We start from the raw sequence: 66,360 nt of genomic DNA on the forward strand, positions 1-66,360 counted from the left end.
ATTTACAAGAATGGCTCACCATTACCTGTAGTCAGGGCCACAAGCATATGCTTATAACATGATAACAGCTAGAAGCAAGCCTAACTCACTCCTGACCCCGCTAAGCTGCTTCTTCCCTACATGCCTGCTCCCGCCCAGGTTCCCACACTTGTCCACCTTAACTTTAGGCTCTTCATGTCTGTATGTTCTGCTCTTGTTTTTGACTTAACATCAGTGGATTTCTTTGAACCAGTAATGTTGTTATGTTGACTGTTAAACTTTAATTCTTGCAGTGAATTATGATACATTTTCCCCATTTCTCTACTGAGTTTTCTCAGGATTCAAAACAAAGATCATTTAACTATCCCAAGAAACTCTGGGAAGGAATTTCCAATGGGAAACACAATGTAGAACTATAGATATCTGTTTTAAATTATATCCAGCCTAATATTTCATGGTCATAGACACTGAAATTTGCCTCTAACTGAATCTAACTTAGTACCTAAGTCTCCATTTCGGCTGATAGTAAGAAAATCCAACATTGCTGGTTCAAGGTACTTCAATTATTTCTGGTCATAAATGCGGGCGAACTCAATCAATTCAAGATTTCCTCTGACTCCTTTCTCTCTCCTCTCCGTGGTTTTTTCAGCAGGCTTTATAGTTTTCTGGCTACAGACTGAGGTCCTGGTGGATACGTTGATAACAGAATTAACATCAGAATGTCCCACTGGTGACTGCATATAACCAATTCAAGAAGCAGGTGGATCTTATACCATGTGTCATATTCTTTCACTGACAATTTTCTCTTATATCTCTCTGTATTCTTTTCTTGGTAGCAATGTGGATGCAAATACACAAAGCTGGGGATATCTTCAATTTAGTAGATGCACCAAATCTTAGAAGACAAAGACAAGGGACCAAAGGGAGATAGAACATTAAACAAAACTAGCTAATTATATCTGCTTCTAATTTTGGCTCCTATACAAGGTTCAGAATTCTCATTGCACATCAGAATTGCCTGTGATACTTTTTTTAATGTATATTTCCTAAGCTCCAGGGCTGAAGATTAAGTAACTCTAGGATGAAGTCCAGAAATCTTCATATTTACAAGTTCCCCAAATGACTCTGATGCAGGTAGGCTGGATCCAAACATTGCTCTTGAAGCTCTACAAGGGATTCTTCTCAATTTACCTGGCAAGAGCATCAGATAGGGATTAGGGACCAAATTTATAGCCAGTAACAAAGGGTGCACTTGCTTACTACCTGTGCTATATATCTCTCATGATCCTACTGGGGGTACCTGTAGCCACATTAGAAGGATTCAAGGATTTGGGGTCGGGTTGGCCCTCTTGTTAGAGATATCACTAACAAACGAGTCCTGAAAGCAACACAGGGCAGAGAACTAAGAGAATGATGCCACATTCTACCCTTTCACCCACCTCCACTAAGAAACATCCTGAGAGAATTAAACAATATTCCGTGGAGAGGGCAAAACAAACCACCATCAAAATGCAAACCAACATTCTTCAGATGTAAGGAAGACTTTTTCTTCAAGTCTATCCTCCAAGAATAGAAAGAAACAAAGACAAGAAATAACAAGGGTTGACGAGGAAATGGAGTAAAAAGAATCCTCCTACACTGTTGGTGGGAATGTAAATTGGTGCAACCACTGTGGCAAACATTATGGAGGTTCCTCAAAAAACTAAAAATAGAACTACCATATGATCCAGAAATTCCACTCTTAGGTATATATCCAAAGAAAATGAAAAAATTCAAAAACATACATGCACCCCAATGTCCCTAGCAACATTATTTACAATAACCAAGATATGAAAGAAACCTAAGTGTCCATCAGCAGATGAATCCCATTGAATTGGACGCTTTAAATGGGTGATCTGTAGGAAAGCTATTTAAAAAAGAAAAAAAAAAAGATTAGTTCAAGATGGCAGAGTAGAAGAACGTGCTCTCACTCCCTCTTGCGAGAACACCAGAATCACAACTAACTGCTGAACAATCATCAACAGGAAGATACTGGAACTCACCAAAAAAGATGCCCCACATCCAAAGACAAAAGAGAAGCCACAATGAGACGGTAGGTGGGGCACAATCACAATAAAATCAAATCCCATAACTGCTGGATGGGTGACTCACAAACTAGAGAACACTTATACCACAGAAGTCCACCCACTGGAGTGCAGATTCTGAGCCCCACGTCAGGCTTCCCAATCTAGGGGTACAGCAACGGGAAGAGGAATTCCTAGAGAATCAGAGTTTGAAGACTAGTGGGATTTGATTGCAGGACTTCGACAAGACTGAGGGAAACAGAGACTGCACTCTTGGAGGGCACACGCAAAATAGTGTGTGCATCGGGACCCAGGGGAAGGAGCAGTGACCCCATAGGAGACTGAACCAGACCTACCTGCTAGTCTTGGAGGGTCTCCTGCAGAGGCGGGGGGTGGCTGTGTCTCACCGTGAGGACAAGGACACTGGCAGCAGAAGTTCTGGGAAGTACTCCTTGGCGTGAGCCCTCTCAGAGTCTGCCATTAGCCCAACCAAAGGGCCCGGTATGCTACAGTGTTGAGTCGCCTCAGGCCAAACAACCAAAAGGGAAGGAACCCAGCCCCACCCATCAGCAGACAAGCGGATTATTAAAGTTTTACTGAGCTCTGCCCACCAGAGCAACAGCCAGCTCTACCCACCACCAGTCCCTCCCATCAGGAAACTTGCACAAGACTCTTAGATAGCCTCATCCACCAGAGGGAAGACAGCAGAAGCAACAAGAACTACAATATTGCAGCCTGTGGAACAAAAACCACATTCACAGAAAGATAGACAAGATGAAAAGGCAGGGGGCTATGTACCAGATGAAGGAACAAGATAAAACCCCAGGAAAACAACTAAATAAAGTGGAGATAGGCAACTTTCCAAAAAAGAATTCAGAATAATGATAGCGAGGATGATCCAGGACCTTGGAAAAAGAATGGAGGCAAAGATCAAGAAGATGCAAGAAATGTTTAACAAAGATCTAGAAGAATTAAAGAACAAACAAACAGAGATGGACAACACAGTAACTGAAATTAAAAATACACTAGAAGGAATCAATAGCAGAATAACTGAGGCAGAAGAACGGATAAGTGACCTGGAAGACAGAATGGTGGAATTCACTGCTGTGGAACAGAATAAAGAAATAAGAATGAAAAGAAATGAAGACAGCCTAAGAGACCTCTGGGACAACATTAAATGCAACAACATTCGCATTATAGGGGTCCCAGAAGTAGAAGAGAGAGAGAAAGGACCTGAGAAAATATTTGAGGAGATTATAGTTGAAAACTTCCCTAACATGGGAAAGGAAATAGCCACCCAAGTCCAAGAAGTGTGGAGAGTCCCATACAGGATAAACCCAAGGAGAAACACACCAATACACATAGTAATCAAACTGGTAAAAATTAAACACAGAAAAATTATTGAAAGCAGCAAGGGAAAAAAGACAAATAACATACAAGGGAACTCCCACAAGGTTAACAGCTGATTTCTCAGCAGAAACTCTACAGGCCAGAAGGGAGTGGTGTGATATACTTAAAGTGATAAAAGGGAAGAACCTACAACCAAGATTACTCTACCCGGCAAGGATCTCATTCAGATTCGATGAAGAAATCAAAAGCTTTACAGACAAGCAAAAGCTGAGAGAATTCAGCACCACCAAACCAGCTCTACAACAAATGCTAAAGGAACTTCTCTAAGTGGGAAACACAAGAGAAGAAAAGGACCTACAAGAACAAACGCCGAACAATTAAGAAATGGTAATAGGAACATACATATCCATAATTACCTTAAACGTGAATGGATTCAATGTTCCAAACAAAAGACACAGGCTCGCTGAATGGATACAAAAACAAGACCCATATATATGCTGTGTAGAAGAGACCCACTTCAGACCTAGGGACACATTCAGACTGAAAGTGAGGGGATGGAAAAAGATATTCCATACAAATGGAAATCAAAAGAAAGCTAGAGCAACAATACTCATATCAGATAAAATAGACTTTAAAATAAAGAATGTTACAAGAGACAAGGAAGAACACTACATAATGATCAAGGGATCAATCCAAAAGAAGATATAACAATTATAAATATATATGCACCCAACATAGGAGCACCTCAATACATAAGGCAACTGCTAACAGCTATAAAGGAGGAAATCGACAGTAACACAATAATAGTGGGGGACTTTAACACCTCACTTACACCAATGGACAGATCATCCAAACAGAAAATTAATAAGGAAATGCAAGCTTTAAATGACACAATAGACCAGATAGATTTAATTGATATTTATAGGAGACTCCATCCAAAAACAGCAGATTGCACTTTCTTCTCAAGTGTGCACAGAACATTCTCCAGGATAGATCACATCTTGGGCCACATATCAAGCTTCAGTAAATTTAAGAAAATTGAAATCATACCAAGCATCTTTTCTGACCACAACACTATGAGATTAGAAATCAGTTACAGGGAAAAAAACGTAAAAAACACAAACACATGGAGACTAAACAATACGTTACTAAATAACAAAGAGATCACTGAAGAAATCAAAGAGGAAATCAAAAAATACCTAGGGACAAATGATAATGAAAACACGATGATCCAAAACCTATGGGATTCAGCAATAGCAGTTCTAAGCGGGAAGTTTATAGCAATAAAATCCTAACACAAGAAACAAGAAAAATCTCAAATAAATAATCTAACGTTACACCTAAAGGAACCAGAGAAAGAAGAACAAATAAAACCCAAAGTTAGCAGAAGGAAAGGAATCATAAAGATCAGAGCAGAAATAAATGAAATAGAAACAAAGAAAACAATAGCAAAGATCAATAAAACTAAAAGTGGTTCTTCGAGAAGATAAACAAAATTGATAAACCATTAGCCAGACTCATCAAGAAAAAGAGGGAGAGGACTCAAATCAATAAAATTAGAAATGAAAAAGGAGAAGTTACAACAGACACCGCAGAAATACAAAGCCTCCTAAGAGACTACTACAAACAACTCTATGCCAATAAAATGGACAACCTGGAAGAAATGGACAAATTCTTAGAAGATATAACCTTCCAAGACTGAACCAGGAAGAAATAGAAAATATGAACAGACCAATCACAAGTAATGAAATTGAAACTGTGATTAAAAATCTTCCAACAAACAAAAGTCCAGGACCAGATGGCTTCACAGGTGAATTCTATCAAACATTTAGAGAAGAGCTAACAGCCATCCTTGTCAAACTCTTCCCAAAAATTGCAGAGGAAGGAACACTCCCAAACTCATTCTATGAGGCCACCATCACCCTGATACCAAAACCAGACAAAGGTACTACAAAAAAAGAAAATTACAGACCAATATCACTGATGAATATAGATGCAAAATTCCTCAACAAAATACTAGCAAACAGAATCCAAATCACATTAAAAGGATTGTACACCATGATCAAGTGGGATGTATCCCAGGGATGCAAGGATTCTTCAATATATGCAAATCAATCAATGTGATACACCATATTAACAAACTGAAGGAGTAAAACCATATGGTCACCTCAATAGATGCAGAAAAAGCTTTTGACAAAATTCAACACCCATTTATGATGAAAATTCTCTAGAAAGTGGGCATAGAGGGAACCTACCTCAACATAATAAAGGCCATATATGACAAACCCACAGCAAACATCATTCTCAATGGTGAAAAACTGAAAGCATTTCCTCTAAGATCAGGAACAAGACAAGGATGTCCACTCTCACCACTATTATTCAACATAGTTTTGAAAGTCCTAGCCACGGCAATCAGAGAAGAAAAAGAAATAAAAGGAATACAAATTGGAAAAGAAGAACTGAAAATGTCACTGTTTGCAGATGACATGATACTATACATAGAGAATCTTAAAGATGCCACCAGAAAACTACTAGAGCTAACCAATGAATTTGGTAAAGTTGCAGGACACAAAATTAATGCACAGAAATCTCTTGCATTCCTATATACTAATGATGAAAAATCTGAAAAAAAATTAAGGAAACACTCCCATTTACCATTGCAACAAGAAGAATAAAATACCTAGGAATAAACCTACCTAGGGAGACAAAAGACCTGTATGCAGAAAACTATAAGACACTGATGAAAGAAATTAAAGATGATACCAACAGATGGAAAGATATACCATGTTCTTGGATTGGAAGAATCAATATTGTGAAAATGACTATACTACCCAAAGCAATCTACAGATTCAACGCAATCCCTATCAAATTACCAATGGCATTTTTTACAGAACTAGAACAAAAAATCTTAAAATTTGTATAGAGACACAAAGACCCCGAATAGCCAAAGCAGTCTTGAGGGGAAAAAATGGAGCTGGAGGAATCAGACTCCCTGACTTCAGACTATACTACAAAGCTACAGTAATCAAGACAATATAATGCTGACACAAAAACAGAAATATAGATCAGTGGAACAGGATAGAAAGCCCAGAGATAAACCCAGGCACCTATGGTCTACTAATCTATGACAAAGGAGGCAAGGATATACAATGGAGAAAAGACAGTCTCTTCAATAGGTGGTGCTGGGAAAACTGGACAGCTACATGTAAAAGAATGAAATTAGAACACTCCGTAACACCATACACAAAAATAAACTCCAAATGTATTAGAGACCTGAATGTAAGACTGGACACTATAAAATTCTTAAGGGAAAACATAGGAAGAACACTCTCTGACATAAATCACAGCAAGATATTTTTTGATCCACCTCCTAGAGTAATGGAAATAAAAACAAAAATAAACAAATGGGATTTAATGAAACTTGAAAGCTTTTGCAAAGCAAAGGAAACTACAAACAAGACGAAAAGACAACCCTCAGAATGGGAGAAAATATTTGCCAACGAATCAACGGACAAAGGATTCATCTCCAAAATATATAAACAGCTCATGCAGCTCAGTATTAAAAAAACAAACAACCCAATCAAAAAATGGGCAGAAGACCTAAATAGACATTTCTCCAAAGAGGATATACAGATGGCCAAGAAGCACATGAAAAGCTGCTCAACATCACTAATTATTAGAGAAATGCAAATCAAAACTACAGTGAGGTGTCACCTCACACCAGTTAGAATGGGCATTGGCAGAAAATCTACAAACAACAAATGCTGGAGAGGGTGTGGAGAAAAGGGAACTCTCTTGCACTGTTGGTGGGAATGTAAATTGATACAGCCATTATGGAAAACAGTATGGAGGTTCCTTAAAAAACTAAAAATAGAACTACCAATGACCCAGCAATCCCACTACTGGGCATATACCCTGAGAAAACCATAATTCAAAAAAAGTCGGGCTTCCCTCGTGGTGCAGTGGTTGAGAATCTGCCTGCCAATGCAGGGGACATGGGTTCGAGCCCTGGTCTGGGAAGATCCCACATGCCACGGAGCAACTGGGCCTGTGAGCCACAACTGCTGAGCCTGCGCATCTGGAGCCTGTGCTCCGCAACAAGAGAGGCTGCGATAGTGAAAGGCCTGCGCACCGCGATGAGGAGTGGCCCCCGCTCGCCGCAACTAGAGGAAGCCCTCGCACAGAAACGAAGACCCAACACAGCCAAAAATAAATTAATTAATTAATTAAAAAAAAAAAAAGAGTCATGTAACACAATGTTCATTGCAGCTCTATTTACAGTAGCCAGGACATGGAAGCAACCTAAGTGTCCATCAACAGATGAATGGATAAGGAAGCTGTGGTACATATATACAATGGAATATTACTCAGCCCTTAAAAGGAGTGAAATTGGGTCATTTGTAGAGACGTGAATGAATCTAGAGACTGTCATACAGAGTGAAGTAAGTGAGAGAAAAACAAATATCGTATATTAATGCATATACGTGGAACCTAGAAAAATGGTATGGATGAACTGGTTTGCAGGGCAGAAATACAGACACAGATGTAGAGGACAAACGTATGGTCACCAAGGGGGGAAAGTGGCGGGGGGCTGGGGTGGTGGTGGGATGAATTGGGAGATTGGGATTGACATGTATACACTGATGTGTATAAAATAGATGACTAATAAGAACCTGCTGTATAAAAAAATAAATAAAATAAAATTCAAAAATTCAAAAAACAACAACAGATGAATGGATAAAGAAGATGTGATATATATATGTGTATATATATATAGTGTGTGTGTATATATATACATATGTAGTGTCTATATGGAATATTATACTGCCATATGGAATATTACTCACCCATTAAAAAGAATGAAATTTTGCCACTTGCAACCAAATGGATGGACCTGGAGGGTATTACGCTTAGTGAAATAGGCCAGATAAAGACAAATACTGTATGTTTTCACTTATATTTGAAATCTAGAAAATAAAACAAACAAACGTATATAATAAAATAGAAACAGACTCACAGATACAGAGAACAAAATAATGGTTACCAGTGGGGAGAGGGAAGGGGTGCGGGAAGGGGTGAGGGGCAAGATAGGGGTATGGGATTAAGAGATACAAACTCCTAGGTATTAGATAAATAAGATACAAGGATGTAATGTAGAGCACAGGGAATATAGCCATTATTTTATAATTACTTTATATGGAGCATAATCTGTAAAAATATCAAATCGCTCTGTTGTACACCTGAAACAGATGTAATATTGTAAGTTAACTATACTTCAATTTAAAAAAAGAGAAAGAAGCAGATATATCTCCCTGTCTTCCCCTCTTCTCTTATTTTGAAGCATTACAGGGCTGGAGTGTTAGTGATTTGAGTTGCTCAGAACTGTAGAAGGATTCAGAATATGAGGGATACTTAGTAGGTTGTGTCTGAATGGAGGTGTAATTTGTACTGTAGGTATTTTAGTTTGGGAAAGTCCATTTGATTCTGGAAAGCGGAGAAAGTTGATAAGGCTCAAGTCCAAAGGAGAAATAGAAGCTTTTAGGCTTGCAATCAGGTCTGATTTTAAGAAGAGAGGTAAAGAGATAATTACTTTTCTTATTGCCTAGACCAATTTGCCAACAGAATAAAGGAACAGGGAATGAGGACAGGAGTTGTTCCTAGGGATAAAGCCTGCATTGGTCGAGCTGTCACCAGTGCAGTTGTTCTAGAATGATATTACTAAGAGCCACAATTTCTCTCTGATTAATCAAACATATACACTTTTCTTTGGTATTTTGTATTGATCAAAGCCTAAAAATGTCATGACACAAGAGGAATTGATACAGAATTTTTTTCAATTATGACAACTGCAATTAAGCATTACATCAGCGGACAGAATTATATTATGATGACTCCAAGAAAAAGCAGCTAAGATACCTGGTGGGCCTGATCAACAGTCATTATTCTAAGTAAACCTTCCCTTATGAGTTAACTGCACACAGTTACCAACTGGTACTTTATGAAAGCCCTACTATAGCTTTGAAACATGAATTATCTCACAGTGAGTTAACTGCTTGACTTTGCTAGTAGCAATTTGAACAATTATTAGTCAAAAGTCACAGGTCACTATGGGAATCAATGGTAGAGCTAAAGGATGAAAATCAAAGTATTGAATTATCATGCAAAGTTCTCTACCGTTTATAAGCTTCACCAAGCAGAAAATAATTAGGAGACAGACAACACATACTATCTCCCGTCTGAGATATAGTTGTAGAATTTATTAAGCGACCTTAAAGTTGTACCTAGTATAGAAGCTATTTATTTATTTATTTATTTTTTTTTTGGATTTTTTTTTTAATTCAGTCACAAAAATTATACTCATCAGTTCACTCAGTCCCATGTAATTAATTTTTTTTTTTCATCTTGATCTTTTGTTAGCACTTTTATGAGTTCATCAGTTTTTCATTAGAGTTCTGAAAATTCAGTTCTGCTTATTCATTCAGTTCAGCAGTACAGTCAGTTACCGGAAACCTGTACTTGTCAGAGTCTTTTCCATGAATTTCTTAAAGATGAAACCCTTTTATAGGAACATATTTGCAATAGCATCAGAGTACACACAGAACTGTCTGTAAATGACAAAAGACTTAAAAATGACCACAGTTAAAAATTTGATGAAAGTTCATAATAATGCAGTTGACAAGAAAATTAGTTATTTCTGAGATATACATTTTAAGGTAATAACTAGGATTATGACTTATAACATTATACCAGAACATATAAGATTTATTAGAAATTTCATGTAATGTCTGAAACATTTATATTAACATATATATATATAAAAACAAACAAACAAACAAACAAAAAACAAACCAAACAACTAATACTAAACTTTCATTGGGTTATTTGTATGGAAATATGTTAATATGTTAGAAGCTCTTTAAATGAGGCTGCTGCCCTTAAGTATAATTTTCCATGGTTTCTTGTAATAAGAAGTGAAGGGAGCTGTTCATTTAAGGCAGAGCTGATGTTTCAGACCAGATTTTCTTGGTATCACAGACTATTACGTTCATGCCAGCCCTGTTAGTAGTGCATGTGTGTTTATAGGGCCCACTCCAAAGTCAAGTCTCAAGCATAGAAAGTAAACAGTGTTAGTGAGTCACTGTTTATTTATCATTACTAACCTAGAATTCATTAAATGGCACTGACTGTCCTGAACTTTAATTTGAGCCACAAGTATTCTCAGCGTAGCGCCATGTTGCTGAAAAGACATGTGCTCCACACATTTTTACCTCGTCTGCCTTCCAGCATCTAAGAATTGCAGCTCAGCGGTGATTAAAATCAGGATTTAAACCAAGACGAGTTCAGGTGGGTGTCTTGGATGATCCAAGGGCATGTGGATCTGGCTGAGCAGTCAACTTTTGTTTACGCCAAGGGCTTTATATTCCTACTTTAAAATGGTTTAAAAACCTATGCAAGCAACTGACACTTATGGATTCCAATATATTTTTGGCTCCTTGGAAAATGTCCCGTGTGGAAACTTTCACAATCTGGAATGTCTCCTCAGACATCTATTCTTTGCCAGAACACACCATCTTGTACCCCAACAACTCCCTTTAATGTTCTCAATGTCATATTCATGACTGGCCTCCAGTGCTGAAATATTAAAATTCTACTCCTTTTGACAGGTTTTGCCCTTAAGAAGCTCACTCATGCTTTAGTCCCTTAACCTCTCCCCTGCTCAATGTCAGGATTTACTAAAATGCTTCAACTCTGCTATATCATGACTGGTGTAGCAATTTTGAAAATAAGGTGACTATTTACTTAAAAGGAATATTATTTGTAAATTTTTTTAAAAATGAAGTCCACATGCCACAATAGCAAATGGTAAATGCAAATATAAAGACATGAAGAGGATACTAGCAAAGCATAAAAAGGGCCCCTAGGCCAGCATGGGAAACAGTAAACTTTTTTTTAATAAAAATTCCATATTTTTATTCATTTTTAATTTTATTAGAGTATAGTTGATTTACAATGTTGTGTTAATTTCAGGTGTACAGCAAAGTGATTCAGTTATACATATACATATATTCATTCTTTTTCAGACTCTTTTCTCATATAGGTTATGGCAGAATATTGAGTAGAGTTCCCTGTGACCTACAGTAAATAGTAAACTTTAATTTGGTTCAGTTCAACAAATCCTTCCTCTGCATCCTCAGTGTCTTGAGAATATCCTCAAAGGATGAGGGAAGAGGATGAAGAGGAGACATAAGTCTGATATAGGTTCAAAAGTCATTGAGGAAAGAAAAAGTTCTCCCTGGAGGTTAGACTACATCTCAGTATGTTCACTCGTAAAAATGAGAATGACAATAATACATTATACCTTGGAGAGTTTTTTATGATTGAATATGTTAATTCACATAAACTACCTGGCACATAGTAATCATCTAGAAAATGATGGTTACTGCTACTGTTCTAGAGTGATGCTACCAATAAGAGAAAATGTTTTTTTAGTTAATGCACAATGTAAATAATTCTCCATTAACAATCAAATGAGAGTAGGTACATATCACTAAATGTATTTCCTAGTGCAATGTAAGCGCTCAAGAAATGGCCATTATCATTTGCAGCAACATGGATGGACCTGGAGAATATCATACAAGTGAAGTAAACCAAACAGAGAGAGACAAATACCATATGACATCACTTATTTGTGGAATCTAAAAAGAGATACAAATGAATCTTATACAAAACAGAAACAGACTCAGAGACATAGAAAACAAACTTGGAGAAAGAGAAGAAGGGGATAAATTAAGAGTATGGGATTAACAAATACAAGCTACTATACATAAAATAGATAAGCAACAAGGATTTACAGCATAGCACAAGGAACTATATTCAATATCTTGTAATAACCTATAATGTAAAATAATCTGAATATATACATATATATAAAACTGAATCACTTTGCAGTATACCTGAAACTAACACAATATTGTAAATCAACTCTATTTCAATTTAAAAACAGAAATGAGCATTATCATACTTTTATTAATCACAAATTAATGTCTCACAATCTCCTTATCATCATAGAGACTTTGTACATTCTGAGTAATTTGTACTGTATAAACTCAAAACACTCACACTTTTTTTTTTTTTTAAGTTGGAAAACAGTTTAATGATCACTCACCAAAATTCATAGAAGACTCTTAAATGTTTACAGGGACAGACTATTCCACTACTCCTGTTGTCACCGTGTCCTTCACCGTAGAGTATTACAAGTCAAAAGTTTCTGGTTGTTTTGTTTACTTAAAACCAAATGTAAGAAACAACCTAAGTCATTGCAACTTCAGGCTTCAATGTGAAACCGTCAAACCGCCTTGGAAAGGTTTTCTATCTGAAAGCAGCATTCTTGTCCAGAAGATGCTTAAGGCTCATCAACATTTCTTCTTCCAACTAACCAGTAATAGTTAAATGCCTCAAAATGCCCTCAGAGGTCCCAATATTTAGTCAAGGCAAGTATGAAACAGGTTGCATGCCTTCAGGGTGTAACGAATATCAGAGTTTTGAGAAAGACATTAAAGCATCATGGAATCCTTTGAAGACTGAGACACTAAAACACTAAATAGGATTATTATTTTCTTTTTTAAAATGGTTCATATTTAAAGATTGGTCATTGTAAAATTTTAATAAAGAGACTAAAAACCAAAGTTTTCCAGATATCATGGGCCTTAAAACCTTATACACAGCACCAAATTAGTTAAGGAGTTGAGTTTTTAAATCTCAATTGAACTAAATTGAAAAGCAGCTCCATCGAGATTCATCGAGGTTAAACATAGGCAGCACCGGTTGGATGATTTTAGTTCATCCTGACTGTTCTATCAAGTGGTCTCTAAAAGTTACTGAAGGCTACACAACAGAGAGCTGCAAAGAAACTTGCCCAAATGTCTTACCGAAATACTGCTGACCATAATCTGTATACTTTTACTGGAAGTTCTGGTGAAATTCAGTGGATATGCTTCATTGGCAAAAGCTAAAATGTAAAATCATGTAAAACTTATAAATATTTGGCAGCCTTATATAGAAGGAAAATTCCATAATCTGGGTTCATTTGTAATTCTAGCCCTCTCGCACGTAGAATGGTAGACCAAGAGAGCCACCCAAATAAAACATGTAAACATACCCTGTGCTTTTCTCTGACTGCATGGGGAAAAATTAAGAATTAAACTTTTAAATCTATTTGTAGCGCCTTCTTCTTGTATGTCTTCCATTTATATTTTATTCAAATGAAACAATAAAATGTAGTCAATACTATCACAAAAAATTGGCAGGATGAAGAATCCAATACTAATAAAACTTAAGCCGTTAAGCTGAATCATCAATGTCATTAAAAAATAACTGAGTGTAATCAAACTTAAAATATTCAAATGTTTTGTTTTAATTTTTATTGGAGTATAGTTGATTTACAATGTTGTCAAATGTTTTTGATAAACAAAACATAACCAGTAAATGACTGTTTCTCCCATGATTTCAAGGTATAAAATTCACTTCTATTTCAATACTTTCTTTGGCCATTATGGTCATATATGTATTTGTAAGAAAATTTCTATTACTATATTATAGATATTTTTCTATTCATGTTCATGTCTACATATCTATTAACTCTTTTTTCCATTAACTTTTGAAGAACGTATGCATTGAGACCAAAATTCTCTTTACTTAAACCAAGCTCAACAACAAAAGAATAAGGAAAGAATAGTATATCTGTTCAGATAGATAATTTTATGGAATATTAATTTCTATTAAATTTAAGTTTTAAAGATTAACTTCAAGAATTTTCACATGTGCAGAACTCATTTGTTTGCATTTTTGAGGAAAAATTATTTTTGCTTTTAGTGCAAAAATTTTTAATCTTTTTTTAATTTCTATGAGATATGTTACATTGGAATTGTGAAAACTAATAATTGCATGGACTTTTTTTGAATTTGTCTGACATTTAAAACTACCTTTCTTAGGAATTTCACAACTAAAAATCTGCGTGGGGAGAGGGTCTCTAGTGCCCCAAAGATTATCATGTAAATTCCAGTGTTTCTATAGCAGAACTCCTTAAGCAGTAGCTCTTAAATTCTTTTGATTATGATACACAGTAAGGAATCTCTTTTACATCATCACCCAGTACACACATGCATACATATGGAAAAAAATGTTCCAGAAAACAATACTCCTTATTACATGGGAGGTACTCTATTTATTCTTCTGTTTTATTCTATACTGTTTCCTTTCTTTCTTTTTTAATGCCAATCATAATCAACTGAATTCATTTCACTATGCATTACTAAGTTGTTACCACTAGCTTGAAAATGCTGCTTGACACCTAAACTATGTCTTTCACTTCTTTTAACCTGTTTCTCTATCACTGTAAAATCTAAAACAGTGTGGTACTTACATAGATGCTAAATAAATGTGGGGGGGGGGGGGGTGTGCGCACACGCCCGTGTGCATGTGCAGTTTTTTAAACAAACTTTCATGAAGCCTAAGACCAAATGACTAGAGTTACAGGTACAGACATGGTAAAAATTTGCTTTATTTAGGTTTGACTGAAGATGCAATTAAACCCACTGCCATTGTTAAAACATTGTAGTCCTATGCCCACATGCAATAGGGCATCAGGAAATTACCGAAGGCAAGGTGCCAGTATCATTCATTTGAAAGCAGGATTATGTGACCCTAAGTTTCATCCACACTCTCAACAACATGGTCTTGAGACTGCTATACAGTGAAACTGTCTTGTGCACAAAAAAGATTAATTCTTTCTCCTCATCCATGTCACTCATTGTTCTGCAAAAGAAGAGAGGACATGAAATTAAGATTCCTGTCTTCTGTGCATTTAACCTACCTCTGACTTTGGATTCTTCACCAAGACATACTGGGGCCTTTACATATAAATTAGATACAGTACTTATAAGGCATAACCAGGTTCCTGGGCTTAAAAATAAGATTGGTAGACACTGAGTTGCTCAATGTTCTAACTAAAGTATTATTGAAGCAGTGTCCATACTCACCAACATGCTTAAAAGCTTTGACTTACCTCGAAGTTGATCATCTGTAAATTAAGCACTGTGAACAGAAGATGCAACAGAAGTTCACAGGCTAAAACAGAAGACAGATATGGTCAAAGGACACCCCACAGGGATGAAAAAAGAAGCAAATCCCAGCTAAAGCAATATCTGGGCCCCACGCATGTGTTCTTTGCAGTTGATGCAACTTCAGGGATTCTTCCACTTTGGGTTTCATGATTTTACTTCCTGACCTGACCCTCTTACCATGACAGCTCCCTCCAGTTTTGAGCATCCTTTGAATTCCCATTTCCAGATGGAATTGGGCTCTTCTTCTGTCTTTTGGCTCTTCACCTGCAATACCACTCCTGGTCCCCAGCTCAGTTTAACTCCACCGACGTCTCAGTACCCTCTCTGAGTCATCACCTCATTACCCTTTTGTACTCAACCCTCCGGTCAATATCAATGCATATGTGTAAGTGTGTGGATAACAGAGTTAAGAATCAAATGCTTTAGAAAGAGAGGGAGGAATAATTAACTCTGCCTGGGGAAGTCAAAGAGTGCACTTAACCTGAACATTGAGGCTGAGAAGAAGAGGACCTATAAGAAGACATACTGGAGGGACAACTACTAGAAGATTCTATCCAAAGTGGTTGATTACCTCACATCACTCAAGGCAAACATTCACATGAGGATTATACCAGAATTTGCTATGGAAAGAACAGAGTCATAGAAGAATGAGGGAGAAGAGGGAATGTACAAGAAGGAGAAAAAAATAGGCTTCAAAAAATATCCTATAGTGTGACCACCATTTGATGGTTCTACTTTCTTCAGGTACATCTCTCAGTAGATAAAGAGTTATTTCACACTTAAAAGTATTCACAAATATATATGTCTTGTTGAATGACATTTGCCCCCATTTAACTGCACTTAAGTGTTAATTGAGAGGTTTATAATAATTTTTAAATTATCGGTTATGGTAATATTTAGTGATCTGCTTTTTGTTGATAGGAGTTTACTTTTTAATCAAACATATAATGTATTTTTTTATTTCCTAGATCAACATGAGACACTTGAACAGTCAAATACATGGAAATTTGTTTTTAATTTCTGCCCCATATTTTTTCTTTCCTTGGTACCAATAAAAAAGACCTAAAATAGTCTTATCATCTTTCTTGGCTGTTCAGGACATTTTAATCCAGGATACTTTGCGTAGTTTATACACATTAAACAAAAATTGGGGGCCAAGCTTTTTCATCTAAAATTCCCTGAGTCCTTTTATTCATCCCTTATGCCCATCATCCCTTGTCCCAAACTTAGCTCACACAGCAAAAAAAGAGGGAAAAAACGTGGCAAGGTTTCAAAGCCAGTAGTGGAGGAAGTGGAGAACGGGAATTAAAAATAGGTTTTTTTCTCACTCTTTGTCTAAGCCAGAAAGTTGCAGGTTTTCTTTTGTGATTCTGTCAGTCTCTTTACTAGAAAGGAACCATTACTTAAATTATTTAAATTATTTAGCCCCAACTAGAAAATCTAAAGATGGCCTACATCAGGACTTCCCTTGTGGTCCAGTGATTGAGAGTCCCCCTTCCAGTGCAGGGGACACAGGTTCTATCCCTGGCCGGGAACTAAGATCCCACATGCTGCAGGGCAACTAAGCCTGCATGCCACAACTAGAGAGCCCGTGTTCCACAACTACAGCACCCACGGGCTCTGAAGCCCCCGCGTACCACAACTAGAGAGAAGCCCACATGCCGCAGGTGGGACCCAATGCAGCCAAAAATAAATAAATAAATATATATATATTAAATAAATATATTTATTTAATATATATTATTTATTATATATATATTATTTATTTATATTATATATTATTTATTTATATATATTATTTATATTATATATTATTTATTTATATATTTATTTAATATTATTATATATTATATATTATAATAATATTAAATATAATATATTATAATATATTATATATAATTTATATTACATATTATTTATTTTATATATTTATTTAATATATATTAAATAAATATAAATATATATATATAAATAAACATTTCTTTTAAATAAAGATGGTCTATGTGCTGTAATATAATTCTCATGGTTGTTAAAAATACTACCTTAGATGATGCAATTCTAAGACACTGCTGATTATATTAAATTTTCTCCCTATAAATTTAAAGTTCGTTTTAATATCATAATATTTTTGGTATGATAAAATAACACACATAGAGACTGAGTGTAAAATACCTTCTGTATTAGTAAGAATAATGCTAACATCTGCAACAACAACAAAAAAAACCACCCAGAGGTTCATGTCTTAACCCTGTAGATTTTTCTTGCTAATATAAGTTCAGTGTGGGTGTCCTGATCAGCAGCAAATTTCCTCCGGCCTATGTAGATCCTTCTGTCTTTTGACTACCATTCTCTGAGTTTGACATCTGTGTCTGTTCCAATGGGAGGAGAAAGTATGTGGGAAGGATCAGGGAAGATTTGTAAGGGCCAAGTCTCTTTATGGCATAAATGACTTGGATTTGATAATACCTAATTTCTACCTGCAGAAGAAATACCATGGTTAAAAAAAAAAAAAAAAAATTCCCTAAATCCCTTTTACTTCTATGATTCTAGGTCTTTTGGAAGTTTATAGATTAATATTTAGCTAATTAGCATCCATATCATTTGTCTTGTTAATCTTGTCATTCGAGTATGGTTTAGAATAGATCCATATCCATATAATGTTGTTCTTTATTTAGTACACTGTTTTGTGTAATTTCATGATGTAAAGTCAATATTTGAATTTTATCTACAAATAAAATGTGCATAGTTGCATTTACTGCAAAACATTGAGTGGACTTCATTCAAGACTTAAAGACATAAATTAGTACTAGTATGCAATGATACATAAGCATGACATTTTGCTGGAAACAGATCACTCCATCCGGTATTGCTTAGTGCTTTTTTAATAAGGTTATATTAAATTTTTGTAGTGAAACTTGAAACCAAATGAAACTTTCTTCTTGGGGTTTATTTCTAGAGGTTTGGGTTTGTCGGTAAACTCCAAATCCATGTGTGGTTCATAGAAAATGTTGGTAAGACTCAATCAACTTTTAGAAAACCTGGATAGAATTTCAAGCAATTAGGAACAAGAAGATGAATGTGCTTTGTTTACTTTAGACCAAATTCTGTGGCTTTGAATTTAGAATTGAACAATTGGAGTTTAAGTTCCATTCACAGGGAAAACATGACTTCCTAGTGGAAAGACCTGGAGAAAACAACTTTTACTTTGGAAAAATATAAAAATTGTTCATGCATGGGTTCTGGAACAAAACATCGTGGTTCAAAAGAGATTGCCTGAGAAGAATTTAAAGAAACTGTGTAATACAGTATGTTACTGTTGGTTGTTATTCTCACTACTGAAGTGAACTCCCAGAAGCCATAAGAGGTGTCAACACATATAATCTTCTTGGGCAAGAAAATGTTAACATAAGTCATATATTAATGAACAAAATTCAACAAGTTGCTTTTAAAATACACAACAGAATGTTTTTAAAAGCAAACAGTTAGTTATCAGTGCATTTGTCTGAATTCAGCTGATTGTATTCCAAATAATAATTCCTGGGAGGTAAATAAATGAAATCATTATCCTCATCGTTTCAGAGGCAGGAAATCTGCTACTTGGTGTTAAGGGTTGAATTCGTGTGTGCTATGTGATAATGTGAGCTTTACAACCTTACTGCTCAGACAACAACTACCACCAAGACCTGGGTTGATTCACATGGTTGAAGAAAACTCTGTTATATTTGTGTGCTTATGATTTTCCTTTTGGCCTTTTATAGATTTTGATTGGATAGCTTCATGGAAGAAGTGAATTTTCAAGAGATATAGCTAAAAATACTGGTAAACTGGAACACTAAGAGAAAAAGTAACTTCTTCCAATTATATAGAGTGTGGAAAAGAGATACAGATCATGAATGTCAGAGGATGTAGTTAAAGGGATGATTAAGCCCCAGACCTGGGGAAGATGAAGAGACAGACTTAGAACTGAGAAAACTTCTGTCACGGCTTGTATACGGTGTTGGATTCTCTTTTGCTAGAAAAACATATTTTTAAATTAAGGATGGAAATACTGTAAAAATTCAAAAACAGGCTATTAAATCTAAAATTTCTGAAATCAGTTCTACTCCTCAAATTTAAGCTGGATTCTTCTCTCCCAAGAGAAAAAAAATGAGATTTCTAGAGATAAGTTTTGGACTAGCCTGGGCTGCTATTTGAGTGGGATCCATTTGGAACAAACTTGGGTCAATTCTGAAGTCAATGCAATCTGGTTTTCAAATAAACCTGGACTGAGTTAAAGGTTGGGATGAAAGCCAGCAGAAACCTGCAAACAGGTGAAATTTAACAAAACAAGCTAATTTGAATTGATTTTAAGATTTCTCCTGACCCAGTTCTGGAGGGACCAGCCAAAATATTGAATGGTTATTCCAGATTTGGATTTGTTTAAATAAGTTTGTATGCAAATACCCAGGGAAACAAAATGTCATGTTTTGTGAAACCTTGCTTAATTTGAAAGCCATAACCTGAAAAGATCCAGACGTAACCCAGGTTTGTAAACAGCACTGGAAAGTTTTAGATTTTGCAAGCTGATTGATTTGTAAGCAAATTGAGGAAGAAGCTTATTTTTTTGTTTTGTTTTGTTTCTTTTATTTTTGTTTAAATGTAATTCAGATTCCATGAATTCTAAGTTTTTAATTCAATAACTGGGGGTGAAAACCTTAGAACTGCTGGAAAGAAGAGATTCCAAATAGAGAGTAATTCAAATAAAAGGTAAACAGAATTAATAATCCAAAATTCTCCACTTGGATAATTCAAACTCCCAAGCAGATACGTACAAAGAAGAAAAAGAAATAGAATTCTAAACAGAAAATATTTGTTACAATTTCATCTAGATTACTGATGACAACAAAACTCCAGCCTGCCATTTTCTCCTCATTAATTATTTTTCTAAATAAGGTCCCCATCATTAGTATAATCATCTGAACCCAGCACTGATGAAGAGAACTCAAAAGCAGTATTCACCTATAGAAAAAAGGATGATAGACTCGGGATTAATTCAAAGCATGTTACTCAACATTTTTTTAATTCTTAGGCAAAATCAGTAAACTCCAATTAAACTGTAAACTTACAGAGGACCAGTGACAGTATTTTCTATATCCTTTTAAAAGTACTCAAGATATCTAACAAGGTGTTAGCTAGAGAATAGGTCCTATTAGGACTTCATGCTTTTAGAACATACCAAGTTCTATCCACTGAAAGGATCTAGAAAAAAACATATCATCCCAATAACAATAACCAACCCTCACATCAATTTCCCATTAACAGGGATCAAGGCTCTTTGAAAAAAGAGCTGATTCCAAGTCTGGGGCAGGAAATGTAAAACATGTGCTTGAAGCATTTTATCATACCGTAAAGCAAGGGAGCTATCAAATTATATTATGCACATAATAACTCAGAAACCAACTTGAATAGACTTATAGTGGCCAAAGATAGGACAATATGAACATTAGTAAGATAATAAAGGCAGTGAATTGAAACATATGTAATATGTTTAAATGCCTACAAAATATTAACAAAAATCCCTCATTGTTCATCTTTGGAGAATACTAGGAAACCAATCCACTATTTTGAAAACTGGAAAATAATAGAAAAGGACCAAGTCGTTAATGTACACTTCAGCATGGTAGCCAATATTAGGACATGAAGGAAAAAGCAGAGGATAGAGATCTCAAAGATATGCAAGCTATATTGATTTAAACACAGAAGGTAAAGTAAAAAGTTCAACTCCTCTCCCTCATATACCCCTTCACAATTCCAATTCCCTCTCCAGATTCAACCACTATTAAGAGCTTTAGTGTTAAATTTTTTCATATGTGCTTACATATTTCTGTACATAAATGGAATCACACATAGTAATACACATATACTAATCTTCAGTTTACTCTTGACGATCTTCCTACTTACTCTTTTAATTGCTACATAGTATTATGCATGTGCAATAATTTGTTTATTAATTCTCTTATTGATAATCAAGATGGTTTCCAGTTTTTATGTTCCAGCTCTGCTACCATGCGCATCCTTATTCATATGTCTCTGTATTCATATGCAATTGTTCTAATAAAATGGAGTCTTAAAGGTCAAATAATTGGGCCAGATGATACATGCAATTATAACAGCCTTATTTGGGTATAATTAACATAAATAAATATACAGTTTAATAATTTCTGACATATGAATTCATCACCACCCACAAATACATGCAAAAACTATCCATCACCCCCATGTTTTCTCAAGCCCCTTGGTAATACCTCTCTCTCACACCTTTCCCAATCCCCAAGTCATCACTATCTGCTTTCTGTCACTCATCAAAGGAAATTGCACTGGACTGAGTTAAACAAGCTAGGAAGACTTTATTCAAAACTATTGCAATAGAGGCAGGGGAGGACCTTCAAGATGGTGGAGGAGTAAGACATGGAAATCACCTTCCTCCCGACAAATACATCAAAAATACAGGGCTTCCCTGGTGGTGCAGTGGTTGAGAATCTGCCTGCCAATGCAGGGGACACGGGTTTGAGCCCTGGTCTGGGAAGATCCCACATGCCGCGGAGCGACTAGGCCCGTGAGGCACAATTGCTGAGCCTGCGCGTCTGGAGCCTGTGCTCCGCAACAAGAGAGGCCAATAGTGAAAGGCCTGTGCACCACGATGAAAAGTGGCCCCCACTTGCCACAACTAGAGAAAGCCCTCGCACAGAAACGAAGACCCAACACAGCCATAAATAAATAAATAAATAAAATTTAAAAAAAAAAAACATCTACATGTGGAACAGCTCCTACAGAACACCTACTGAACGCTGGCAGAAGAACTCAAACTTCCCAAAAGGCAAGAAATTCCCCCACGTACCTGGTTGCGTGGCTGACAGGGTCTTGGTGTTCTGGCTGGGTGTCAGGCATGAGCCTCTGAGGTGGGAGAGCCGAGTTCAGGACATTGGTCCACCAGAGACCTCCCAGCCCCATGTAATATCAATCATCGAGAGCTCTCCCAGAGATCTCCGTCTCAATGCTAGACCCAGCTCCACTCAACGAACAGCAAGCTCCAGTGCTGGACACCCAATGCCAAAAAAACTAGCAAAACAGGAACACAACCCTATCCTGCCTAAAATCATAATAAGTTCACAGACACCCCAAAACACACCATAGGACGTGGTCCTGCCCACCAGAAAGATGAGATCCAGCATCATCCACCAGAACACAGGCACCAATCCCCTCCACCAGGAAGCCTACACAACCCACTGAACCAACCTTACCCACTGGAGGCAGACACCAAAAAGAATGAGAACTACGAAACTGCAGCCTGCAAAAAGGAGACCCCAAACATAGTAAGTTAAGCAAAATGAGAAGACAGAGATACACAGCCGATGAAAGAGCAAGGTGAAAACCCACCAGACCAAACAAATGAAGAGGAAATAGGTAGTCTACCTGAAAAAGAATTCAGAGTAATGATAGTAAAGATGATCCAAAATCTTGGAACTAGAATGGAGAAAATACAAGAAACATTTAACAAGGACCTAGAAGAACTAAAGAGAAAACAAACAATGATGAACAACAAAATAAATGCAATTAAAAACTCTCTAGAAGGAATCAATAGAAGAATAACTGAGGCAGAGGAATAGATAAGTGACCTGGAAGATAAAATAGTGGCAATAACTACCACAGAGCAGAATAAAGAAAAAAGAATGAAAAGAATTGAGGACAGTCTCAGAGACCTCTGGGATAACATTAAACGCACCAACATTAGAATTATAGGAGTCCCAGAAGAAGAAGAGAAAAAGAAAGGGACTGAGAAAATATTTGAAGAGATTATAGTTGAAAACTTCCCTAATATGGGAAAGGAAATGTCAAGTCCAGGAAACACAGAGAGTCCCATACAGGATAAATCCAAGGAGAAACATGCCAAGACACATTTTAATCAAACTATCCAAAATTAAATACAAAGAAAAAATATTAAAAGCAGCAAGGGAAAAGCAACAAATAACATACAAGGGAATCCCCATAAGGTCAACAGCTCATCTTTCAGCAGAAAGTCTGCAAGCCAGAACGGTGTGGCAGGACATATTTAAAGTGATGAAAGAGAAAAACCTACAACCAATATTACTCTACCCAGCAAGGATCTCATTCAGATATGATGGAGAAACTAAAACCTTTACAGACAAGCAAAAGCTAAGAGAATTCAGCACCACCAAACCAGCATTGCAACAAATGCTAAAGGAACTTCTCTAGACAGGAAACATGAGAGAAGGAAAAGACCTACAATAACAAACCCAAAACAATTAGGAAAATGGCAATAGGAACATACATATCGATAATTACCTTAAATGTAAATGGCTAAATGCTCCAACCAAAAGACATAGACTGGCTGAATGGATACAAAAACAAGACCCATATATATGCTGTCTACAAGAGACCCACTTCAGACCTAGGGACACATACAGACTGAAGGTGAGGGGATGGAAAAAAATATTCCATGCAAATGGAAATCAAAAGAAAGCTGGAGTACAATTCTCATATCAGAAAAAATAGACTTTAAAATAAAGACTATAATAAGAGACAGAGAAGGTCACTACATAATGATCAAGGGATGAATCCAAGATGAAGATACAGCGATAGTAAATATTTATGCACCCAACATAGGAGCACCTCAGTAAATAAGGCAAATGCTAACAGCCATAAAAGGGGAAATCGACAATAACACAATCATAGTAGAGGACTTTAACACCCCACTTTCACCAATGGACATGTTATCCAAAATGAAAATAAATAAGGAAACACAAGCTTTAAATGACACATTAAACAAGATGGACTTAATTGATATTTATGGGACATTCCATCCAGAAACAACAGAATACACTTTCTTCTCAAGTGCTCATGGAACATTCTCCAGAATAGAGCATATCTTGGGTCACAAATCAAGCCTTGGTAAATTTAAGAAAATTGAAATTGTATCAACTATCTTTTCCGACCACAATGCTATGATACTAGATATCAATTACAGGAAAAAATCTGGAAAAAATACACACACATGGAGGCTAAACAATACACTACTTAATTACCAAGAGATCACTGAAGAAATCAAAGAGGAAATCAAAAAATACCTAGAAACAAATGACAATGAAACCACGATAACCCAAAACCTATGGGATGCAGCAAAAGCAGTTCTAAGAGGGAAGTTTATAGCAATACAGTTCTGCCACAAGAAACAAGAAACATCTCAAATAAACAACCTAACCTTACACCTAAGGTAATTAGAGAAAGAAGAACAAAAAAAAAACCCCAAAGTTAGCAGAAGGAAAGAATCATAAAGATCAGATCAGAAATAAGTGAAAAAGAAATGAAGGAAACAGTTGCAAAGATCAATAAAACTAAAAGCTAGTTACTTGAGAAGATAAACAAAATTGATAAACCATTAGTCAGACTCATCAAGAAAAAAAGGGACAAGACTCAAATCAATAGAATTAGAAATGAAAAAGGAGAAGTAACAACTGACACTGCAGAAATACAAAGGATCATGAGAGATTACTAAAAGCAACTATATGCCAATAAAATGGACAACCTGGAAGAAAAGGACGCATTCTTAGAAAACCACAATCTTCTGGGACTGAACCAGGAAGAAATAGAAAATATAAGCAGACCAATCACAAGCACTGAAATTGAGACTGTGATTAAAAATCTTCCAACAAACAAAAGCCCAGGACCAGATGGCTTCACAGGCGAATTCTATCAAACATTTAGAGAAGAACTAACACCTATCCTTCTCAAACTCTTCCAAAATATAGCAGAGGGAGGAATACTCCCAAACACATTCTATGAGGCCACCATCACCCCAATACCAAAACCAGACAAAGATGTCACAAAGAAAGAAAACTACAGGCCAATATCACTGATGAACATAGATGCAAAAATCCTCAACAAAATACTAGCAAACAGAATCCAACAGCACATTTAAAGGATCATACACCATGGTCAAGTGGGGTTTATTCCAGGAATGCAAGGATTCTTCAATATACACAAATTAATCAATGTGAAAAACCATATTAACAAATTGAAGGAGAAAACCATATGATCCTCTCAATAGATGCACAAAAAGCTTTTGACAAAATTCAACACCATTTATGATAAAAACCCTCCAGAAAGTAGGCATAGAGGGAACTTACCTCAATGTAATAAAGGCCATATATGACAAACCCACAGCCAACATCGTTCTCAATTGTGATAAATTGAAACCATTTCCACTAAGATCAGGAACAAGACAAGGTTGCCTACTCTCACCACTATTATTCAACATAGTTTTGGAAGCGTTAGCCACAGCAATCAGAGAAGACAAAGAAATAAAAGGAATCCAAATCGGAAAAGAAGTAAAACTGTCACTGTTTGCAGATGACATGACACTATACATAGAGAATCTTAAAGATGCTACCAGAAAACTACTACAGCTAATCAATGAATTTGGTAAAGTAGCAGGATACAAAATTAATGCACAGAAATCTCTTGCATTCCTATACACTAATGATGAAAACTCTGAAAGAGAAATTAAGGAAACACTCCCATTTACCATTGCAACAAAAAAGAATAAAATACCTAGGAATAAAGGTACCTAAGGAGACAGAAGACCTGTATGCAGAAAACTGTAAGGCACTGATGAAGGAAATTAAAGATGATACAAACAGATGGAGAGATATACCATGTTCTTAGATTGGAAGAATTAACATTGTGAAAATGACTATACTACCCAAAGCAATCTACAGATTCAATGCCATCCTTATCAAACTACCAATGGTATTTTTCACAGAACTAGAGCAAAAAAATTTCACAATTTGTATGGAAACACAAAAGATCCCTAATAGCGAAAGCAATCTTGAGAAAGAAAAACAGAGCTGGAGGATTCAGGCTCCCTGACTTCAGACTATACTACAAAGCTACAGTAATCAAGACAATATGGTACTGGCACAAAGGCAGAAATATAGATCAATGCAATAGGATAGAAAGCCCAGCGATAAACCCACACACATATGGTCACCTTATCTTTGATAAAGGAGGCAAGAATATACAGTGGAGAAAAGACAGCCTCTTCAATACACCATTGTAAAGCAATTTTACTCCAATAAAGATGTTAAAAATAAAAAAGAAGGTATTTTAAGTAAGAAGCTTAATGGAAATTGTGAAATTTGCAGAAAAATATTTATTGTACCGTTAAAAATAAAAGACGAACTAGAAGCAACCTCAGTGTACCAAAGAGATTATTTCATAAATTCATGTACATGAACCTGTGGAATATTTTAAAATCATAAAATCATTAAAAATTACAATATCTATTAAGAAAAGGAAAAACAATACGTATTGTGAGCTTAAAAATTTGTTAAGAGGGTAGAGCTTATGTTAACATAAGGTCTTGTTGCGAGAAATTTTAAAAAGGGCGTGTGAGGAAACTTTGGAGATAATGGATGCTTATTACCTTGTTTGTGGTGATGGTATCAGAGTGTGTGCATATGTCCACACTCACCAAGTTTTATATGTTCAAAGTATGCAATTTTATATTTCATTTATACATCAATAAAGCTGATCAAACAAACAAACAAACAAAAACTATTGCAATAGAGATAAAGCCTATTTCAATAAGGAAGAGAGACGGAACTCAACTCCACTGAGGAAGGCAGGAGAATTTTTAAGCCCTGGGGTAAGCTAGTGGAAAAGTACTAGATGAAGATGAGGGAGATTGGTTAATGTGATTAGGCCACCTGTGCTTGTTAATTCCTGCTTATCAAATCCAGGCTCCTACCCTCCTATTAAGACTGGGAGATAAAAGCCCTGTCTTTCTGGATGATTACATTTCAAAGAGATGGCCCCCAGATCTTTAAGAGATAGTCCTAGATTGTAAAACTGAGGAGAGGCTGGGAGACAATTTATATCTCAAAGGGGCAAAAAACTTAAAATTGCAAGTTTTCTAAAGTAAATGCTCCAGAAAAAGGGAGGTCAGGGACCTATAGTCAGGAAGAAATCTGTCTAAAAGTTTAGTCAAGCTGAAGGGGTTCATTAAGGCCATCTTGGTCACACTATAGATTAGTTTGAGTTTTCTAGAATTTTATATAAATGGAGTCATAAAGCAAGTAAACTTTTTGTCTGGCAGCTCTTACTCAGCATAAATATTTTTATATGTATCCATGTTGTGGCATGCATCAATAATTTGTTCCTTTTTATTACTGAGTAGTATCGTAGTGTATTCACACACCACAATTTGTTTTTCCATTCATCTACTGATGAACATTTAGGTCATTTCCAGTTTGGGGATATTACATATAAAGCTGCTATAAACATTCATGTATAAGTCTTTGCATGGAATATACTTTAATTTCTTCTGGTTGAATGCCTGGGAATCAAACAGTTGATGCATGCCTACCATACATTTTAAGAAACTGCCAAGCTGTTTACTTGTAGTAGTGTTTACTCTACATTTCCACCAGCAGTATATGAGAATTCCAGTTGCCCCACATCCTCACCACCACTTGGTATCGTCAGTCCTTTTAATTTGAGACATTCCAGTAGTTGTATAGGAATGTATCACTGTGGTTTTACTTTGCATTTCCTTAAAGACTAATGACGTTGAGCATCTTTTTATTTGGTTATTTGTCATCCATATATCTTCTTTGATAAAATGCCAGTTCAAATCTTTTACTTATTTTTTGTTGGATTATTTTCTCATTTAAATTTTTGATATATTTAGGAGAGAAATCCTTTATAAGACAGGAGAATTGCAAATATTTTCCCAATTTGTGGCTTGTTTTTTCATTCTGATAAAAGTATCTTTTAAAAAAGCAGAAGTTCTTGATTTGGATGAAGTCTAACTTAACAACATTTTTCTTTTATGGATTGTGCTTTGGATAATGTTACTAAGAAACCTTTGTCACAAAGATTTTCTCCCATGTTTTCTTCTTGAAATTGTATAGTTTTAGGTTGTACAATTAGGACTCTATTTTGAGTTGATTTTTTTTGTACCTGTGAAGTTTGGATCAAAGTTCCTTTTTTTGCACATAGCCAACTATTCCGGCATCACCTGGTGAAAGACTACATTTTGCCACCGAATTACTTTTGCATGTTTGTCAAAAATCAACTGACCACATATGTCAGTGGATGAGGAAATGTAGAGTTGCATGCTCGAGTCTATGATGCATTTGCCGAGGAAAACAACAGAAAATAAGAGATTGCTAATTGGCAATTATTTAAAGTAACTACATCAAATGTAATTGATATAAACCCATTACCTCAGATGGTTTTTGGACAAACCCTTTGGGGTCTCTCCCAGACTTTTTCATTCCTTTCAGTATGGACAGGGTGAGAATTTTTGAATCTTTAAATTCTGTATCCTTTAGAAAGCCCAAAGATAAACCCACAAACATATGGTCACCTTATCTTTGATAAAGGAGGCAAGAATATACAGTGGAGAAAAGACAGCCTCTTTAATAAGTGGTGCTGGGAAAACTGGACAGCTACATGTAAAAGAATGAAATTAGAACACTCCCTAACACCATACACAAAAATAAACTCAAAATGGATTAAAGACCTAAATGTAAGGCCAGCCACTATAAAACTCTTAGAGGAAAACATAGGCAGAACCCTCTATGACATAAATCACAGCAAGATCCTTTTTGACCCACCTCCTAGAGAAATGGAAATAAAAACAAAAATAACCAAATGGGACCTAATGAAACTTAAAAGCTTTTGCACAGCAAAGGAAACCATAAACAAGACAAAAAGACAACCCTCAGAATGGGAGAAAATACTTGCAAATGAAGCAACTGACAAAGGATTAATCTCCAAAATTTACAAGCAGCTCATGCAGCTCAATATCAAAAAACAAGCAACCCAATCCAAAAATGGTCAGAAGACCTAAATAGACATTTCTCGAAAGAAGATATTCATGTGTTTCATGTGCCAACAAACACATGAAAAGATGCTCAACATCACTAATCATTAGAGAAATGCAAATCAAAACTACAATGAGATATCATCTCACACCGGTCAGAATGGCCATCATCAAAAAATCTACAAACAATAAAAGCTAGAGAGGGTGTGGAGAATAGGCAACCCTCTTGCACTGTTGGTGGGAATGTAAATTGATTCAGCCACTATGGAGAACAGTATGGAGGTTCCTTAAAAAACTAAAAATAGAACTACCATATGACCCAGCAATCCCACTACTGGGCATATACCCTGAGAAAACCATAATTCAAAAAGAGTCATGTACCACAATGTTCATTGCAGCTCTATTTACAATAGCCAAGACATGGAAGCAACCTAAGTGTCCATCAACAGATGAATGGATAGAGATGTGGTGGCACATATATACAATGGAATATTACTCAGCCATAAAAAGAAACAAAATTGAGTAATTTGTAGTGAGGTGGATGGACCTAGAGTCTGTCATACAGGGTGAAGTAAGTCAGAAAGAGAAAAACAAATACTGTATGCTAACACATATATATGGAATCTAAAAAAAAAAAAAAAAAAAATGGTCATGAAGAACCTAGGGGCAAGATGGGAATAAAGACACAGACCTACTAGAGAATGGACTTGAGGACACAGGGAGGGGGAAGGGTAAGCTGGGACAAAGAGAGTGGCATGGACATATTTACACTACCAAATGTAAAATAGATAGCTAGTGGGAAGCAGCCGCATAGCACAAGAAGATCAGCTCGGTGCTTTGTGACCACCTAGAGGGTTGGGATAGGGAGGATGGGAGGGAGGGAAATGCAAGAGGGAAGAGATATGGGGACATATGTATATGTATAACTGAATCACTTTGTTATAAAGCAGAAACTAACACACCATTGTATAGCAATTATACTCCAGTAAAGATGTTTAAAAAAAAAAAAAAGGAAGAGCTTAGGGGGAAAGAAGACTTTAAAAATGAATTGAAAACAAACTCAAAGGCACTGGACCTTCATTACAAGTTCCTCCTGCTGGGCAAGAGGCTGTTAAAATGAAATAAAGAATTTAAGCAGCAAAAAAAAAGAAAGTGTGCTCACATTACTCTATCATCATGCTGAATTAATTTCAAGATAGACTTGTCCTGAGTAAATTCAAATTAATTAATTTTAAATGTTAATCTTTTATGATTATAAAATTAGTACATGCTCATTCTAGAACATTTGGAAAGAAGAAAAAATAAACAGAAGGAAAAAATTGAAACAAAGAAATTCTGTATACTTTCTGATTAACAATTCCATCTTTAAGTCATTTCTCTCTTCTCTAATTTTACTGTAAGCAGTCAAGAGAAGCCAAGCCACGTCTTCAACACCAGGCCTAGAAATTTCCTCAGCCAAATATTCAATTTCATTGCTCACAAGTTCTACCTTCTACAAAACATGAGAACACAAACATAATCTAGCCAAGATCTTTGCCACTTTAGAACAAGGATGGCCTTCCCTCCATTGTCCAATAACATGACCCTCATTTCCACCTGGACCTCATCACAATGGCCTTCACTGTCCACACGCCTATCAAAAAATCTGTTAAGATTACCAAGGTATTCTCTAAGATTCTCTATAGCCTTCCTCTTTTATTTCTGGGCTCTCACCAGAATCACCCTTTACATTCTGTTCACAACTAAGGAGGCTTTTTCTACCATGTACCTCAAAACTCGGTCCAGCCTCTACTCATTACCCAGGTCCAAAGCCACATCCACATTTTTAGGTATCTGCACCTGCACTTCTCAGTACCAATTTCTATCTTAACCCATTCAGGCTGAGATAACAAAATACTGTAAACTGGGTGGCTTATAAAGAACAGAAATTTATTTTACAGTTCTGGAGGCTGGGAAGTCCAAGATCAAGACAGCAGCATATTCAGTGTCTAACGAGGTTCCATTTCCCTCTTTATGGCTATCTTCTCATTGTAAACTCGCATGGCAGAAGCAACAAGGGAGCTCTCTCGGGCCTCTTTTATAAGGGTACTAATCCCACTGGTAGGACTCTGCCCTCATGATCCAACCACCTCCTATAGGCCCCACCTCCTAATACCACCACATTGGGTTAGGATTTCAACATATGAATTTGGGAAGGGATACACACAATTAGTCTATAGCACCTGTTAAAGGAAAACCTTAAGCAAGAAAAAGACATTCAAATTTGGAAAACAATTACGATGCTTAGAATAGAAAATTTATGGTATGTATTTTGATTATATGAAATTATAAGTCAGGACTTAATATTTTAATTGCAATATTTTCAATCTCACAGACTTTAAGTTGAAAATACTTAAAGAAAAATCATTCTTATTTTATCTTTTGAAAAATTTCCAATGACTTTAGACTTTACCAGAAAAAAAGAAGTAAATTAAATTGAAATACTTCAACATTGTCTTTAAAAGGATGGGCTATGAGCCAACAGCTACCATGTGTATACTTGCCAGATAACTTTTTTTGTACACATTTCTATACTTTCTTGTAATGAAAGAGGTGGGCCTGGCCACAGGTCCCTTGGTGAGACACTTGTCAAAGAAATATTTGTGGCAAAGAAATATTTGTCATGCACTCTTGTGGTGAAACTGCAAGTTTGTTTCTCAAAGGGACATAGTATCGCCTTCAGACAACAGACTCTGGGTCTGAGAATTTCTTTAGATCTGGAAGCTGAGTGAAGGATCATGATTTTCCATTACAACAACTGTTAGACTTCTCACCCACACTCAATTTTTTCTGGTTATACAAGCCAAGTAACCCCCTAGTGGGTTTTGCCCATATAGTGTTCCTCTGACAACACATGGTCTATTAGCTGCCTGACAGGTCCCTGTGGGTCAAGGATTATGACTCCCAATTGCTCCTTATTTTGGTATTTATGTGCACCTTTTACTCTGTTGACTAAATGCTAGCAACTAGCCTCTGTCAGTTCCGAATCCTTTGCAACTGATACCAGTTTGATGACACTGATAGTTTGATAGCAGTATCTTCCACTGTAAAGCCTGGTCAATCAAGATAGCCACTCCCGAACTTCTCCAACATCTCACTTATCAGTATTGCCCTTAAACTCAAGCAAGCAGTCTAGGTACCTCCAGGGTACACCCCCAAGGTACCCCCCAGGATTGCCTGCACTTTAGAGGGATATGTTTACATTTTTCTAAGTTCTCCTCAGGTGCCTGGGACTGGCCATGACCAGCAATTCCATGCAAGTGGAGAACCTCAAACTTGGACCTGGACTCACATCCCTCTTTCTCCCATTTGGGACATTCTCCAACTACCTAGCCTACATGTAGGGTCACTAGATGCCCTGAGGAACCCCATAATCTGCAACTATGGGACTCTCCGGACCAGAACCCAGTTCTAGGAGAACGGCCTACTAGGCAAATCATTCCTACTGACCAGTGCAGTTTTTCTTTCACAGGATCACATGAGGTTGGTTCACCAGAATAGTGTTGACACACTGATTTGAGGTGACTCTCACTCACGTCAGACACAGGACAAGTTCAGGGCTCTTGGCCAGTGATGGTCACTCTTGGGTTTAAGTCACATGTGTGAGCCCATGCCTTCTTTCACATAATGTGATTTTGAGATTCATCTATATTAGTGTGTGTATCATTAGTTCATTCTTTTTATTGACGAATAGTACTCCATTGTGCAAATATAACACAGTTTATCCATCTATGATGTACATTTCAATGGTTTCCAATAATTGGCTAGTATTATTAAAGCTGCTATAAACATTTGTGTATAGGCCTTGTACATAAATGTGGATATTGGTTGTCAGTCCATTGGGATAAATACCTAAGACTGGAATTGTTAGATATGTTAAGTACCTGTTTAATGTATAAGGTACTGTAAAACTGTTTTCCAAAGTGGATGTAAAATTTACCTCTCACTGATAATTTATAAAAGTTCCAGTTGCTCCATATCCTTGTCAAGAATCAGTATCATCGGTCTTTTTAATTTTTGCCCTTCTAGTGGATACAAAGTAGTACCTCATTGTGGTTTTAATTTGGATTTGGCTTAGACTGTATAATGTTAATAGCTTCTATATTGGCATAATGATTGGTTTATTTTATTTCCAGTTGAATCCAACTATCTCATTGGATTTGATGAATAGTGATGTTGAGCATTTTTCATGTGCTTGTTGACCATTTATGTATCTTCTTTTATGAAGTCTCTATTCAATTCTTTTCGAATTGAACTATTTGTCTGTTATTATTGCATTGTAAGAATACTTCATATATTCTGGCTTTAAGTCTTTTGTTAGATACAAATATTGTGAATATTTTCTTCCATTTTGTAATTTGCCTTTTTATTTTCTTCACGGTGTCTTTTGGAAAGCAGGCAGTTATAATGTTGATGAAGTCTAATTTATCATTTATTATGATGAGTACTCTTTTGTGTCCTCTCTCTCTAATGAGTCTTTGCTCATCATAAAGTAGCAAAAATTTTCTCTTATATCTTTCTCTAGAAGTTTCATAGTTGTAGCTTGTATATTTAAGTCTGTGATATATTTTAAAGTAATTTTTGTGTACTGTTTGAGATTAGTGTTGAGGTATATATATTTTTATATAGATATCTATTTGTTCCAGCAACATTATTGAAGAGACTGTTTTTCCTCCATTGAAAAGCATTGGCTCCTTTGCTTAATAAAAAAAAAAAGTTGACCATACATGGAAAGTATATTCTGGATTATCTATACTGTGTCACTGATTTATATGTCTACATTTATGCCAACACCACACTAATTTGAATGCTACACCTTTCTCATAAATTCTGAAAAAGATAATGTAAGTCCTGCCTCCAGCTTTGTTCTGTCTCAAAATTGTTTTCATTCTTCTAGGTCCTTTGTATTTTCATATAAATTTTAGAATAAGCTTGTCAACTCCTTTTTAAAAGGGGAGAAGGGTTACTGGATGTCAGCTGGTACTTCACTGAATCTATAGATAAATTTAGGGAGAATGGACTTCTTAACAATATTGAGTCAGATCTTCACTAACTTCTCTTATCAAATATTTGAGGTTTTCAGTGTAACTGTCTTGCACATCTTCTGTTAAACCTAAGTATTTTATCTTTTTGATGTATTGTAAAAGGAATTTTTTATTCCATTTTTCAAATGTATATTGCTAGTACATATCAATACATTGAGTTCTTCATATTGATCTTGCATTCTGTGACCTTGATAACTTCACTTAATATTTTTAAGTTTTTTAGAAGATTCCTTAGGATTTTCTATATAGACAGTCTATCAATTGCAAACAGAAACAGGTTTTTCTTCTTCCTTTCTGATTTTATACTTTTATTTCTTTTAGAAGTTGCCTTATTGTACTATTTATTCCAGTAGGATAATGAATACAAGTGATGACAGTGGCATCTTTACCTTATTCCTGATCTAAGAGGGAAAACATCAGTCTTTCACCATTAAATGATATTAACTTGGATTTTTTTGTAGATGCCTTTATCAGGTTGAGAAAGTTTCCTTCTCTTCCTACTATGCTGAATGGTTTTATCTTGAATGTGTGTTGAATTTTACCAAAATCTTTTCCTGTATGTGCTGAGTTGATTGTATAATGTTTCATCCTTGTTCAGTTAATGTAGTTAATTATGTTGTGTGATTTTCAAACATTAAAATAAGCTTGCATTCCATAAACAAACTCTACTTGGCCATAATGTAGCTGTAAATCTTTTGTATATATTAGTGAGTTAATTTGCCTGTATTTTGTTGAGGATTTTTGAATCTGTGTTCGTGAGGGATACTTGCCTCTCTCTTATTCAATTCAGGCTGCTATAACAGACCATAGACTAGTGGCTTCTATACAACAGAAATTTATTTCTCACAGTTCTGGAGGCTGGAAGTTCGACATCAAGATACCAGATGATTGAGCTCTGGCAAGAGCCCTCTTCCAAGTTGTAGACAGCCAACTTCTCATTGTATCCTCACACGGTGGAAAGCAGACATTAAGCAAACTCTGACCCCTTTCCTGACCTCATCTATTCCTAATTACCTCCCAAAGGCCCCACCTCCTAGTACCATCACATCAGGAATGTAAGGTTTCAATATATGAATCTGAGCAGGGGATGGAGGAGGACACATTCAGTCCGTAACTGTCTCTGATCTCTTCTCATATAAATCTTTGTCAGATTTTGGTATCAGGATTATAGTGATCACATGAAATGACTTGGGAAGCATTCCTCTCTCTACTTTCTGAAGGAGAGTTCATATATGATCGGTATTATTTCTTACTTTGTGCATGATAGAATTTACCAGTGAAACTAACTGGGCCTTGAGTTTTCTTTGTGAAAAGTTTTTTTATTGTTATTACAAATTCAGTGTATTTAACAGTTATATGGCTATTCCAATTGTCCACTTCTTCTTGAGTCACTTTTGGAAAGTTGTATTTTTCAAAAACTTACCCATTTCATCTAATTGCCATATTTGTTGGCACAATTTGTTCCTAATACTCTTTTATTTTCCTATTAAAATCGGTAAGATATGTAATAGTTTTTCTTCTTTTATTTGTAATATTGGTAATTTATTCATTTCTTGGTTTGTCCTGTTGGGTCTTATTGATTTTATTACTCTTTCAAAGAACAAATTTTGAGCTTTGTTAATTTTTCTGTTTCTAAATCATAGACTTCTGTGCTGACTTTATTATTTTTTCCTATTATTTTTTCTTTCTACTTATTATTTTTCCTTCTACTTATTTTAGGTTTAATTTACTCTTTTTCTTTACTTCTTAAAGTACAAACATGTCAAATTTTTTAAACCTTCCTTCTCTTCTATTATAGACTTTTAAAGCTATAAATTTCCCTCTAAGCATTACCTTTCCTGTATCCCACAAATTTTGATATGTTGTATTTTTACTATCATTCAACTCAAAATATTTTATTATATTCTTGTGATTTCATCTTTGAGACATGGGTTCTTTAGACATGTGTTATTTAATGTCCAAATGTTTTGACATTTTCCAAATAATTTAGTTATTGATTTCTGATATAACTCTATTGTGGTCATAGAATACGATCTGTAATTTACAAATCTTTGGAAACATATTGAGATTTCTTTTATGATCTAACATATGTCTACTTTGATGAACTTTCCATATGCAGTTGAAAAGAATGTTTATTCCACGTTTATCATGTACAGTGCTTTGTAAATGTCAATTAGCTCAAGTTGGTTGAGAATGTGCTCAGATCTTCTATATCTAAACTAATTTTTGTCTACTTGTTTATTAATCACTGAGAAAGTGGTGTTCAACACTTCCATTATTCTTTTCCATATGTTCTGTCAATTTTTTCTTCATGAATTTTGAAGCTTTGTAATTAGATACATATACATTTATGATTATGTCTTCCTAATGAATTTGACTTATAAATGTCCCTTTTATCTCTTGTAAAATGCTTTGTCTTAAAGTCTACTCTTTCTAAAATTAACATACACCAGCTTTCTTGTGCCATTTGGTTGGTATATTACTTTCTGTCTTTTTATGTTCAATTTATGCATATTTTTAAATTTAAAGTGAATCTTTAATAGATACATATACTTATGTCTTCCATTCTTATCTAATCTGACAATCTCTGACCTTCAGTGGGAATATTTTACATTTAATATAATTTATATTACATTTACAATTAATATAATTATTGCTATAGTGTGTTTAAGTCTACCACCTTGCTATTTGTTTTCCATTTGTCTCTTCTGTTTTGTCATTCTGTTGTTCATTTCATTGATATTTTATTTCTATTACTTCTATTGGTTTCTTAGCTCTTCTTTAGAATTTTTAGTGTTCTTTCAGGGCTAACAATGCATTCTTAATTTATTAGAGTCTGGTTAGAGTCAAAATTGTACAATTTCACACATTACACTTGACAACACTTTCTTCTTCACACTTCTCACTTGTTACTTGATACTTGACACACCCCTCTTCACATTTCATACGTATACTCCACAAATCTAACAGCCTTACAATATTATAATTCCATTTATCCAACACCCCCAACTTTTGTGCTTTTTTTGGTCATATATTTACTTCTACATATATTATAAAATCCACCTTATAATGTTATCATTTTTGTTTTAAACAGTCAGGTGCCTTTTAAGGAAATTATGAAGTGATAAAAATAATCTTTTATACCATCCACATGTTGCCACTTATGGCAAACTTTTTTCTCCTTTGTGTAGATTTGGGTTTTCATCTGGTGTCATTCCCTCATCAGTCTCAAGAATGTCTTTAGAATTCTTTTGTTTTGCAGGCCTGCGAGATCCAATTCCCTCAGCTTCCATTATCTGAAAATGTCTTTATTTCACTCCGTTTTTAAGAGATATTTTCTCTGGATATAGAATTCCGAAGATTTTTTTTCCCGTCAGCACTTTCAGGACATTTCTACTCTCTTCTGACATCCACTGTTTCTGATAAAAACTAGGCAAACTTTCTTATTGTTGTTCATTGGTATGTTATATGTCCTTTTTCCCCTCTGGCTGCTTTCAAGATTTTATTTTTATGCTTAGTTTTCAGTAGTCCACTATGATGTGCCTAGGTGCAGCTTTCTTGGTATTTATCTTTCATTGAGTCCAATTTTCTTGGATTTGTAAGTCAATGTTTTCCATCAAACTTGAGGAAATTTGGCATTATTTAATTATATATTTTTCCTGCCTCATTCTTACTTTCTACTCTTTCTAAGACTCCTATAACACATATATTAGACCAGCTGATATTATCCATGTGTCCCTGAAGTTCTGTTCCTTTGTCTTTCCTTTACCATTTCCTATCTGCTGTGAAGCCTATCCAATGAATTTTTCACTTCAGTTACAGTGCTTTTCTATTTTAGAATTTCCACTTAGTCCTTTTTATGGTTTTTATTTCTCTGCTATGAATCCTTATCTATTGACTCAATCAGACTATATTTTCTTTTAATTCTATTAAAAGAATTAAAAGATCTATTGGTTTTTATTTTTTTGAGACTTCTGTTGTTAAAAAAAAAAAAACTTTCTGCCAAGAATATTTATCCATGCATTAACTTTGGAAATTATTGATTTGTAAGATGTACGTGAACAACAATGGAAAGTGTGGAAGTTGTGAGAATGGGCTGGCTTGTCTGGAGCATAGGCTTGACTATCAGATCTAGATGCAGATCCTGTATCCTGGCTTTCACACTTAATAGATGTATTAGCTTGCATCAGGTACCACATCTCACTGAGCCTTCGTTTTCTCATCTGTAAATTGCAGATGAGAACAAAGTTCTCTTGAGAATAAGAGATACTATGTGTAAAGGGCTTAGCATTGTTCCTGACACATAATAGGCTCAGTAAATAGTAGATCTATTGGTCTTTAGTTGCTTTAAAATCTTTACTAAATCCAACATTTGAGTCATATCACATTGTTTCTATTTACTATTACTTTTTTGATTGACTATATAGGCCTCATTTTCCTGTGTTTTTGCATGTCTGGTAATGTTTTTATACTGTTCACTGGACATTGTTAGTGATACATTACAGGCTCTGGATTCTGTTATCTTTCTTCTAAAGGACGTTGACTTGTTCTAGTAGACAGCTCATTTACTGGCTAATACCCTTCATATCGTATAGGTTCGGTTTTATGCCTTGTTACAGAGGATATGTGGAAACCCAAGACGTTCCCCAAGCACCTCTAACTTGGCAGGACCCAACCTCCAAAATCTGTCTCCCCTCCAGATCTTGTCAGGGCTTGGTTTTAGGCTTTGTTAGGGTGGGTGTAGAGCAGTTGTCTTTGAAAGGAGGTGATTTTCTCTCCAGGTGACAGTTGTCAAATCTGAAGACATTTTTTTGTTGCCACAACAGGGGAGCAAAGGGGAGTTACTGGCATTTAGTGGGTAGAGACCAGGGATGCCGTTAAACAACCCACAGCACATGAAACCGCTCCACATAAGAATTATCTGTCCTGCAATATCAGTAGTGCCAAGATTGAAAAGCCCAGGTCTAACTTAGGGCTTTCATTAGGGCATTGTTCTGCCTGGCGGGTTAACGAGGTGTTCAGGAGGCCCTCCACTCTGCCTGGAATGGACTTCCAGTGACTTTCTTCACTACATGATGTCTAATATCTCTGGTAGGTTACTCTCTGGTAAGCCTAATATAGCATGCTCTGCAGATGCTATTTCTTGAAGGTAAGATTGCAAGGAAATGAGTGGAGAAATGAGAAGAATTTGTGGCTATTTTTACAACATAGCCACCTCTGCTTTTAGTGCTAGTAATTTTTAGTTCATCTAAGTTTCTCAATGCAAACCTTTACTTTCTGTTGAGCACTGAACTTAATAAATATAGAATCTCTGAGATTATATCATCATTATATTTTTGATATGATGCATATTTGATGATGTGAATGTGTGACTATTGAATATCAGAACCTTACATTCAAAAGATAGCTTAATCTGATAATACAAAAAGTTATATATGCTGGCCATATGCCTCAAAAATTACCTGACACTTTGAATTACATTTCATTAACATCTCTACATTTTCATCCATATTATTGGCTTTTCCTAGTAAGGGAGTTCAATGACAGCACATTTTAATTAAGTAGCCAATATATAAATAATGAATAAAGGCTTAAGACAAAAAAAAAAAAATTCTATCCTTCCCAAAGGAGTTTTGTTTTTTTTTTTAACATCTTTATTGGAGTATAATTGCTTTACAATGGTGCGTTAGTTTCTGCTGTAAAACAAAGTGAATCAGCTATACATATACATATATCCCCATATCTCCTCCCTCTTGTGTCTCCCTCCCACACTCCTTATCCCACCCCTCTAGGTGGTCACAAAGGACCGAGCTGATCTCCCTGTGCTATGTGGCTTCTTCCCATTAGCTATCTATTTTACATTTCGTAGTGTATATAAGTCCATGCCACTCTCTCACTTCGTCCCAGCTTACCCTTCCCCCTCCCCATGTCCTCAAGTCCATTCTCTACGTCTGCGTCTTTATTCCTGTCCTGCCCCTAGGTTCTTCAGAACCATTTTTTTTAGATTCCATATATATGTGTTAGCATACGGTATTTGTTTTTCTCTGACTTACTTCACTCTGTATGACAGTCTCTCGATCCATCCACCTCACTACAAATAACTCAATTTCATTTCTTTTTATTCCCCAAAGGAGTTTCATGACAAGGTACTATGGATGAGATATGCCACCCTACTTGAATCAGAGTATATTAAGGCCCATAATAAGCATGAGTTGTATCCAGCTCCACATGGTGGTGCCGCCTTGCACCTCACAGCCTGCTCTACCCCACTGCCTCATGACACACATGTCAATCTTCTTCCTAGGACAAAATCCAGGGCTCAACTCAGGCACAAGTAATAAAGTATATTGTTTTCATCAATGTACTGCATTTCTAACCCATAACGTGAGTTCGCCTTCTCTTTTCCTCTCTTCATTTTCATAATGTAATACACAAGTAAAACAAAACTATTATCCCCACTTAGAAATTATACTTCTTCACTTGGTTTGGAATCTACTACCCTACCTAGTAAAACACAGGTGTTCTGGAAAATTAGAAAACCAAGACATTCTGGTATGACTAAGTAGAGAACAACAATATAAATTGGCCAAATATTTAAACAATATGAAGATTATGTCTAAATACTAAGTTATTCACAGTATTAATTTGACTCTTCTGTCATTACCATAGTGCTTTTTTCTTTCTGAGCAGACTATAGAGTGGTACATGCTCATGATGTTCCATGGTATTCAAAATTGTTGCCTTTTGTTTGCAAACTTAGGGAAAATGAGGTCAATTCGATTCTCATTTAGTTGGCTTTGTTCAATGTAAAACAGAAGTAGTACTCAGTTTCTCTTTGATGATTAGAATAATGGCTAAGCTCACCAAGGCTAGAATTATGGATAGTAATTTGAATATTCATAATCCATGACTCGGTAAAAGGAAAAGAATTAGCTACATCAAAAATATACATAAATATCATAAAAAGAGTAGTATTTGAAACCCAGTGAACATGTAACAAAACTATTTTGAAAAAAAAAAAAAAACTCTTGTGTTTATCATTTTCATGCTATCTACCCTGTTAAGTGGCTGGCTGCAATAGAACCCCTTTAATGATCAGGATCGATACATTATTCTTTAAGCCACAATTCATTTTAACCATAAAATTTTGTGTATTTAAATAAATCGAGAGTCAGTAATTTTTATGTTACAAGGAAAATATGACATCCTATAGCTAAATATTTTGAATACCTAACTTCTGCTTATTTTACCTTAATTACGACATTATGCTTTGATATTAAATGGAAAACATAATCTGATTTATCAAAAAACATTACAAAATTAGTACTTTCAGGACACATTTATTTTCCAATTAATTTCATTGATCTTACAGGCAGAATAGTATCTTGATCTATTACATTCAACAACACCAAAAAGTCTACAACTCTGGTGTCAATATCAATAATTACTAAAAATCAAGCAAGCAATTTACAACTATCTGCAATTAAGGAAATTAGATCCAAAAGGCATGTAACAGCAATAACAATAAAATAGTATTTGTGTTAAGACATAAATAGCCAACATGAATTTAGTACCTCAGGCATTTTTCTAATTTATACAAATTTTGGAAATTGAGGAGCACGTTGGCCAGTCCACCAATGATCATGAAAGAGAAAATACATAAATGTGCCTATTTTGCTAATAGTATATGTTCAGCTCTTTAGCTTGACATTGTGTGGTACAGTTATCCCTTCCAAGCATTAGACGTCAATACTACATATGCCTCAAGCTCTTTTACAGATGAATGATCTGATGAAGATGCCCTCATTTCAGAAACTAAGGTCATTAATGTTTATCTTCACTTGTAACATTTCAGAAGACTTGCTGAACCTAAAGAAAGCCCAATCTCAGACTGCTGGATGAACAGCGACACCTAGTGGTCATTTTAACCCCTAAACAAATATCTTAAAAGTATAAACTCAAGGGTATCCATGAAACAAGTGAAATTGCCACAAATGCATCACCTTTAATAGAGACACAAGCCTATTTCCAATGAAACTGTATCTGAAAATCATAAATACTTTTAGTAAATTTTCTCTTGATCAGTAATAATATAAATTTAATGAAAAGCCAGCATTTGGACTTCAAATCTTTATTCTTAATCAACAACCCTTATATAGGTAAATATCCTTTGTAGATTTTTGTAAAAATCCAATTTCAATTTCTTCATGTCTGAGTTCTTGCTCATAAAAGGATGACATAAAGAACTCTGAAGCACTCTGACCTACTGAATAATCAGTTTTGTGGCTCTTTTATGAATACATGATTTGGAATGTCCCAGCAACAAATTCAGACACTCTATACAACAATGCACTGAGGTTCAAAATCAAGACATTATAAAAGCTGCCAGTCTGTTAATTATTATTGGATTGAGTTTACACTGGAGATGTTATTAATTTTTTGGAAACAGAGAGTATCCAGTTCAACAATATTTTCTAACACAACTGATTCATGAATTATAGAATCATTTTACCATCAGAAAGTCATTGTTTAGTAGGTATAACTGTTTCCTGTTAATGAAAAAGTTGGTAGGTACATTCTTTGGCCATCTGCACAGCCCATCTGACGCAGTCCAAGCAAGCTTCTGCTGTTCGCTGGAACCTTAGCTCACCATTCCCCGTACATACTTCCCGTCACAACTAACACTGCTCCCCACACCTTTCTGGACAACTCCAGAGAAACTCCACCTTCCTGTCACCAGGAAAGATTCTTCCTGGGCACAAACTGTATCTTGCAGTTCCATTATTGTTCATGGGACACACAGGGATTTTTCCCTTCCAGAGGGACTGAGGCACCCCCTACAATGCCCAGACATACATGAAGGAATATAGGTGGAATCACTATCTATCGACTTATTTCATCTCCCCTAAATTAATTGCCAAGGGTCAAGACTAGATTTTCTCCTTCCCTGTAACCTTTTAAGGCTTTGTTGATGACAATAAATACATGCAAGGTTTAGACAACAATTTTTGCATTAACACACCAGCCTCCCTAAATGCAGAATGAGCCTATTTAACACTCCCAGATCAACAAAATACCCACTCCCCAGCCACATGCCACGCTAGCAGTTACCTGGGACATTCACCTAAATGCCACCTGTGGGCACAAAAGGGCTGGAGAGGCCAAGACTCCCAGTGACTGTTCATAACAGTCCACGGGAGTGATATCTCACAGGCACCTTCGAATTGGGGAACCATGAGGAAATTTAAGAGTTTCATGTCAATGCTAGTCAGACATGTTCCAGTAGGCATCTCATGCCCAAGTAGGTAAGCAGTTAATTTTAATAAATTAGTAACTGTGATTTATGTGCATTTAAAATTAACACTAAGGTCAGATGAGGTGCTATAAGTGTAAAGCCCAGGGTTTTCTCCAGCCAACTCCCCCCAGTAACTCCCCAGTCCTCTTTTTCCAAGGTCCTCAGTTACAGGAGGATGCATGGGCTGTAGCCACAAGTAGTCAAACATAATGTTTACTAAGGGGACAGGCAGCCATGAGTGGCATCGGAGGCACCTGGAAGTTGCATTCTATTGTCATCATTATATAGACTTCATTCTCCCTTTTCCCCCTTCTTTGTCCCTTTGCCTCCCTTATTTCTGCCTAAAGCTAACAGTGAGAGTATGAAGTACTGCTGTGCCCTGCTGCTATCTGAACTCCTGTGTTGAGTAACAAAGATGATTTCTGAATTCCAGGAGAAAATACTGCTAACTATTCAACACTCAACATACCCAGACAGTCTCAGATGAAGAGCTACGGGCAATCATAGGTTATTATTACTGTCTGCTCATAATAATAAACTTCTCCCCCAAAATAACCCAGAACTTGAACTGACATTTTGAGCGAAAGGTCTACTCTCTACCTGTCAGCATTCACATATCTTGACTTTGCACATGTTTTAAGGATGAATTAGTTCAGGTTTGCAAATAAGTCCTCTCAAAGTTACCAGCCCACAAAGACATCTTCATTGCCTCCTCTCCCTGCATAAACTAGCCAAAGAGTAAAGTAAATTATGCTTTTTACTAGCTGCCCAGGGTCATTGTTCACTGGGCCTGGAAGAGTGGAGAAGGATCTAGTTGAATGGCTAGATGAGTTGCCGCCACTAGATCCCCACAAGCCTAGAAATAATTTGGTCTGGGTCTGAGCACTAATATCATGCTGCCAAGTCTCTTTCTGAAAAGCATAAAAGCAAAATATCCCATTCCTGCAAGAAAACCAACCACAAGGATGGTGCCAAGAACTTTTGGGGCCCTTTTCTTGGCCACGCGGAATGCGGTTGGCAACACCGCAGAGATTAATATATTGTTGACATGTCCTAAAACCTTGTTAAATGTTTTTCTCTTCAAGACACGCTCGTAATAGGTTTCCAAGTTCGGTCGCTTTCCATTTCCCCAGTTTCTCCTCGCAAACCCCAGGAACTTCAGTCGATGCAGTGTAACAGCAAGCGAGATGTCAGCCAAGGTGAAGGATTCCCCGCAGAGCCATGGCTGGCGGCCCTCTTCTGATTAGAGAAAGGGACATGGAGAATAAGGGGCAAGCACTGTACTGATAGACTTTGGTCAGCATCTTTGGTCTTAGTCTTGACAGCAAGGGTGAGTGTAGCAAAAGATGAAGGCCATGGTACATTTTCTTGACAATACTCAGCAAGTAATTCTATGCTTTAAAAAAAGAAAAAGTCCATGCAAATGTATCCCAAGCTAAGGGAGACTTGCTTGACATCTGTCAGGCACCTGGGTCCCTAGGTGCCACTAGAGCCACTTGAGCTCAAAGCCTGTCTATCCATTTTGAGGAGTTGAGAGCCTCCAAGCCAAAGGAGTTAACAGATATTTCCTTCTGGGTTAAGAAAATGACAGGTGTACTTTAGGAAAATCCATATGTCACTCAGTAGTTGCCGCTTTTAGTTACTTATTTAAAACAGAAGAAAGTCCCTATTGTGAAGCAAGTTTCAGGTAAAATGGTCTTTAACTTTGTTGTCAATCAGAATAGTGCAAATGGTCCATATGTCTGCACCTGGGCTTCATCGTGAAGCCAGGTTCACAGGTACAGCAGATGGATACTCACCAGCCAGCCTGCACATACACACAGGCTGGCTCCCATGTTATACTTTACTCCAATTTGCAGTTTTTCTCCCTGCCTAAGGAAAAAACTAGAGGGAGAATTCAAGCAGGTACTCAGGTTATTCAACCAAACTAACTACTTTAATTAAAATTTGTGAAACAGGCCAGGTAGGAATCTACGAAGCATAACTTAAGTTGTGCAGAAAACTCCTTCATCAGTCATATTTCACGTAGATGCAGAGTTACAATTAGACACCTGGGTTTTGCTGAATTTGACACCTATTATTGTTGCTATCATAATTTAAACTGCCCATGAGTACTAACAATTAAAAACAGATTACAGAATGTTTTTGGTGAAACCTAAGAATGTTCCCATAAATACTCCTGGTGTCCAGAAAAAGAGAAAAAGGACACAAATGAGAACCTACCTGGGGTTTCTTCATTTCTTCTTTGCAACTCAGTTTCAACCTGATCCAAGACTTTCTCCAATTCATCAAGAATTTTCTTCAAGTATTTGACATTGTCGTGGTCAAGGAGCTTTGACTAATTAACAAAAATAACTTATAGGTTACTTATGCCTGTAAAAATAATCCGTGTAGAGCAGAGCAGATACAAACTCTTACAGAGTTGGAGCCTGTTTATTCTAGACAATGAGAAGAAATAGAATGACTTTGTGTTAAAGCAAAAGCAAACCTGACAGAAAATGCCCTGGCTGTGAAAATATCCCAGGGGTCAGATTCACTGTTCACTGGCAACTCCTGTGGAACTAAATGATCAGAGAGGGCAAAGAATATGAGGGGCACAAAGAGACTGCTCTCATGCCCAACTCCAGAATGGAACGTCAGCAGCCTTCAACAAATGAATAACTGAGGGCTCAGAGATGAGAGAGGAATCTGAATGCAGTGAGGTAAAGAACAGGTGGAGAGTAAGGAGTGCTGTGTGTGCAGGCGTTTCTCTTGAGAAGCTCATTTATTTCGCTCATGTAGGATAAAGGAGGCTGGGAAGTAGAGGGGGGATTGGGAGTGCTGACGTCTGCTAGATTTTCAACATGGGAGAAGTTTACACAGTTTGTTGGAGGAAAGAATTATCAGAAAGAGAAAGGCTGACTCTAACTGATGAAGCAAAGACCTGCTCCTCGGGAGGCAGACACATCAAAATGCATGAACTCAAAATGGATTTAAGCCTTGAAAGTAAGACCCAAAACCATAAGACTCCTAGAAGAAAACACAGGCGGTCAGCTCACTGACTTGGTCTTGGCAATGGTTTTTTTAATCTGACACCAGAAGCAAAAGCAACAAAAGCAAAAATAAACAAGTGTGACTACATTAAACTAACAAGCTTCTTTCTGCACAGTAAAGGAACCCATCGACAAAACGAAAAGGCAACCTACTAAGTGGGAGCCAATACTTAAAAATCATATATCTGAGAAGGGGCTAACATTCAAAATCTATAAAGAGTTCCTATAACTCAATAGCAAACAAACAAACAATCTAATTTAAAAATGGGCAGAAGATCTGGATAGACATTTTTCCAAAGAAGACATACAATGGCCAATAGGTACATGAAAAGATGCTCAACATTGTAAATCATCAGGGAAAACAAATCAAAACCACAATAAGATATCACCTCACCCCTGTTAGAATGGCTATTATCAAAAAGTCAAGGAATCACAAGTGTTGACAAGGATGTGGAGAATGGGGGAGCACTTGTGTTCTGTTGGTGGGAATGTAAATTGGTGCAGCCACCGTGGAAAATAGAATGGAGGTTCCTCAAAAAATTAAAAATAGAACTAACATATAATCCAGCAATTCTACTTCTGGGTATTTAGCCAAAGAAAAACAAAAACACTAACTCGAAAGATATCTGCACTCCTGTGTTCATTGCAATATTATTTACAATAGCCAAAACATGGAAACAACCTAAGTGCTCATCAATAGATGAAGGGATTAAAAAATTGTGATTTGTATATATAGAATGGAATATTCTTCAGCTATTAAAAGACTGAAATTTTGCCATTTGCAACAATGTGGATGGACCTTGAGGGCATTACGCTAAGTGAAGTAAGTCAAGCAGAGAAAGACAAATCCCATATGATCTCTCTTATTGGTAGAATCTAAAAACAAACAAACAAATAACCAAACTCATAGATGCAGAGAACAGACTGGTGGTTGCCAGAGGCAGGGGGGTGAGGGGTTGGAGAAATGGGTGAAGGGGATCAAAAGGTACAAAGGAAAAAAACTGAAAGGCATGTGGGGTATATATATTAAAAAAAAAAAAAAAAAAAACTCGCCGGTAGCTTTATTGGTATAAAAAAGTCATAGACAGAGGTCTAGCTGCCTCAAAGTGGAAAAATACCTGAAATGACAGATTCCTAGAATATTTTATTAACTTGCTTTTACATTTTATAAGTTTCCTTGGCAACCAGCATGAGCAATGACTGCTTTTTAAGCAATTGTCGTTAGGTCTGAATATCAAATCTAATAAAGAAAAATTCTTTCTAAAAGCAGAGCATAAGCCGAAGGTAACATGTGTTCTGGTGACTTGCGATATTTAATAGAAGATGTTCTAAAAAATAGTGATACTGTACAAAAAGTAGAACATTTAATACAAACAGCGGATGTCAGTTGAGGACAGCCTGGTTTACTTACTTGAAGTCGCTTCTGTTTTGCAATGTACGCCTCTTGTAAATCTGGGTTTTCTTCAGCAAGTTTTTTCAGTTCAGACTCTGTGTTACCAATTTGGCCTGATGACAAAACCATTTTTGAAACAGAAAATTATTTCCTCCCTTCCATACAAGAAACAAAGAAAAGCAGGGAAACTCAATGGTAAGAGCATAAGCCCTGGGGGTCATGCCCTTCCTCTGCCTCAGACTCCCCCTCTGTGTGCCTCAGTTTCCTCACTTTTAAAATGGAGCTATCCCGTGCTTTGTGACCACCTAGAGGGGTAGGATAGGGAGGGTGGGAGGGAAACGCAAGAAGGAGGAGATATGGGGATATATGTATATGTATAGCTGATTCACTTTGTTATAAATCAGAAACTAACACACCATTGTAAAGCAGTTATACTCCAATAAAGCTGTTAAAAAAAGAAAAAACTACAAAGTCTAAATAAATAAGTACTGCACTCTGTTAAAAAAAAAAATGTTTAATGCACGAGACCTCCTACGCACACACGTTCTCTCTCTCTCTCTCTCTCTCTCTCTCTCTCACACACACACACACACACACACACACACACACACTGGAGCAACCAGTTGTTCTTTTCTTCCTGGTGACTCTATACTCTTTTTCTTAAGATCCTCTCTCGCTTGTAACATTCTGACTTTCCTGAACTATAAGGGTGACCTTTCAGCTATTATATTACTAAGAAGAATGAATCAGGAAAAGAAGAAAACTAAACGCCCATCTTGATCCTTTCATTATCCTCTTAAAAGGGGTTTTCTACCTCTACATTGTTCCTCTGCATCAAAGGACCCAGCCGCTGATCTCAGTAGGTGGGAGCTGCTAGAGAGAAAGACCAGTAGAACCTTGTCATGGCAAAGCCCGTTAACAATTCCCAGGAAATAAAAATAGAATCTGGGTAAATAAATAAATAAATAATAAAATAAAATGGAGCTCTCAGAGTATCTGCCACACAGGCTGAGAATGAAATGGGAGGCACCGTGGAAAAGCATTGAACGCAAAGCCCAGCACATCATAAGTGCTTGAGCAGGGTAGTTCTACCTTTCAATACCTTCCAAGTTTTCTGTAATAAATTTCTATGTAAAAGGAAGGAAAAAGCCTTATTTAGAGAAATATTTACTCTAGGTAAATATAGTCAGAACACTGGTTTCAAATCATATATGAGTATTTCTGAGAAGGAGGTGGAACAAGAGGAAGGTGAGAAGCTGGAAGAGAGAGGAGAAAAATGGAGGGAGGGAGAGCAGGGCAGGGAAGGCAAGAGGAGAGGAGTGAGGAGGAGGGTATCGAAAAGAAAGTAAAATAGTGTAAGTAAGAGAACTGTAAAGGCGAGGTAGGATGTAACAGGAAGAACGTGCTTTCTGGAATTGAAGCTCTGGGTGTGAGTGTTCCTGGTCAAACACCCCCGGTCTGATCACAGCCCCTTCCCTTTCCTTCCCTTCCCATCCCAATCCCCTGGGCCATGGAGCACACCTCGTCCTGCTCCTGACCCTTCCCTATGCTCAGGGCAGGAGGAAGGAGAGAGCTGGAGGTCACAGCTCAACCTCAGTGAATCTCCGATCACTAAACTCAGAGGAAGAGTAATGGCTAGACAGCCTGTAGCCCAGCTCTTCACATAATGAAACAAAAATTAAGGACCAGAAATGTGAACTCAGTCGCCCGTAACTCCCAGCAGATCCCAGCTTTCCTTATTCTTAGTCCATTTGTCCTTGAGAACATGTTATGTTCTCTACTTTTCCACAGGCCACTCTTCTGAGTTTTATTTAAGCTTGGCCCTCAAGGCCAAGAGCTGGAAAATCAGATCCTGTAGACAATAAATGTCCAGCTGAACAGCTGAAGCACAGATGCATCTGACTGGTGCGTGGATCGATATATAACACGCACGTCCATGAAGCAAACTCAACAACCCTGCCCCCAAGTCTTCCTGAGGCGTGCTAGGTCTCAAAAATGAATTAAAAGAAACTTGAGACAGAATTCCAGGTCTTTAAGATCTTTACATACTGCGAATCCTTGTTGTTGCATAAGCTGGGATCATGGAGTCCACAGTTAGCTCGGGATGTAAAATGCAGCCGTGTGTATAGGCATCCATGGGCAAGGAGTCAAGTAGTTCTCGATAATGTTGTACCCGTGGGTAATACATGCTTCCTTTATCAGGCATTAACCTGGGTGTTTTTTCTAAAATACACACACAAACACATACACAAACATTGAAGGAAAAGTTACAAACAAGATGTTACATCCAAAAGCAAGAAACAAAACCTCCAGCCCCTCAACATTAACATTTTCAGTATTATATGAAGGGATTTAAAGGATGATATCTCTCCAGCCCAGACATTCAAAATTTGAATTGGACTGAGGTACCAGACCAGATTCCCAAACCATGATCACACTTCTCCACCTTGCAAATCACTACTCTCGAGGTCTAGTTTTTTATGCCAACTCCTCTGCGGAAATTTCCCCAACCTTCCACAACTACCAACATCTGACTAAGTCAAGTGTGCCTTCCTCTGTACATGCAAAATACTCTGTACGTACTCCATTATAGCCCTTAGCACCTTAATTAGTTGTTTGTATCTTTTTGCCCCATAAACCCCTTCAGGGCAAGGAACGTATGATCCGGAGTCTAGCATAGTGTCTCATACATTTTAGGCCCTTGGTAAATGTTGGTTAAGTGAATGAAGGCTCATTATGGAAAGATGATCAGGGACCACACCTTCCCAGGTTCCAGTTAATACCAAGAGTGATCCCACTGATGCTATGCAAATGGGAATTGATCATCTTCATGGAATTCACCAGCAATTTCTAATATTTTATCTCTGCAAAGTGTGTTCTACATAAATCTTCATTTGCGGGTTAACCTCTAGACTATAGACTCCTTAAGGGCAGGGACCATGTATTGTTCTTTGTTGAATCCCAGTGCCCAATATAATGTTTGGCTCATAGTAGGTGTTGAATAAATTTCAATTAATGAATTAATATATTCCCAAATTGCTAGTTATTATAGAATATTTGAGCTGCAGAAGCTCTGTAGCAGTTAACGAGGACACTGAGATATACAGACTGAGACATTCTCCCAAGATCCCACAGCTAATTAGAGGCAGACCAAGAACCAAAGTCATTAACTCCTAATGCAGTGCTCTGTTTTATTACATCATTGTAACATCTTCAAAGGGTTTACTTCTCAGAGACTATTCAAGAAGAATAAAAATGAACCATGTGATCCAAAGGTCAGGGCTAAGTCCCTACAGAATCTATTCCCACTTCTGACTCTCAAACTTCCCCTAAAAAAATGCCAACAAACTTATTAATCTAACAGGTGAAAAGAACGACCTCAACTCTATTCATTTATTTTTTGCTTATTCACTTATTCATTTAGTTTGAGTTATTTATTTAATTTAGAATCCTTTTGAGCATCGCACACTCATTCATAAGCATTGACAATTCAAAGTTGGTTGCAGAGCAAGATTTCAGGCAAGATCTCATAATGCCAGACCAAGTAGTACACGATTTTAAGCCAACAGGCTAATTCTGACTCTCTAAGAAAAAAGAATACGGATTACTCCTCAAACCAGTGGGCAAATGTCTAATTCCCTGCTGGGAGTCCAATTCTGAAGTCTGCATTAGAATGACCAAGAATGAAGTGTCAGCTACATTCTGCTCGTCAACCGTGAATTTGCCCAACTAGAGCACACTTCTTGCTGACTTTTCAGGATCTCAGAATATCACCAGGATCCCAAGCAATGCATGGTAAACATTCCCATGAGGATAATAGACTGGAGGCCTTCTAAGGTCCTTGAAATTCTAAAGAGTTCTTAACCTTTTGTGTGCCACTGACCTCTTCTCAAAATAATGTTCTTAAATGCATAAAATACAAGACATAGGATTGCAAAGGAAATTGATTATATTAAAATAAGCTATCAAAGTAATTTTAAATTATAAAATACTAATATGGGTGTCTTTTTATTAATACACTAACAAAAGCTAGCAGCAGGTCTAATAACTACCATAATTTCAAAGTAGTGATGGGCGTAAGTGATATTTTAAGATATCAGCAATAACTTGATATGCTATGAACACATCACAGTCACATGAACATACGAACAAAGTCACAGGCACTCCTGATATTGCTTTGGATTATGCCTACATTGGAAATGAAAGGAAATGATAAATTTCTGTTTGAAATTAGTGAAAAATAAAGATGTAATTTTTTCCCCTCTAAGATATCAAATGTCCTGAATTCTATTCCCAGACCACTAGCAGTAAAAGTTCTCAAAGTATGGTCTGAAAACCCCTGGGCTTCCTGAAGACACTCTCAGGGGGTCTACAAGTCAAAGCTACTTTTATAGTAATACTAAGATGTTAATTGCTTTTTCTCTCTTGAGTGTACGACGATATTTTCCAGAGCCTATACAACATGTGATAACTCCATCACTCTGACAGTCAATGGAATGTGGGGTTGTATATTCTTGTATTTTAAACTTTTCTCAATTTTAATTTCTAGTTTGATAGATATTGATAGATAGAACACATAAACAAAAGCTCTCAAATGTCCTCATTAACTTTCAAGACAAAGGGGCCTTGAAACCAAACTGTTTAAGAACCACTGTTCTGGGGGGGTCCAAGAACCACAGGTTAATGACCATAAATGATACGGCATTTTAAAATGCCTCTCAAGTGGTTAAATTTATAGCTACTGGCTCTGGCTGCTTTCTTGTGCCAGGCCGGGGGCTTGTCTTCAGAAGAGCATACGACTTCCTTCCTGGGAAAGAGAAGAAAAGCAGGAAAAACAACATCCAATTGCTTTCTGGGGAAGGTCCATCTGGCCAAGTCTGAATCCAAAGATTTGAATGCACGAAAGTAATCTTCTACTCAGTGCTCCATTACTATATAACTATCTCCTAAAACACTTTGTCAGGCAGAGCATCAGATACCCACTGAACCCATGTTCTTTTCCAAGCTCACTTTCTCTCTTCAAGGACACCCTGTCCAGTATCACACATCCAATGTGCCACCAGCATCCTCCCGACACCAGCACACAAAAGTGTCCAGTGCCTCTGGAAAGAGAGTTTTTCAAAAGACAACAGGGAATTTCCTTTGAATTATACAGAAAATCTTCCCTCTCATTCTCATTTTATTTTCCAGTCCTTCCATAAAGCATTTTTCTTACGATACTAAAAAGAGAAAATCTTTTCTTGGTATTCTACCTCAATCAGGAGTGAGAAAGCAATAGAAGGGTTACAGGGTTTGAGAAACAGGCAATACGAATAATTCTGGGAACTCTTCATTGGGGTGGAAGGTTGCAGTAGTGGAAGCCAGGATTAGTGACTAAGCTGGAAGAATAAGTAAGTACATTGGCATAAGACCTGACGTTGTAGAACTGAGTAGGGACAAAGGCAGGTCTTGTACTGCACCTAAATTTAGGCAGCAAATTAGAAACAGGCAGATGGACATAAAGCAGAAAGATGTGATAAGCAACAAAGAGAGAAAACAAAAGAACAAAATTGTAAATCAGAAAGAAACAATAAAAGCATTCTGTAACCATTTAATGAGGACCAACAGCTCCATATATTCTCAAGTCCCTGTATTGTTGGGTAGAATAACAGTGGCCCTGAGCCATTAAAAAAATTTACATTCAGTTTCCCCAAGAGCAAAAACTAAAAAGAATCTAGGGGCTTAAAGGCATATGTTTTAATTATTTTCCTAAATTGGCTGCTTTGATTTCCTACACTCCCCAGTGATGGCAGATAAAGGAGGCATTATTATGACTGTTTTCTAGAAAGACACCCCCTAGGTCTATTTGAATAATTGTCAGGTCTTCCTTCAGTGAGAATAGATTAGACTTCATTTCTATCTCTATCCCTTTGCCGATTTTTTATTTTACTTAGATCACTTAGTGATGACATTGGTACGTAAGATAATATGCAGCATGTAGCTGAACAAAATTGTACCCTTCAACTAGTCATACACAAGGCTATTAAAAATATAATAATAATGGTAAACAATTAAATTATGACCTGAAGCAAAAGATATGGTTACAAACTGACTACAATTCAAGGCTGTCATAACTTCAGAGCTAGAAAGATCAAATCTAAACACAGATGAGAAAAAACACGATGTCAAATTACACAAGTTCATTATACACATCCAGAATTTTCTGAGACAGAGCCAAATTTGTAGCAAGATAGTCAATACATTTTATACCTTAAATGTTTAACTACTTTTATTTAATTGGTAGTATATTTAAAACTTTTATAGGAACATTCATAATTGGGGGGCAAAAATTCCTTGATCAGATAGTTTGTTCCAATTATTGTATACACATAATATAGAACTAGGACTTCTGTAATTTTAACACCCCGTCCTGTTCACTAAAATTGAACAAATCAGAGAAAGTCTTTTTAAAAGTTACTTTTTAAAACCATTTATTGGCATAATCATGAGTTTCAAAGACTCATTTTCTTTTCCTTACCATATTTTCTCTGCACTCAGTTACAGTCCTTTGTGCTAACCTGCAAATTCAGTAGATGTGCGAAAAAGTGTATAATGTTATTCAACTATATATGAGACCCTTTTACTAACAGTTATAAAATTATTTATTCTATGGCCTTAACAATAATTGAAAATTCCCTACATAAATAACTATATTTTTAATATAACAGTAATTTCAGAATGAATATTATCTTTAAAATCCGAACTGATTTTCAATATATATTGATAAAACTGCATTTATAAAATAAATTTATATTTCCTAATCAGACTTAGTATGTGATACTTTAATATATACCAGAATACTTGGACTATTTCCAAAGCAAATTCTTTTCTTAAGAATACTTAAAATGATATATCTAGACATAAGACATGGGACATAGTCTTCAGAGAACTGTTATAAAACATATTAAATTACCAAAATTCAATATTCACCATATGATATCCTTGATTCCAGGTTACCACTGAGTTATTTGGCAGTAATAAACAGTATATATTCTAGTATTTTGTAGTTATTTCATGCTCTCTTTTTTTTTTTTTTAGATTTTTTTTTGATGTGGACCTTTTTTTTTTTAATTAATTAATTAATTTATTTATTTATTTATTTATGGCTGTGCTGGGTCTTCGTTTCTGTGCGAGGGCTTTCTCTAGTTGTGGCAAGCGGGGGCCACTCTTCATTGCGGTGCGCGGGCCTCTCACTATCGCGGCCTCTCTTGTTGCGGAGCACAGGCTCCAGACGCGCAGGCTCAGTAATTGTGGCTCACGGGCCTAGTTGCTCCGCGGCATGTGGGATCTTCCCAGACCAGGGCTCGGACCCGTGTCCCCTGCATTGGCAGGCAGATTCTCAACCACTGCGCCACCAGGGAAGCTCTCTCCTTTTTTTTTTTACTTCTAAAAATCTGAATTTAATTGGGATGCCAGATTCCTAGCAATTTACATTTTTAATTTTCCAGATAATCTGGAGATTACATGCTCACTTTTTTTTATTATTTAGTGGCCAAGTTACAGTTCACTAAAAGAGATTATGATATACCAAAAGGATGTAAATATGTAAATACTGATTACACAGAAAGGTTGAGAAAGGTGTACAGGCCAGCAAGCCATCATTTTTAGTACAATCCCCAGTTGATAGACTAATAAAGGATAGCAAATAAGAGCAAAGGAGATGCCAGTTGACTACACTCTGTTCTTTAGATGAATGGATACACTTAATTAAAGTCTCTTATATAACCATGGGCAACTGTACGCCTCAGGAAATCCATTCACTCATTATCATTCTAATTTGTCACCTTTCCTCAAAGTTCCATCCATAATTGGTCAAAATGCTGCATGTTCCAACCAGTTCAAATATAGCAGGTCACAATTTGCCATGTTCTAGACAGAATCTATACTTCTGAAACAACTTGAAATCACACTAGTCTTTTATTTCACTGTTGGCTTTTGTTGGTAACTTATTAGCAGGCCAGGTCTCCCATCCTTCATTAATGCAGCTGATTTTTTAAAACAAAATTTATATACTACTTTTAGCCTTGTTAAACTTTATCTTAGTTATTGTTCCATTTTATTGTTCCATGAGAAGCATTTCATAAGCTAGTCATCATTTTAACTATCACAGCTTACACATCCGCAAGTATAATAGTGTTTCCTCGATGTATTTATTCAAACCGTTTGTGGAATTGTTAGACTCAGTCAGAGAATAGAAGCCTAAAAGAACACCAGTAGAGACTCCTGTCCAGGCTGACATCTGTTTTCAATAACTCATTCATTTTAATCATTCAAAAGTATTTATTAAGCTCCCATTAAAGAACAGTCACCATGCCAGGCACTGGGAATACAGTTGTTAATGAAACAGGCACTGTCTCTGACCTCACGGTACTTACAGTGGTCTACAAGTAATTGAAATAATTAAAGTGTGATAAAATTATCATAGGATAAGTGAAATGAGAGAATATAGCTAAACAAGCAACATGGTATAAGAAATTCATAAATGAATATTCTTCATTATGGTGGTTTATTCATCGGAAAATGTGCATTACTTTCATCTAGCCATATATGCTCCTTCGTTCCACAGGGGTGTCATATGACTTAATCTCAAATGCTCTGCTTAAATCAAGATACACTGTATCTAGAATTATGCCCAGCACCTAATAGATTCACTTTTTAAAGTGTTAAAGACATTCTCCAGTAATGTAAAACTTAAGCTGGTTCCTTTTCATCGAGATACTCAAAAAATATATACTTAAAAAATTTTTGACAACACATTCTAGAACTCTGCCACGCTTAAAGACAGTAATTTATATCACTGCTTAAAGCTTAAGCAATTATTTAATGCACAGTAATTTGTAGTAGTGCTTCTCAAACTTTTATGTATATATGAATCACTTGGGAATCTTGTTAAAATGCAGATTCTGATTCAAGAGACTTGCAGTAGAGTCTAGAATTCTGCATTTCTAACCAGCTCCAAGGTGATACCAATGCTGCTGGTACATGGAATATGTGTTAAGTAGCAAGGATTAGAATTCAACCTCCTCCTTCGTTAACAATTGGGATAACATTTGTCTCTCTCTTGTCTGGCCCTTTTCCTAATCTCCATGAGTTCTTAATGATAAATACAAATTATCTCAATGATCATTGTGATAATGCTTACATGTTTGTTTTTTATTTTAACACTTTGAGACAAACTTCATCTGGAGACTAGACTAGCCTGCATTTATATAACTGTTTTCTTACTGTCTTCATATCTACCGTGGGTTTTAGTTCCCTTAATCTTAGTCTTCCTTTACCCTTTCCAGTTGAATGACTACTCTCCTTGGGAAACAGGAAAGAGTGAAATAAGAGTTGATTGGACTTGCTTTATCTCTGCAACTGATAAAACTATATCACCTAATCCAAGAGGACAAACAGAAAAGTCAAGTCACCAAGGATATGCAACCAGTTTGCGACAGCTTCAGACTAAGAGCTAGAATTCTTGATTGTCTACTTATTCTATTGGTACAAACAGAATTAAAGTCCTTAGTTCCCATATTTTCCTCTTAATGTTTAGCCCACAGTACCTTCTCCTCTGATTCAATAAATAGTAGTAAGAAAAGGTCAGTATTCACCTTGAGCAGGACTCAGAATGCATTTCAGTTTTGCTATTATATAGTCAAAGAAAAAGAAAAAGCCTTAAAAAAATTTGATGAAGCCTAATAATCATTAACATTACTATACTGTAAAGTATATTGTATATACTATATACTATACTGTATATTACTGAATATCTTACAGGAGAGATAATGTCAGGAAGAGGAGGAGGAGAATGGTAGTAATAGTAGTTCAAAGGATGCTAACAAAAGATTTAAACATGATTTTCATTTGCTATATCTTTTTAAAGCTTTTGATGATTTAAAGTAGAATTCTTATGCAATTATTTTGTCTTATTCACATTATTATAATCACTTCTCCCAAGAAATACAAATTATTATTCAACAGACTTGTCCATTTCCAAAAAGCTCAAGATTGAGAAGAATTGTCTTAAATCAATTAGCCCCCATTTTCTGTGCAGTCCCCAGCATTTAGACTTATAAGCGATAGCAAGTAATGATGGATGGAAAAGCAGTTTAGATCAATGGCCTTTGGTTTAGATCAGTGGCCACCTCCAATCAAAATCTTAGGGAACTAAACACTTGGGTTAAGAATAAGGGAAGCCCATTGCTAATCTAATTCCCTGGGGTAAACTCCCCCCAGCCCCCATTTAGGTCCTATACCTATCTTTCTTCTAAGTACCTCAGACTTTTGGGGGCCTTATAATTTCCTTTCTCAGCTTCCAGTAATTTGGGGTTATATTCTGGTTTTACCTTGCCCAATTAACATCAACATAACTGGTGGCAGATGAAGAGTAACTGGATCTCGTCGTGCATCTTCTTTTTCAGAAGAGTACTTAGCTGATAGCTAAAAGCCCTCTGTTCTGCTTTCAGTTCTGTCAGTGATCGGCTGTGTAATCTTGGGCAAATATTGAAGCTACAGTTTACCTCAAAGGCTTGTTATTAGGAAGAAGCAAGACAATGTGTAAGTGGCAATGACTATGAGAGATGGTCCGTGTAATAGGAAGGTTTGGATTTGAAAGGCTTGCATTCCAGCCCTAATCTGCCATAAAATAGCTATGTTACCTTAGGCAACCCCTCTGTTTCTCTTTCCTCGTGTACAAAAGGGGAATAATTAGTCTACCATGCCTATCTCAGGTTGGTTTTTTTTTGAAGACTGACTAGAACAGAAATTATAAAATGTCTGACACAAAACAGGCTGTCAATAAATGATTATTACTTAAAAGCACTGTACAAATTTGAGCCCTATAATTCCTCACAAAAGATATAAAATTCAAACCATACAGATGTAACAAGGGCAAAGATCTCCAAGTATACCAACATTCTAATCTCCCTTGCCTAAGACTTATTCCTCTTTTTCCCTCCTATTGTTTTTAAGGTAGAACCATTTAGTAGACTAAATTAAACTGATTTTCATACTGTACATTTAAAATCAACATTATGAATTTGACTTCAAGGCTAATAAATCACCACCACAAACCATACACCTGCAGGGTTTTTTGCAAGTGAATTTAAAAGGAAAGTTCCAACATTAAAATTGGTAGTTTACGTGAAATCTTTTCAATGGAGTTACAATGGCTTATACAGACTTTATGCTATTGACCCATTTTATATTTGTGTGCTTATGGAAATGGAAAAGGTTGTTGGCACTAAACCATCATCATGAAACCAAAAAGAGGGGAGGAAGGGAGGAAAGGGGGGGAGGAAGGGAGGAAAAAGGAAGGAGGGAAGGAAGAAAGGAAGGAAGGAAGGAAGGGGGAAAGGAAGGGAGGGAGGAAGGAAGACATATATTTGTGTTGAAAGTAAATCCAAGAAATCACAAATAGCCTTAACATTACCATCCAGGAAAGTCTGTTCAAGATAATCAATGATCTGAGTGGCCTCACAAATAATGTTTTCCCCGTGGATAAGGACGGGCACTTCTCCAGTTGAGTTCAAACGCATAAACCAGGGTTCATTGTGCTCACTCAGGGGCAGACTTACATCATGTTCCTCGCACTTCAATGCCTTTTCAGCAATTACCAAGCGCACCTGGAAGAGTTCACACTGGTTACCACAACGCGTGGAGGCTTTTAATTAAATGACATCCCTTGGATACCACCAAGCAGCTCTTTTGTGCTTCCCTGAGTTATTAATATTTTCAACATTCTTTTCAACTATTCCTATTCCTGGAATTAACAAGTGAGATATATTCTAGCGTCTTCCTCTTATAGGTGAGAAAAGATAATTAAGTAATGAGAAGGATTCTGGCTATATTCAGTCCACAGTCACCCTCTTCATCACTACTACTTTCTCGGTGTTCTAAACCTTACGACGTGTCCTCCCCATACTAAGGACCTGAAACAGATAGGCTAGGCCTGTTGAAGAGAGTGAATGCGACCAAGAGTAAAAGAAGGAACCCTAGATGATGTGGGTGCAGGAAGGCGCTTCCCTCGGCCTCGCTCTCCACGGCCCCGGAGACAAGGCCTCCCGCCCCAATACCGAAAGCGATGCTTTTTTGTCGCATTTCACGACTGGTAGTGCCTTTGCACCTCACACTGATGCTCCCCGCTCCCCTACAAGGCGCACCCCCGCTCCTCAGGGAGCGCCTGCCGGGGTTTGGGCGTCGGAGGCCTGTTTCTAAGTGGGCCGGCTTACCCGGGCAACACCCAGAGGGAGCTGTCCCGGTGCTGAAACCCGATCCGCACCGCCCGCCCGCCCGGCGGAGGCCTTTACCTTTTGAGAGCTGAAGGAATGCGTCCAGTGGTACAGAATGAGCTTAACCTCCGCGTCCGACTTGCCTTCCGCCATCAAGGGCGCTCCCCCTCTCTGCTCGTCCTGCCTCCGGGCCATTTCGGGGATGCGCGAGCGCGGGAGGGCCTCGCCTGTCCGCCCTTTACGTCTCCCAGCCACAGCGCCCTGCAAAGCGCCCTTAGCTTTGCCGGGATGCCACCCGGAGCCGGGAAAGATGAGTTCGCGCAGATGCACGAACAGACCGCTGGGAAGTGTAGTTTCGTGGGCGAGAAAGCTGCGGGGCGGGGGGGAAAGTCTGCAAAGACCCGGGGGGCGTCTGCGCACAGGAGTCACCTGGGAGGTGCAACTGGACGTTTTTTAGGGAAAACGATCTCAAATATGAGTCCCTGATTATTTAAGATGAGTCATGGAAAATGTTGATTGCAAATTATTCATCGGTTTTGCAGATGGAGTAGAGGTTGCTCAGGCATAAAAGCCTCAATTTCCCAAGATACTTAGGGTTCCTCTTGGAGGGTCTGTGCCTTTGGTGGAAGGGAAGTTCCCGGTTTACAGACAAAACAACAGGGTAAAGATTTATGAGTTTTCATTAGGAGATGCTACTATGCGGTCATGTAATAACAACAACAATAATAACAATAAATCTCATAAACAATGGCGAATTAAAATAGCCTAGTTAAACACAGAAAATATTTTGCCCGTTTTTAAATTTTTTTTAACTTATTTTATTGAAATATAATAAAATATTTCTAATTATTAAAACAAGTATAGTTGATTTACAATGTTGTGTTAGTTTCAGGTGTACAGCAAAGTGATTCAGTTATACATATATATATGTATTCTTTTTCATATTCCTTTCCATTATGGTTTATTACAGGATACTGAATATAGTTCCCTGTGCTATACAGTAGGACCTTGCTGTTTATCCATTCTATATATAATAGTTTGCATCTGCTAATTAAACACAGAATTTTTAGAGCAGAACTACTTGGGTTCATTTCCTAGTTTTTCAATTTTCCCAATTTTTGAAGTAGAGATAATTCTATTTCCCCCCATAAGGTTTTTGTGAGAATTAAATAACTAAATACAATGTTAAACACTCAACACAGCCTAGCATGTTGTAGACACTCCATATTATGTACAAGTTCAGTTGCCTTATAAACATTCTCTTTATAATCATGGCCAAAATCATAATTTTATGCTAATCTAGTTGTTACTATTCACCTCTCAAAATTTAACATAATAGCAAATTAGCAACATTTCTCTTTCAGTAAATATGTATTAATATGACCATGAAAGGAATGCTTGTATAATTCATCCAGCAAATGTTTATTGAGTACCTACTGTGTTCCAAGCATTGTACTGGGCCCTGGTAATACAAAGTTGTATAAGACCTGATACCTGGCACCCAAGATATAAGTCTGGTGTCAGAAACAACAAAATAAACAGACAACCACAGTGGAGATGAGAACTATCAGTGTTAGAGTAAACACAGGTACTAAGAGAAAAGAGAGGTAGGCAACCAACTCAGGTCAAAAAAGGCCCCCTAGAAGAGACAAAAATCTCATGAGGTCCATCCTGCCCTTTACAATACTTTATTTGTTGCTCTCCCTAATTCTTGTATAATTTTTAAAGATTTCTATAGTATCTCTTTATACCCTTAAGTTAATTCAAATGCTACAGCAGAAGTGATCCTTACCAAATTTGTTTTTTATCAGTTCACTCTTCAGAATAGAAGAGGAAAAAGCAAAATTGTGACATCAATCAGAGTGGGGTTTAAATTCTAGCTCCACCCTTAACCTGACCTCTCCTGAGCCTTCACTTCATCATGTGCAACATATAGGCATATAAAAATATATGACTGACATGGGCATTCGGTGAGGGACTGCGTATAAAGCACTTAGCACATTGCCTGCAAAACAGCAGTTGATGAAAGTATATGTGGAAAAGCCCCTCCGTGACCTTAACAGGACATCATATCACACTTGCTCCTCTCTCTTTAGGCCTCAAAATGTTTACAACTACTGTACAATCCTCCTCTCCCATTCCTCTTCACAAGAACTTCATTTTTAATTCTCTAACTTCAGATTCCAATGTGTACTATCCATTCCCTTTCCTTAATGTGCTCAATCACCTCAATATCTGAATAAACCCAATATTCTTGTTAGGTCCTCTGTCACTTGCAGCTGAAAGAGTCCTGACAATAAAGCCCAGGTCTATCAAACACTGAGCACTTTCTCCATCACATATTCCCAGCAGCCAAGCCATATAGGAATCAATGAATTGATTGATTACTGTATTGGTGTTTAATATGAAGTATTCATATATGTCCTTGGAAGTACAAATGCATACAGAGCTTCTGAAAGGAAAATTACCAATATGCATCAATAACCTTGAAAGTGGGCACAACTTCTATTAACTCCTCTCTTTGCAATTTAACTAAGGAAATACCTGCAGCAAATTCTGGTCCTAAATATCTATTTTCCCCTTCTTCAGTGGTGATAGAAATTCTAGCTAAGCACATGGTTGCTGAGAAGAAAAACTGCATTTCCCAGGCTCCGTTGTAGATAAATGTGGCATGTGACTATTTTCTAACAAATGGGATGTAATGGACATGCCAAAGGGCAAATTCTGGGAATCTTCCTAAAGGAGGCAGTTGGCCTTGTGCCTCTTCTTCATCCCATCCTCCATCCTGCTACCAGGAGGGTGGATGCTGAGTTGCATTATGACGAATGGGGCCACACCCCAGGGATGGCGAGCCCTGAGCTGTCCTTGGGACATTGGGAAGCAGAACCACCACATGAACCTCAGTCTGCAAACCTCCAAACTTCTACCTGAAAAAGAGATAAAGTATCTTGTTTAAGCCACTGTTATTTGGTGCTTTTCGGGTGCTATTATCTTAACCTATTCTCCCTAATACATCAACCTTGTAAAATATAGGTGGCTTTTATTTCTTTATGCTTCTATATTCTGTAATTTTTCTATAATGAATATGTGCTGCTTTTACCTCTTAAATATTTGAACATTAAAAGAATGTTATTAAATAGATGAGATAAGGAAACACGTTGGTGTTTTATTTTGTTTTGAAACCACGATAGGGGTAGAAATAGAACTGCTACATCTACTTCGATTGATCCATAATCTCTGTGATTTTCCACCCTCATAAAAGCCACTCTTATGTGATATAAAAGCCTTATTATCCATTCACATGTTTATTCAGAGCTTCTACTAAATTTTGTGTGTATTCTGTAGTGATGTGTCTTTGTACATCATCACATTAGATTGTGGGCTCCAGGACAACAGGAGCCAGATCCAGGTCAATTTATTTCTTCAGTATGCTTTTGTTGAGCTCTACCTGTCCCAGGAACAGTGCTAGATGCAGAACATAGGGAGTTAAAAGTCACAGTCACTGGGAACTCAAGTGTGGAGGGAGAAAAATGAGATTTCAACACAGTGTGGTAATTGCTTTGATATGTAAGAGATTATGATGGGATTATAGAGAAAGGCACCTAACATAGATAGGCTTCCCGGAGAGGTGATGATCTTTACCCTAACTGGTGCTGTACTAGAGCAATTACCAATCTATCCACTGCTGCCACTGGCTCATACTGTCTCAAGAGTGCTGATTGTTAAATTTGCAGAAATTTTGCAAGCTGGATATTCCACGCAGCTATTATTAAAAATTAAATTGCATTTAAGAAATTATTTTTAAAATAAAGCTAGCAAATACTCAAAACATCACTTTCAAATTATTTTGCTATGTTTACCATTGTCTATACTCTTGAGCTTATTTATGTCTATTATATTTGTACGATGGAAATCATGTATAGGGGTGGGTGCATCTCTTCCTATCTCCCTGTTCAGTGATATCATGTTAGCAGCTTAAAATTGGCTGTGACAGGAGTATTTACACTATGAAATTGACAAATGCTATCTACCATGTATTTTGGGTTTTTTCTGGAGAATTGGTTGTTAAATATTTACCAGCACACCATCGAATGTATGTATGTTATTTAGTATTCAAAAAATTGTCTTGACGATGATGACGATCAGGAGAACTGGGGGTAAATTCGTGATTAGGTTTGTATGTTAATCTCCTTTTGGTACCTTTTCCTGTCCCAACCAACTTCAGTTCTCCTTCCTTCTTCATTTCTCAGACCCCACTATCCTTATTTCCTTTTCAGTCTCTTCACTCTTTTTAGGAAGAAAAGAAATGTGCACACATCTATCTGCCCACTGTTAAACACTGAGCATTTTCTCTAGCACATCCTCCCAGCAGCAGAACCATGAACCAGTAAACACTGAATGAATCGATTATTGCATTAGTGTTTAATATTAATAATACCATATAAGCAAAAGGCATAATGTAGAATTTTCACATCTAAACATCACTGACCACTTTCTTACGGTCTCATCTGATCCTCATGATAGCCTGTGAGGTAACTACCATCCATCATGACTGAGTGACTGGTCCAAAATCCTAGAGCTAGTAAGTGAAAGAGCTACATTCAAACATGACTTTCCTGACTACTAGTCAAGTATTAGTTTCTACAACACTGCTAGCTTTACACCAAAGAGACAAAGTTGTGGACTTTCAAGCTTTACACAGCCTGGGGTAGACTTTAGGGAAAATATAGCCACTTTCTTAAAAAGTAGTCCACATAGACAGATACTTCTATTGGAACACAAGCTACCATATCAAACTACTGCTTATATGTCTTTCTTGTGCATTAGACTCTGAGCCTCTTGAGGTCAAAGACCCCATATTATTCATTTTAGTATCCCGAAGAATCCAATATAGTGCTTGGCAAAGTGAGAGAGTGGCATGGACATATATACACTACCAGATGTAAAATAGATAGCTAGTGGGAAGCAGCCGCATAGCACAGGGAGATCAGCTCGGTGCTTTGTGACCACCTAGAGGGGTGGGATAGGGAGGGTGGGAGGGAGGGAGATGCAAGAGGGAGGAGATATGGGGACATATGTATATGTATAGCTGATTCACTTTGTTATAAAGCAGAAACTAACACACCATTGTAAAGCAATTATACTCCAATGAAGATGTTAAAAAAAAATAGTGCTTGGTACATAAAAGATGTTCCAAAACTGCTTATTAATTGAGAAAAACAGTAGATAAACACCACCACCAACAAGAGCAACAGCAAACAATGACAACAACAACAATAGTAATAATGAATTATAGCCTATTTAGCCCATTGCTCTAGAAATTCTATGTGTAAAGGTAATTTTATTTGACAAAATGTGATACTTACAAACCTGGACTGTGGATCAGGGCTCATTAAATTGACTGTTTTTTATGTTCATTTTTATTGAAATTCTTTATTCATTTAAGTGTTTTTGAGTGAATGAATTAAAATGGATTTGATTGATATTGTGAAATAACAGATCACATACGCTCTCTGAGCCTGAGTCAACTTACCTATAATTATGGTTAAAATCTACCAGATATGCTGGATACACAGATATAGCCAGTTTGGGAAAATTCTCCGAGCTAAACAATTATGATTTGTGCACTTTCCTTTATGTCTTATGCTTCTGTCAACTTTTAATTTATCATATAGAACTGTTATAGCTGAATGATATATATATTCATAAGAGTTATCATTATGTAAAGTCCTATTACTTATATTATCTATTTTGACAGGCATTTGGTAATTCATATTTTTTTATATTTTTTTAATGTATGTCAACTAAGCCAGAGATCTTGAAACCTTTTGACAAATTGAAATACTCTAGGTTTCTGTTTTTATAAAGTACTTTTATGAATGACCACCAGAGGTCTCTAT

The 66,360-nt window shown here is 36.7% G+C and overlaps 1 protein-coding gene across 5 annotated transcripts; it reads right to left on the reverse strand.

Annotated features, from left to right (window-relative positions):
* Nucleotides 1–44,226: 44,226 nt before the first annotated feature.
* Nucleotides 44,227–60,682, reverse strand: GDAP1 (ganglioside induced differentiation associated protein 1). 5 transcript variants are annotated; one of them, XM_059901516.1, is made up of 6 exons: nucleotides 60,539–60,682; nucleotides 59,662–59,854; nucleotides 50,256–50,429; nucleotides 48,225–48,319; nucleotides 46,005–46,119; nucleotides 44,227–45,020 (listed from the first exon to the last, which is right to left on the reverse strand). In XM_059901516.1, the coding sequence occupies exons 1-6, from the start codon at nucleotides 60,653–60,655 to the stop codon at nucleotides 44,638–44,640; spliced, it is 1,077 nt and encodes a 358-aa protein (XP_059757499.1). In that variant the 5' UTR covers nucleotides 60,656–60,682; the 3' UTR covers nucleotides 44,227–44,637. The 5 variants fall into 5 exon arrangements, with proteins under 5 accessions (XP_059757499.1, XP_059757500.1, XP_059757503.1 ...); XM_059901517.1 differs by having other exon boundaries at nucleotides 44,227–45,006; nucleotides 45,991–46,119; XM_059901520.1 differs by having other exon boundaries at nucleotides 59,807–59,854; nucleotides 60,539–60,558.
* Nucleotides 60,683–66,360: the final 5,678 nt, after the last annotated feature.

This window comes from Balaenoptera ricei, chromosome 17 (assembly GCF_028023285.1).
Source record: "Balaenoptera ricei isolate mBalRic1 chromosome 17, mBalRic1.hap2, whole genome shotgun sequence".
Classification (NCBI taxonomy): domain Eukaryota; kingdom Metazoa; phylum Chordata; class Mammalia; order Artiodactyla; family Balaenopteridae; genus Balaenoptera; species Balaenoptera ricei.

Excerpts from the sequence above, each read along its gene's own strand:
- GDAP1 (XM_059901516.1), bottom strand. The coding sequence starts at position 60,655 with ATGGCCCGGAGGCAGGACGAGCAGAGAGGGGGAGCGCCCTTGATGGCG. Across the intron at positions 59,855-60,538 it reads ATTCCTTCAGCTCTCAAAAG|GTGCGCTTGGTAATTGCTGA; the intron begins GTAAAGGCCTCC and ends GAACTCTTCCAG. Across the intron at positions 50,430-59,661 it reads TGAACAGACTTTCCTGGATG|AAAAAACACCCAGGTTAATG; the intron begins GTAATGTTAAGG and ends TGTGTATTTTAG.